The sequence below is a fragment of the Lycium barbarum genome, chromosome 8 (assembly GCF_019175385.1).
Source record: "Lycium barbarum isolate Lr01 chromosome 8, ASM1917538v2, whole genome shotgun sequence".
NCBI classification, from domain to species: Eukaryota; Viridiplantae; Streptophyta; class Magnoliopsida; order Solanales; family Solanaceae; genus Lycium; species Lycium barbarum.
In genome coordinates this window covers 2807329-2879417 of record NC_083344.1, presented here as the reverse complement: position 1 = coordinate 2879417, position 72089 = coordinate 2807329, and the positions used below count along the sequence as shown (strand labels likewise).

The 72089-nt window shown below is 36.1% G+C and overlaps 2 protein-coding genes, 1 long non-coding RNA gene and 1 pseudogene across 3 annotated transcripts; 3 read left to right on the top strand and 1 right to left on the bottom strand.

Moving 5' to 3' along the window:
• The first annotated feature begins 19886 nt into the window (after positions 1-19886).
• Positions 19887-27980, top strand: LOC132606077 (probable serine/threonine-protein kinase PBL25; annotated as a pseudogene).
• Positions 27981-37122: 9142 nt separating this feature from the next.
• LOC132604939 (uncharacterized) lies at positions 37123-38186 on the top strand. Its single transcript, XR_009568936.1, has 2 exons — positions 37123-37586; positions 37867-38186. It is a non-coding gene; the product is annotated as an uncharacterized LOC132604939 (long non-coding RNA).
• A 12284-nt stretch (positions 38187-50470) lies between these two features.
• LOC132604938 (probable serine/threonine-protein kinase PBL25) lies at positions 50471-65065 on the top strand. Its single transcript, XM_060318293.1, has 5 exons — positions 50471-50785; positions 51780-51952; positions 52706-52895; positions 61483-61874; positions 64292-65065. The coding sequence occupies exons 1-5, from the start codon at positions 50590-50592 to the stop codon at positions 64664-64666; spliced, it is 1326 nt and encodes a 441-aa protein (XP_060174276.1). The 5' UTR covers positions 50471-50589; the 3' UTR covers positions 64667-65065.
• An 811-nt stretch (positions 65066-65876) lies between these two features.
• On the bottom strand, positions 65877-69197 carry LOC132604937 (myricetin 3-O-methyltransferase 3-like). Its single transcript, XM_060318292.1, has 4 exons — positions 68482-69197; positions 67438-67748; positions 66996-67060; positions 65877-66212 (listed from the first exon to the last, which is right to left on the bottom strand). Exons 1-4 carry the CDS (start codon positions 68901-68903, stop codon positions 65910-65912), a joined length of 1101 nt encoding a protein of 366 aa, XP_060174275.1. The 5' UTR covers positions 68904-69197; the 3' UTR covers positions 65877-65909.
• Positions 69198-72089: the final 2892 nt, after the last annotated feature.

Genomic DNA, 72089 nt, shown 5'->3' with positions numbered 1-72089 from the left:
GGGATATGTTGCGTATCGGGTAAGAATTATGAGCGACGAGTTAATGATGGTGTAATGATGTCTTGGAGAAGAGTGATAATTTCCCTTATATCGGTATTGAGGTGTTAAACAAGTGTCAAGAAGGTTCCATAAGGATTGGAGATCAAACGAGTCGACGAGAACGAGTTTCGGAGAACTGGGCATTATACGGCCAAACATACTAGCCGTATAAAACATACGGACCGTATGTCCAGCCGTATGTCTTGCCTAGAATAAGAGTCCTCACTGGACCAAACATACGGCCAGACATACAGCCCGTCTAAAATGTACGGACCGTATGTTGGTCCGTATGTTACGGTCGGGACAGATTTTAAGTGTTAATATAAGGACATCCCTCTCTTATTATTTCATTTCATTTCACCACTCCACACTTCAAGAAACCTATAGAATTCTCTCCACTCTCCTTCCACAAGAAACCAATAGAAATCTATGATCAACTACATCAAACCCACAAAATCAAGTGTAGAAAACATATCAAAGTTCATCTAAGCCAAGAAATCCCAAAGGAAGTGAGCTAGGGTTTTGGTGCAAGAAGAGAAGTTACACTCAAGGATTATTCTCCCATCATCTAAGGTGAGTTTTATGATCATTACATGTTGTTTAAGGTATTGGAAAGCTAAGACACTTGAATTGTAGAAAGATATAGAAAAGGGGTCATAAATGTGGGAATAGTTCATTGTTGGGTAAAGGCTTGGATTGAGTCGTGATTATCGATATGTTGTGATTGTAAATATTATGAATGACATTTAGAACATGGGATAAGTATTATATGTGAGAAAATTCAATAATGAATTATGACTATGATTATGGAGAAATTGGAGTGAAATTGTGAAATGTGGGTAATGTAGATGAATGATGATTGTTGCTTGTGATATTGTGAATGTTGTTATGGATGTTTGGGAGTTGATATATGATATGGGTAAAAGTTGTATAAACAAAGGAAATGCTGCCCAATTTTCTTTAGCTTTAGTAAGCACATTTAAGTAGTCGATTAGCTCATGTTAATGCGAATTCTCTTGAAGGTAGAAACGTGGGCATCGAAGGAGAACAAGCAAGCGATAGATTAGTTAAACGAAAAAAGTATGTGAGACTAGTCCTTTCTTTTTATGGAATGAATCCGATGGCATGATTTTTCCTTCTTCTCTATGAATCCTCTATATCCCGTAAAGCTAAGAGTCTATGTTCATGAATAGCTACATGAGATAAGAGATACATTACGAGCCCAATAATGATGATGATGAGCTTAAGTCTAAAGATTCTAGAGGTCATGATATGATGTTTCTATATAGTTAATGATGTCGTTTATTGTATACACTCACCTTATATACTATTTCCTTCAAGGTGAGGCAGAATACTTATAAATGCTCCATAATGGAATCGGGGGCTCACGACCTTATGTCACCCCGACATAGCCATAGTTGCCTTCAAGTTCTAATGTATGTTTTTAATGATAAATGTATAATGATGCTAAGTCATGATATGTCTATGAGATGATCAATAATGTAAGTTTATAATATGCCTATGCCATGTACGAAAATGTTTAGTTACGATGGGTATATGACGATACAATTCGACTGTGCCCAAGAGGCCGGACATGTCACTGCTAACGCGGGCTGCATACAATTCCACCGTGCCTAATTGGTCGGGCAAGTCACCGCTAAGGCGGGCTGCTATGTTTACACCGAGCCTAGAGGGTCGGGCATGATCACCACTAGTGGGCGGCATATGATGGTTACCCGGACGCGGGTTAACGATAATGATGATGATGCGATGATGTATGTGCTATGATGATACCTGTACTATGATTATATAAATATACGATATATGTATGAAATGTATTCACCTATAAAACTCATGCAGGTTATATCTTCCTTCTATGGCTTATGATTCTTCTATTATGCTCACTTCATTCATGTCTTACATACTCAGTACAATGTTCGTACTGACGTCCATTTTCTTTGGACGTTGTGTTCATGCCCACAGGTAGACAGGGGGGTGAGCTTAATCTAGACTCGTAGGAGCTGTTAGCTGACTTGAGAGCACTCCATTGTTCCGGAAGTGCCTTTGATTATTCTTTTGTGTACATATGTATATTTTGGGCACGACGGGGTCCTGTCCCGTCCCTATGTCTAGCACTCTAGTAGAGGCTCGTAGATATGCAGGTGTGGGTTATATGGTCTCACGATGTTGATAGCCGAAGGGCTTATGTGTATAAAAGTATTTATATTCTCAAATGAAAAATGATCTAAGATTTGAGTATGAATTTGATAAAAGAATGCTTAATGAGTAATAGAATGAGTGGTGCTCGGTGGTTAGCCCCGGGTACCCATCACGGCCCCTAGTTGGGTCGTGACAAAAGTGGTATCAGAGCAGTTCAGTCCTAGGAAGTGTCTACGAGCCGTGTCTAGTAGAGTCTTGTTTATGGTGTGTTGCGCGCCACACTAATAAAAAAGAGGCTACAGGGCATTTAGGAAAAATGACCATCTTTCATCTTAAGAGATCGTGCGATAGAGCTGTATTATAAGATTTTCTCCTCCCTAATAGTGTGCTATGATTTCAGAAATGCCGCTTAAGGGAAAAACTACAGCCGCCCAGAAGGACAAGACTACGATGAAAAGACGGGTAGAAAGAGAGCCGCCAATGAATGTAGAAGAGGGCGAGTCACATAATGAGGCCCCATCTAATACTTCCTCCACCCCGCCTAATGTAGAGGAACAAGGAGGAGCTTCAGCTCCAGTTTCTCCACCGGTCGCTTCGGGTCAACAAGTGACTGAGGTCATTCATCTATTGACACAGTTAGTTGCCGCCCAGGCACAGCGGCAGACTACGGGTTCAAGTGATCGGGAAGCTAGTACCAGAGCCCTGATTTCATGAGCTTAAATCCTCTGGAGTTTTTCGGGTTAAAGCCGGATGAAGACCCGCAAGGTTTTATTGATGAGATGCTGAGAACATTGAGGATTATTCATGCCTCCGAAACTGAATATGTGGAGTTGGCATCTTATAGACTCCGAGATGTGGCGGTATTATGGTACAATAATTGGCTAGCATCAAGAAAAGAAAATGTGCCTCCTCCCGTGTGGCAAGAATTTGTAGATGCTTTTATCCGTCACTATTTGCCACTCGAGGTCCGTCGAGCTAGAGCGGATAGGTTCTTAAATCTAAAGCAAGGAAATATAAATGTCTGGGAATATAGCCTTCAATTTAATTCGTTGGCTAGATATGCCCCGACTATGGTGGCCGATATGGGAGATAGGGTACACAGGTTTGTGAGTGGCTTAGGGCCACATTTGTTCAAGGATTGTTTGACGGCTTTGTTGGATGATGGGATGGATATTTCCCAAATACAAGCCCATGCCTAGAATTTAGAAGGACAATAACCTCCGCAAAGGGGTGATCGTGATGTTGATAGAAAGCAAAGCAAGAGGGCCAGATCTATGGGGACAGGAAGTGATTATAGAGGGGGATCAAGGCTGACACATTCTAGACACTCAGGCCAGTCGGTGACTAGTGCACCTCCACGATTTACAGGCAGGAGATTTGATCGCTCCTTTCCTTCAGGACAGGGTTAGATTTCGAGAGTTTCAGGTTCCCAGTTTAGGGGTGATTATAGTCAGAGAAGGCCACCAGTTCCACGATGTAGCCAGTGCAGGAAATTACACTCGGGGCCATGCCGCCAGGGCACAGATGCTTGCTATGTTTGTGGACAGACTGGGCACTTGATGCGAGATTTCCCGTCAATGAGTAGTAAAGTTGGGGTTCAGCCCACAGGATCAGTGGCTGGTTTATCTTTAGTGCGCCCGGTAGGACAGACTCCCCAGATTTCAGCAGGTCGAGGTAGAGGCAGAGGGGGAGCATCTACTTCATGTTCCACTCAGCCCCGTGTGTATGCTTTAGCCGGACGACAGGATCTTGAGTCCTCCCCGGATGTGGTTACAGGTACATTATCCATATTTTCCCGTGTATATGCATTGATAGATCTGGGTTCTACTGTATCTTATATTACCCCGTATGTTGCTGGTTGTATTGGGGTGAAACCTGAGCCAATTAAACCTTTTGAGGTATCCACTCCGGTTGGTGATCCCGTGATAGCTAGACAAGTGTATAAAAATTGTGTACTCGTGATATGCAATCGCCAGACCAAAGCTGATTTAATTGAGCTAGAAATGTTAGATTTTGATGTGATTACGGGTATGGATTGGTTGGCCTCGTGTTATGCTAGTGTTGATTGCCGAATGAAAATAGTTTGATTTCAATTTCCGGGAGAGCCCGTGCTTGAATGGAAGGGTAATACAGCATCTCCAAAAGGTAGGTTTATTTCCTACCTTAAGGCAAGGAAGATGATAGCTAAGGGATATATTTATCACTTAGTCCGACTTCATGATACCGAAGCAAAATCGCCAACTTTTCGATCCGTTCCGGTAGTGAATGAATTTCCAGGTCTTCCTTCAGAAAGAGAGATTGATTTCGCTATTGATGTGTTGCCGGACACCAAGCCTATTTCCATTCCTCCATACCGAATGGCTCCGGCAGAATTGAAAGAGCTAAAGGCACAGTTGAAAGACTTGCTTGAGAAGGGGCTTATTAGACCCAGTTCATCACCGTGGGGAGCGCCAGTCTTGTTCGTGAGAAATAAAGATAGTTCCCTACGAATGTGCATTGATTATAGGCAGTTGAACAAGGTGACAATAAAGAACAAATATCTCCTCCCAAGGATTGATGATTTGTTTGATCAACTACAGGGTGCCAAGTGGTTTTCTAAAATAGACTTGAGATAGGGTTATCATCAAGTGAGAGTTTGAGAAGAAGGTATTCGTAAAACAGCTTTCAGAACGAGATATGGCCATTATGAATTCCGGGTGATGTCGTTTAGGTTGACCAATGCTCCGGCAATGTTCATGAATTTGATGAATAATGCATTCATGCCACTCTTGGACTTATTTGTGATAATATTCATTGATGATATTCTGGTACACTCTCGCACAGAATCAGAACATGCAGATCATTGTTCTCGGAATCCTTCAAACCCGAGAATTGTATGCAAAATTTTCAAAGTGCGAGTTTTGGCTGAATTTCGTGACATTCTTAGGTCATATTATTTTAGATGATGGTATTCGAGTTAATACTCAGAAAATTGAAGCTGTGAAGACTTGGCCAAGGCCTACAACGCTTACAAAAGTCCGTAGTTTTCTGGGATTGGCAGGTTACTATAGAAGGTTCGTAGAGGGATTTTCCTCTATTTCCGCCCCATTGACGAAGCTAGCCTAGAAGTCAGTTAAATTTCAGTGGAATGATGCTTGTGAACGCAGCTTCCAAGAGTTGAAGGGCAGATTAACCTCATCTCCAGTCTTAACACTTCCAGAAGGGCCTGATGGTCATGTTGTGTACTGTGATGCTTCCGGTGTTGGGTTAGGATGTGTGTTAATGCAGCACGGTAGAATCATTGCTTATGCTTCGAGACAGCTGCGGAAACATGAAAAGAACTACCCAACTCACGATCTTGAATTGGCTGCAGTCATTCATGCATTAAAAATGTGGAGATATTACTTGTATGGTGTGCATGTCGATATTTATATAGATCACAAGAGTCTTCAATACATTTTCAAGCAAAAGGAGTTAAATCTGCGGTAGAGGCGGTGGTTAGAGTTATTGAAAGATTATGATGTGAGCATTTTATAGCACCCCGGAAAAGCAAATATAGTACCTGATGCGCTTAGCCGCCGATCAATGGGCAGCCTATGCGAAGTTCCTCCGGAGAAGAAAGAATTAATTCATGAGCTCCACCAATTAGCTAATCTTGGAGTACGTATAATTGATTCAGGTGGTGCAGGAATCGATGTTAATGATCCCACAGTTTCGTCCCTGAATATGGAAGTGAAAGAGTGCCAGTATGAAGATCCTCTTTTGTGCAATTACAGAGACACATCTCATGAAAAAGAGAAGTCCCCATTTGAAATTTCTATGGATGGAATTCTTAGATACCGAGGCAGGCTATGAGTTCCAAATGTCGCAGAATTGCGCCGTCGAATTCTAGAAGAAGCTCATTATTCTCGGTATTCCATTCACCCAGGTGAAACAAAGATGTATCATGATCTCAAGTTGATCTATTGGTGGGATGTCATGAAGAGATACATAGCAGAATTTGTAGCTCAATGTCCAAATTGCCAACAAGTGAAAATCGAACATCAAAAGCCAGAAAGATTATTGCAAGCAATGGAAATCCCTACTTGGAAGTGGGGAGTGATCAACATGAATTTTACCGTGGGATTACCCCGTTCTCGAGGCAAGTATGATTCCATATGGGTGATCGTGGACAGACTCACGAAAACAGCTCATTTTCTTCCAGTCAGAACCACATACTCGGCATAGGATTATGCAAGGTTATATATTAAGGAAATTGTGCGACTCCATGGTATTCTGATATCCATTATCACAGATAGAGGAGCGCTATTTATAGCCAAGTTCTGGAAGTCTTTTCAAGAAGGTCTAGGTACCCAAGTGAAGCTTAGCACGATATTTCATCCGCAGACCGATGGACAAGCCGAATGTACTATTCAGACCTTGGAAGATATGCTACGAGCATGTGTTCTAGATTTTGGTGGTAGCTGGGATGACCACTTACCTCTGATTGAATTCGCATATAACAATAACTACCATTCCAGTATCCAAATGGCTCCGTATGAAGCTTTATATGGAAGGAAGTGCAGGTCCCCAATTGGATGGTTTGAAACAGGAGAAGTACAACTGATAGGCTCTTAATTGATTCAGCAAGCGGTAGAAAAAGTCAAGGTGATTCGAGATCGATTGTTGACAGCCCAAAGTCGCCAAAAATCTTATGCGGACCACCGCCGGCGAGACTTGGAATTTCATGTTGATGATTGGGTATTTTTGAAGGTGACGCCAATGAAAGGGGTGATGAGATTTGGCAAGAAAGGGAAATTAAGTCCTCGATACATTGGACGCTATAAAATTATCCGCAAGGTGGGTCATGTAGCCTACGAATTGGACTTGCCTTCAGAGCTTAAATCAGTCCATCCAGTCTTCCATGTCTCAATGCTCCGCAAGTGTGTTGGAGATCCTACGAGGATTATCCCAATAGATGATGTTCAAGTGACAGAAAAGCTAGCATACGAAGAAGTGCCCATTGCCATATTAGATAGGCAAGTACGAAGACTTCGAAATAAGAAAGTAGCTTCAGTCAAAGTCTTGTGGCGAAACAACAACCGAGAAGAAATGACTTGGAAAGCGGAAGAGAAAATGAAATTCACATATCCGCACTTATTCCAAACCCCAGGAGAGATTCAAGATGAAACACTAACATTATGAGGTATGTATGCTTTCTTTTCATGTTTTTGGTCGTGTGTGGCCAATTTATAGTTCTATTGTGTTGTGTCCCTGTGAGGCAATATTATTATGGGTTGTTGTGACAGGATGGTAGTGTCATATTACAGGGGAAACTCTGGCGAAATATTTGTAGAATTCCCGAGTGTTTAACATTCGAGGACGAATGTTCCAAAGGGGGGAAGAATGTTACACCTTGAAAACTTTCCCGTTAACGTATGGTGAATAGGATAGCGAAGGGCACAACGTATATGATGTTGTGATAAGAAAGAAATAGCATTTGATGATCCTAATCGAGATTCAAAGACATTTGACGTAAGGGAAGAAGGTTGTCAAGGAAAGTAAGGGATATGTTGCGTGTCGGGTAAGAATTATGAGAGAGGAGTTAATGATGGCGTAATGATGTCTTGGAGAAGAGTGATAATGTCCCTTATATTGGTATTGAGGTGTTAAAGAAGTTTCAAGAAGGTTCCATAAGGATTGGAGATTAAACGAGTCGACGAGAACGAGTTTCGGAGAACTGGGCATTATATGGTCAAACATACTGGCCGTATAAAACATACGGACCGTATGTACAGCCTTATGTCTTGCCCAGAATAAGAGTCCTCACTGGACCAAACATACGACCAGACATACGGCCCGTCTAAAATGTACGGACCGTATGTTGGTTCGTATGTTACGGTCGGGACAGATTTGAAGTGTTAATATAAGGACCTCCCTCTCTCATTATTTCATTTCATTTCACCACTCCACACTTCAAGAAACCTCTAGAATTATCTCCACTCTACATCCACAAGAAACCAAGAGAAATCTATGATCAACTACATCAAACCCACAAAATCAAGTGTAGAAAACATATCAAAGTTCATCTAAGCCAAGAAATCCCAAAGGAAGTGAGCTAGGGTTTTGGTGCAAGAAGAGAAGTTCCACTCAAGGCTTATTCTCCCATCATCTAAGGTGAGTTTTATGATCATTCCATGTTGTTTAAGGTATTGGAAAGCTAAGACACTTGAATTGTAGAAAGATATAGAAAATGGGTCATAAATGTGGGAATAGTGTCATTGTTGGGTAAAGGCTTGGATTGAGTCGTGATTATCGATATGTTGTGATTGTAAATATGTTATGAATGAAATTTAGAAAATGGGATAAGTATTATATGTGAGAAAATTCAATAATGAATTATGACCATGATTATGGAGAAATTGGAGTGAAATTGTGAAATGTGGGTAATGTAGATGAATGATGATTGTTGCTTGTGATATTGTGAATGTTGTTATGGATGTTTGGGAGTTGATATATGATAGGGGGAAATTTTTTATAAACAAAGGAAATGTTTCCCAACTTTCTTTAGCTTTAGTAAGCACGTTTAAGTAATTGATTAGCTCATGTTAATGTGAATTCTCTTGAAGGTAGAAACGTGGGCATCGAAGAAGAACAAGCAAGCGCTAGATTAGTTAAACGAAAAAGGTATGTGAGACTAGTCCTTTATTTCTATGGCATGAATCCGATGACATGAGTTTTCCTTCTTCTCCATGAATCCTCTATATCTCGGAAGGCTAAGAGTCTATGTTCATGAATAGCTACATGAGATAAGAGATACATTACGAACCCAATAATGATGATGATGAGCTTAAGTCTAAAGATTCTAGAGTTCATGATATGATGTTCCTATATAGTTAATGATGTCGTTTATTGTATACACCCACCTTATATACTATTTCCTTCAAGGTGAGGCAGAATACTTATAAATGTTCCATAATGGAATCGGGGGTTCACGACCTTATGTCACCCTGACATAGCCATAGTTGTCTTCAAGTTCTAATGTATGTTTTTAATGATAAATGTATAATGATGCTAAGTCATGATATGTCTATGAGATCAATAATGTAAGTTTATAATATGCCTATGCCATGTACGAAAATGTTTAGTTACGATAGGTATATGACGATACAATTCCACCGTACCCAAGAGGCCGGACATGTCACCGCTAACGCGGGCTGCATACAATTCCACCGTGCCTAATTGGTCGGGCATGTCACCGCTAAGGCGGGCTGCTATGTTTACACCGAGCCTAGAGGGACGGGCATGATCACCACTAGTGGGCGGCATATGATGGTTACCCGGACGCGGGTTAACGATGATGATGATGATGATGATGCGCTGATATATGCACTATGATGATACCTGTACTATGATTATATAAATATATGATATATGTATGAAATGTATTCACCTATAAAACTCATGCAGGTTATATCTTCCTCCTATGGCTTATGCTTCTTCTATTATGCTCATTTCATTCATGTCTTAAATGCTCAGTACAATACTCGTACTGACGTCCGTTTTCTTTGGACGTTGTGCTCATGCCCACAGGTAGACAGGGAGGTGAGCTTGATCCAGACTCATAGGAGATGTTAGCTGACTTGTACATATGCATATTTTGGGCACGACGGGATCCTGTCCTGTCCCTATGTCTAGCACTCTAGTAGAGGCTCATAAATACGCAGGTGTGAGTTATATGGTCTTACGATGTTGCTATTATATATATATATATATATATATATATATATATATATATATATATATATATATATATATATATATATATATATATATATATATATATATATATATATATATATATTATTTTGATAGCCGAAGGGCTTATGTGTATAAAAGTATTTATTTTCTCAAATGATAAATGATCTTTCTAAGAGTTAAGTATGAATTTGATAAAAGAATGCTTAATGAGTAATAGAATGAGTGGTGCTCGGTGGTTAGCCCCGGGTACCCGTCACGGCCCCTAGCTGGGTCGTGATACCAAGTACTCAAAGTCTAGCCATTGTCAAATTCTAAGTTAGAAACGAGAAACAACGGTACCCATATTACTAAACATTCGTTCGAATAAAAAACAACTAAGTAAAGGAGGGAAAATGGGCCCACAGGGGTAAAACGAGCATTTCAAAGATGGAATAGGTAACCCAACGTTCTAGAAGTCCAATTCTACTCCCCAATTGCTAAATTAGCTCAACTATTGATCAATTTCATCATTCAAAGCAAAACCCCCAATTTAGGTATAAACCCTAACTTTCAATCTTTCAATATCTCAACTAGAAAGAAAGATTCAAGCCAACTGGTTACTAATTCATGATACTCCATGCTTAGATTAGTCAAATCCATCAACAAATCTCATATTGGAAGACTAAATATCAAGTATAAAGTAAATGTCAAAACTCATCTTCTATCTTGAGTTCTCTAGATTTTCTACCATAGATTCATGCTTAAGAAAGGTAAATAAAGGAAAATGAAGGTTAGGGAACTTACCCCCAAGAAGAATCCACTTAGAACCTCTTCAAATAGTCTTAGATACACTTAGGAGAAATTAATATTTGGAACGGGAAAAGAAAGGGTTTCACTAAGCATTAAATAGAACCTGTTTTTGCGTTATCGAAAGAGTTAAACGACAACTCTTCTTCTACCCACATTCGAATGTATACTAAGGAGCTTCTAAGAATAAGGAGTAAATGTCTAACCCATCGGAACGCAGCCCGGAAACTAAAATAAATAAATGGAATTAAATAAATAGAGTGTCCCACAAATGAATGTGTGGGCTCACCAAATCAGCAGCAACAGCAAGTCCTTTCTAAACGCCTGGAGTATCAAGAACCTGCTCTTCTGCGTTACCTAACATACCATCAAAAACAACAATGGTATGCCTGAGTACTTCGTACTCAGTGAGTGCCTCGGGGACAATAAGTAATAAGAAAATAGAGTACATAATACATAAAGAAATTAGTCTTGCCAGTCATGTGAGAGCGATGTAAGAACAGTTATTCAGTTCATGTATCTTAATAATAAGTGTCAAAACCCATCTATTAAGCCTCTTGTCAAGTTACGACTTCAAATATGCCTTTTAAATCAATTAAGATAGTCATCGACAATTCCATAAGTGAATAAGAATGTCACACATGCCAATACAGGCCCAAGAATCAAGCATATCACGCATAGCGCACTACACCGAAACATATAATTCTCGGTGGCTATCCTTCCTCCCGAATAGCTAGGCATAAATCACACCGGACTATGTAGTATAAGGTGGCTATCCTTCCTCCCGAATAGCTAGTCATAAATCACACCCCGGGTAGTGAACCCAGCGGTGGCCACTCTTCCTCCCGAATGGCTAGGAAATGACACACTAGGATCCATAGTGGCTACCCTTCCTCCTGAATAGCTAGGCCAAACACAACAACAAAGTTCATAGCATAGAAGTCGATTCATAATTTGTCTCAAGGTAGTCACACCATCAAATAGCATTAAAGCTCATTATGCCATTACGAAAATTTATAATTTCATAGATAATCATGAAAACGTTTCCACTTCTTTAAACAAGATTACTTTGTCATAGTTCCTTTGTAAAATCATCAATACCAACAATTAACCATCATCACTAAGCATCTCTCATAGAGGAAAACATTCATAATACCTTATACATATATAGGGTTTGTTAAAATCTAGGTTCAATGTAGGCTCGTCCCCTCACGCACATTAACCATTAATCAAAGTATGTAATAGATTTCAAGAATGTAATGTCAATTCATCGTATCATTCAAAACATGCTTTTATAAAGAATCAATCTTTTAAGAGAGTTTGTAAAAGAGACATATGAATTACCTTTATATTAAAAAAGGATTTTATTTTTTAAAGAGACATACAAATCATCCTTATAGTCAAGAAAATGATTTTCAAAAGAGACATACCTTAATATGTTAAACAAAGTTTAACAATTAACTTTCCTAATGAAGAACACCCAAACACTAGCTTGAATCACTTTAGGAAAAATTATGCTGCAAACCCTAGGTTTTGATCACAACAATCATGGTAAGAATCATGGGTTTGATGTTAGAATAGATTACTAATGTTAAGGGTGTCCTTACCTTTTATTTGAAGACCTGGAGAGATGATTTTCGTCCCTAGGGTTTGGAAGGATGAAAAAAATGAGAACAAAATAAGACCATACCCATTTTAAACCCAATATTTTGCCAGAAACGGAAGAAGTACATCCTAAAAGGACGTCCCGTACATTCTGGGCGTACTTTGGGTGAAATCTCCAGGTTTTGCGCCCTTCAGTAAAACGGACATAACTTTTTGTACATAACTTTGCTCGGGCTGGGCGGCCTACCATTGGAAAGATATTTCAAAGATCTACAACTTTCATCAAGGAAGAATTTCCAAATTCGCAACAAATTTTCAGGAAAATCGCCCAGAAGGCAGACCTACCAAAACTTAGGCGAATTTAAGAGCCTTTAAGAACTTCAATTGTTGGTTCGACTTCAAAACGACCATCTTCCACCCAAATTCATCAAGAATGGATTCATATAGATGTTATAGTACCCGCTCCAACGGAGCTCCATCCGCTGGAGCAGATTCCATATAGATCCAACTAACTTGCGCCAGCAGACCAGGCATCGCCGAGGTGGGTCTGCTGTGGCGTACGATAGCCCGCCCCAGTGAGACATCAGAAACCATCCATTTTGCTGGTTTTTCACCAACTTCTTCCCAAAACCCAAAAATCGCCCGAGACCTCCCAGATGCAAACCAGGTATGTAAGCATACATAAAAACGCGTTACTGACTCACTCTTAGTCTCGAAATTCCCAGCGGAGGTCTATTTGACCGGGTAAACACCCAATAGCTAATGTGTCATGAAATTACGGCAAATTAATGCCTTTTGACAAGAAGTTTTACTTGTTTTTAAGCAAGTAAGTGTCGTTTTGATGTGTTTTTATTGTTTTTCAGGTAATCGACGGGTTGATGGATAAAAACACTGATATTGCATGAACTGAAAACCAAGTGGAGGAATTACTGACCGGATATATTTAAACGGACCGTATTCCTGGTTGTATTTAAGAAGCTATTGGAAACAAAAAGTTGAAGTTGGAGAAGCTGAGTTACGGACAAGAAATACAAACCGTATTTTATTATACGGGTCGTATCCCTGCTCGTATTTAGTGGATGGAAAAATAAGGCAGAAAGTCAAGCTTTGACGATGAGAAGATACGGCCGAGTTTTACGGACCATATATTTATATATGGGCCATATCCTATGCTCGTAATTCGAAGAGAAGAAATGAAGACTTAGTGATCGTATAACTATATACGGTCCGTATTTAATTATATGGATCGTATTTGATGCCATCAAGGGCAAATTTGGCCAGTTGTAATTTCATGTTTTTTTTTTTTGATCTTATAAATAGTTTCTTGGAGGGTTTTATTCATGACCAGTTTTGGACTTTATTCTCATAGCATTGAATACTTTTGGTTGTTGAAGCCTTTGAGGACAAGATTTATCTTTTCCATCTTATTTTTCATCAATTGCAAGCATCAATGACCTCTACAAACCTTTATTTTGCAAGTAATACCATGAGTAGCTAATCTCTCTACTAAGGTTGTGAACCCAAGGATGGGTGTTATGTGAATGGGTTTTTACTACTGATATATGCATAATGGATTGTTAGGATTTATTTATTCTTCGTTCTTCATTCATAATTGATGGTCGCAAACGTTAATTTAAGTCATAAACTTTTCTTTACTTGGGAAAGTGAGTAGGGTTTGGTAGGAATAAAAACAAGAACTCGAGATGTTAACCCTCGTTTAATAAATTCTCTTAGGAATAAGATGAGTTTACTCGACACATATTAATCGTTCTTCATATACACTCTTTTATATTTGGAAAAGTCATAAAGAGAAATACTTTTTAACTATTGGGAAATATTAGGGAGTCAAGTAGAGATTAAGTGCATTCATATAACAATGCATTAGAAGTATATCATATTAAGACCCAGAGCATTACACTTCATCTAAAGGGGACACAACCTTGATTTTCTTTTATCCATTTATTACAACCAAAAGAAATTAGTTAGTAAACAACCAATCTTATACAAACTCAACGGAATATGAAACTAGACCGCAAGAAAGTACTCTACGACTTTAGTAACCTTTTCATAGTATATTCCCTGTGGGATTCGACCCCAACCTAGTTGGGTTACTGTATTTGACATCATCTGCTTTGCTCCATTTAATAGGTGTAATTTGAGCGTATTAAATTTTGGCGCCATTGCCGGGGAATACGATTTTGAAGTTACTAAATAGTTTGTGCTTTACTTGAAGTCGTTTTCTATTCCATCACACCTTGTTTGTTATTTACTGTGAACCAGGTGATCATGAACAACAGAGGAGGACGTGCAGCAGGGGGTAATAGGGATTTGCAAGCGCAAGACCCACCAGTGGAAGTGGAAGTGGAAGTTGAGAATATCTTTGCGTATATGCTAGATGAGGTAGAATATGCATCTGCTATTGTTCCACCTAGGGTGATGTCATGACTTAACCCGTCATGATGGTACCCACACTAACCCCCCTGGTTGGCGAACCATCCCCTTAACCAATTATTCATTCATTTGTACAAATATAATTCCATAACAAGAAATAAAATCATAAAACTGTCTAGTCATGCCATAATAAAACAAAAGTGCGGAATCCTAACTATTACAACCCCAAAGATCCATAAGTCATCGTACAAGGATTCTAAAACATAAAGCTGTCTAAGAATAAATAACTGTCTAAAATAGCATAAGTGTCTAGAAATGAAATAGACATCAATAAGGAAAGACCTTCAGGCGGCATGGCATGAATAGGAGCTCATCCTCTGATCTGAACAAGAAATGGCCTCAGGCTAAATGTGAGGTCTGAACGAAGTCTCTGGCACACAATCTGCACTCAAAAAGGGTGCAGCAAGGTAGTATCAGTACAAACACTATGTACCGGTAGATAGGCAGATAGGCACATCTACCTTTGTAAATCCAACAAGATAGGCAGATAGGCACAACAACACAACAACCAACATAATCAACAATAGTCATCAAACAATCACAAGAATAAGATAAGTCCAATGCAATGCAACCAATGATAGTATCTCAACCGTACACACATGCTAAAGGCTATTTTCGCACAGTAGTCATGACCTACAGGGGACCAATGGTGTCCATGTACCACTCGCTCTGAAACTGACCTCAGATCATGAGCCCATAATTAGGTCACATCCTCACCTCCTGTCAAATGTGCCTTTAAATATATTTCTGTATCTGTTCACAAGATGAATCTCAACGTATTTCCAGTTCAACACTCAATATAAAGCATGATTAGTCAATATTATCCATGTCAAAGAATACAAGACACCTTACCAAAATCCATAACAAAACTCAGATAAATCAACTTAACAATAGCATAAATGCATAAGTCATCTCAATCAACAAGAAGAGTATATATGAACTCCTTCCTTCCCATATCACAGCAAATACACCTCAGGTTTCAATTCATAAAGTAATGGCAACAAGCCTACATAATCAGAAATCATACCAACCAAAGTAATATCCAACCAGACGCCATGTCCGAAGACCTAATCATGCTTTCTCCCGTCAATTCTACTACATATACAATCAACTAATCAAAGTCTAAATCAAGTAAATTATAACATACCTCAGATGCAGAACTGGAACAATTACAAGCTACTCTGCTAGAGCTTTCCCTTTCGTAATGCCTCGGAACGCTTAAAGTCTAGCAATATAACGCTAAGTAAGCAACAAACCACCTAATCAAAATAAGAATCAACATTTAGGGAAGAGGACCCAAAATACTCCTAACCTTTTTCGAATGGGTGAAACCAGAATTTAAGGGTGAATTTATCCTACCCTCAATCTCTACAATCATAGTCTTCCAATTTATGGTTTTTCTAATCACTTTAACCCCTCCAAATCAGATTTTAGGCAAAATTCCTCATTTGGGTGGAACCCTAAATCTCAATACATAATTATCACCATAATTAATCAATTTCCCATCCTAGAAAATGATAACCTGCACTCTAAATGATAGAATAGTAATGAAATCAACAACCCACCATTTATTCAAGGGTTTACTAATTCTAGGATTCTAGGATTTCCATTCACCATTAAAGAACCTTAAGCAATTCATGGAACTTAAAGAAGAAAAGGGAATAAACAAAGTAAAGATTAAGACATACCCTTAAAGATGCTTTCACCAAACAATGGAATAAATTCACCTCTTTCTCTCTAGGAAATTGTTTTTGGAGTTATGGGACAAATGGCTCGAAATTATCAATATAAAGTCGGTTTCTGTCTTCTGTTGACTGCTGCAGTGGTCACTAGGTTCACTACAGCGGTCTTGCTGTAGAGGCAATACCCATCACTACGGCGGACCTTATTAATTGGCCCGACTCACCATAGCGGTCAAAACCTCGCCGTAGCAGTCTCGCTATGGCGGTCTGCCCCCAAAACTAGAATTCTCGCGGTGGTGGATAGTTCCCCGCTATGGTGGACCCACTGTAGAGGTCTCGTCCGCTGCAGCGGTCGCATCAAAATTATTAACCTCTGGTTTTTCACCAAGTTTTTTACCCAAAATCCCGACATCAATCTGAGGCCCTACGTACATAAACCAGACATGCACACATATGTAAAAATACGCTACAGACTCACCCGCAGCCTCGAAATACCCAATGGAGGTGTAATTTACTAAGTCAACCCCCCCCCCCCCCCCCCCAACAGAATAAAACAAGTTTTTAACCAAATGCACAAAAATACCATCAAATGCCTTTGTTTTGGAATTCTAAATCTTTAAGTTCTCACTAGACTCGCTCCTAGTCTTGAAAATGAACTGGCAGGGGTAAAATGGTCAAAACACACATAAAGACCTAAGGAGTCATTACATCAGATACCAATTAAACAACCGTTCATCCTCGAACGGACAAGGAAATAAAACAAGAGGGAAGGTAACTGATTGGATGAAAAGCTGGGGATACTTATGTCGCACATCGGACTCAGTCTCCCAAGTAGCCTCCTCAACGGGATCATTCTTCCACTGAACCTTCACTGACACTATCTCCTTAAACATCAACATACGAACCCCTCTATCTAAAATAGCAATAAGCTCTTCCTCATAAGACAAGTTCTCATCCACCAAGACTGAATCCCAATGAATAATGTAAGAACTATCACCGTGATATCCCTTCAACATAGAGACATGAAACACCGGGTGAACACCCGTTAAACCTGGAGGCAAAGCCAACTCATAGGCTACCTCTCCCATATGGCTAAGAATCTTAAATGGATCGATGAACCTAGGACTAAGCTTGCCCTTCTTCCCAAACCTCATCACACCCTTCATGGGTGAGACCTTCAACAAGACCTGCTTTCCAACCATGAACTTAAGATCTCGGACCCTTCGGTCCGCACATTCCTTCTGTCTACTCTGAGTCGCTAAGAGCTTATCCTGAATTACCTTAACCTTATATAATGACTCTCTCAAAAGGTCAGTACCCCATGGCCTTACCTCAAATGCATCAAACGACCCAATAAGAGATCTACATCGTCTCCCATAAAGAGCCTCAAACGGTGCCATATCAATACTTGAGTGGTAACTATTATTATAAGCAAACTCTGCCAATGGTAAGAACTGGACCCAATGACCACCAAAGTCAATCACACAAACTCGGACCATATCTTCGAGAACATGAATCGTCCGCTCAGACTAACGATCTGTCTGAGGGTGAAAAGTTGTAATGAGATCCAATCGAGTTCCCAACTCGGCATGCAAAGTCCTCCAAAAATGGGATGTAAACTGAGTGCCTCTATCAGAAATAATGAAATAAGGACCCCATGAAAATGAACAATCTCTCGGATATAAATCTGGGCCAACTTCTGAGCACTCTGACATTTTAAAAGCTTGACCAAATTTTTTAAAACATAGGTTTATAAATTAAGTTGGGCGGAGGGATCGTTTATATAAATGACGCTTTTTGAGACTACTCTTTAAGTTATGTCACTGTTAGCCAAGTGAGCTAAGCTTGCCTTCAAAAAGAAAATTTCATCATCTAATTACATTGAAAGGCCGAATTTAGCCGACCAAAATAACAGGGACAAAATTTAGAGTTGCCTTAAAAAAGGCCATATGGCGCAAACAATAAGCAGAATTGAGGGACAGAACAATAAATACTTTCCGAAATTTCAATCCTCTGTGCCAGCTAGAGTAAGGGTACAACCTCATAGGGGATTCTTTGATTTTAAAATAAATAAATAAATAAATAAGGGGGATAATAACAATTAAAGAGTGACCTCTAAAAAGGCCATAATAGTGCAAATAAGAAGGCCAAAATTTAAACGGGAAAGGGTCAAATTTGCCCTTGTTCACTCACAAATAAGTCATATTTTCCTTTCGTTATACTTTTTCAGCATATTTGCCCTTGACATCCAACTTTAGGATCATATTTGCCCTTGTACTCTCAAAAAGATCATATTTATCCTTATTCGGTTAAATCCACATGTCTCACCTTAACTTTCCTAAGTGGCACCTACGTGGCTTTTCTTTTTCCCCCAATTTAATCCCTTATACTATTGTTGGTTAATTTAACTTCTACGAATGATCTTCACTCTACTTGTTAAATTTCTTACTTTTTAAATTAATGGGTATCGTTTATGATCTGGGTTTCCAATTTTGGTGCTAAATTTAACTTCATTTTTCTTGTTAAATCTCTCCCTTTTTTGTTTTCTAGGTGTAATTCCTCATCTGTGGTTCATTCTTTTTTGATTTGTTATTATCTGAGGTTTAATGCATGCGAGAAGAAAGTGGAAAGCAAAGCTCCCACTCAAAAGCGTTCAAGCATATCTCTCTGACTTCCTCAGCAAAAAAATTGCACAAAAATCCTGTTTTACCAGGAGTTTTTCCAGTAAGAAAGCTAATTATTTTAGTTTTTCTATTTTCATGAAAATGCTAGAAAATAGACAAGGAATTTTAAGGTTGTAAAATTTAATTTTCATTAGTAGCCAACATTGGGATCCCAAAAGATTTCAATAATTTGAAAAACAAAAAACCTTGAGAATGTTCAGAGGGAGATTACTAAACAATAATACAGAGTTTAACTAAAATTGGGTGGGTATGAAAAAGAGAAAAAAAGAAGTAGAAGATGATGAAAAGAAAAGAAAATGATTAAATTTTTTTAGTGGGCCGGGTCGGATTTTTTTTTGGGAGGGGGGAGGGGGATTTTAAATGTGTGAGTATATTTAATTAGAAAAAGAAAAGCCATGTAGGTGCCACATAGAAAAGTTAAGGTGGGATATCTGAATTTAACCTAATAAGGATAAATATGACCCTTTTTTAGAGTATAAGGGCAAATATGACCCTAAAGTTGAACGTCAAAGGCAAATATGACTTATTTGTGAGAGTACAAGGGAAAATCTGCCCCTTTTCCGAAATTTAAATAGTGGCCTATAAAATGACCATAATAATGCAAATAATCCAGAGGAGGATAGCGAGACAGATTCATACTTTTCGAAATTTAGAACTTGTGCGCCAACATCCATAGGGGGATTTTTTGTCGATATATATAAATAAATAAACCGCTTGACCCTGAAATTGTACTAAATACTAACCATTTCTTTTATTCCAACTTGATCGCAATGGATTGCAAGGAAACAAAGAATTCCTAGTAGAAGTGTTGATGTTGAGTCTTCTGCACCATTCTAATCTAGTAAATTTAATAGGGTATTGTGCTGACGGAGAACAAAGACTTTTGGTTTATGAGTACATGCCATTGGGATCATTGGAAGATCATCTACTTGGTATTTATCTCATCTTTTTCCTTTCGTACATTATTTTCATTTGAAGCATTATGTAATGTGCTAAATAAAAATAAAAACATTGATCCTAAGAAAGAACAAAAGGGTGCGTTTGAAAGGACAAATAAATTTTGCGAAAGATGTTTTCTTGAAAACTAAGTGGTTTGCGTACTTATTTACTGGTGTTTGAAAAGTTATAAACAAGAGAATATTATTCCAAAAGTATTTAAATATATTCTAGGATAATACTATGGGATGGGATAGAGAGTGAGGGATGGAGGTGGGGTGGAGAGGAGACAATACTTTCTCCAAATGCATGACAAAACCAAGAATTTGTTAATTCATTATCCTCCACAATCATACAAGAAATTTGGAAGTAATGTATTGGCATGGGCGGAGCTAGGTTATCAGAAGGGGTTGTTTTGAACCCTTTCGATGAAAAATATTATATTATATTATATTATATGTGTGTGTGTGTATATATATATTGTTGTCAAAATAATCTGTATAAGTCTAAATAAAGTTTCTGAATCTATAAAACACTTAGTAAAAACAGATTACACAAACTGAAAAAACTTAAAACCAGTAAATTGCAGAAACTGGAAAAATGAACAAAAACAGTGTTGGAAAAATATATTCAGAATATAATCGAGCCCACTTAGTTCAAAGTGTATCCTTAAGGAAATTATTCCCCTCACAGTACTCGAGGTTGATGGAATATCCCCTCCGAGGATAGAACGATTATCTTAGCAGAATAGTAGTACTCCAAATTCTGATAGCGGCGAACCACTCAACGGCAGTATATCACACAGAAAAGAAATTTTTAAGAAGAGTAGAAGAATAGAGAAAATCAGAAAATTCGTAAGGCATAATCTAAATATTAACTGGAATTTATAGCCATTAACGCACTGGTTGGGAAAAGGTTTGCACCTTTTCAGAAAGGTTTGCAACCTTTCAGAAAATATACGTTTTAAAAAGGAGGGAAATTTAAATTAATCCGGGAAGAAACGGGTCGCGGGTCAGACACGCGGATCGGAGTCACTAACGGGTCAGGATCTGGAAATAATTAATTAATTAATAATTAATTAGATTAAAATTAAAGGAATTTTGGTCCAAAAAGATTATCAATCAATCAGTTCATTTGACCAAATCCAAATCCAAATCCAAATCCAAATCCAAATCCGAAGCCGAGCCGAGCGAGTGAGCGACGACGGCGCGTGGGGTCCTTTCCCCCTCAACCCTTTTAGCAACTAGAGAAGGTGTAATGTAATATATACACCTCTCTTTTCCTCTCTTTTTTCCTATGTGGGACAGATGCTTTAACCAAAGCATAAGGGACCTTTTACATTCCCCAAAGCAAAAGAGACATTTTATATTCCCTTCACTTTTCATCCCATCATTTTCCATTCACCAATATCAAAACCCAACAATCCCCCACATGTATGGGGAATAGCCATAATATAAAAGAATGCGCGGACAAGTGTGATATACAAGCGAAGATTGACTGCATCTGGATAAGTAGGTTTCCCTTTGAACTTTCCGTAGTGAACTTATATCGGATATACTCGATCAATCGGTAGATTTGATATCTTTGAACCGTCAAACTTTGTTGTATACCTAGACAACATAAGTCACACAATCAACCTTCAACCGTTTATGGTTCTCACGGTTGTGTTCGTTTCAGCCATGAACACCGCCTGGTTTCATGAGTGCATAGAGAATAGGCCTTCACTTTCATTCCCCTTTAAAGCGGCTTACACTTAACACTCACATAGGTGATTTCTAAACATGTGGTCCAATAGCCACATTATCTGGTCATGCACTGCCATATTTAGATAATCATTAAAATCTTAATGCTTTATTAACTCATTAACAAGCCATAAAGTTTTATCCTTATTTCTGAACATTGTCTTCATCTGAGAATGGGTTGAGTTGTTTGACAATGTTGAACCGTCAGTCATAACTTTGTTTGATCTCCTTGAACCTAGCTCTTGGGATCTCCAGTCAGCTAGGTAGAGTTACCGCCATGATGACTTGTCCTCGGCCTTAACCCCATTCCCATTGATGATCTACTAACTCCCTCTCTAGATAAGCCTTTTGTAAGCGGATCCGCTACGTTATCTCTTGACTTTACATAGTCAATCGTGATAACGCCACTAGAGAGGCGTTGTCTAACGGTATTGTGTCTCCGTCGTATGTGACGAGATTTTCCGTTATACATTACGCTCCCTGCCCTACCTATTGCTGCTTGACTGTCACAATGTATACATATAGGAGCCAAAAGTTTGGGCCATAATGGAATATCTTCTAAGAAATTCCGGAGCCATTCAGCTTCTTCACCGGCCTTGTCTAAAGCTATGAATTCGGATTCCATAGTGGAACGGGCGATGGAAGTCTGTTTGGATGATTTCCAAAACACTGCTCCACTCCCAATTGTGAAAAAATATCCACTCGTGGATTTAACTTCAGACGATCCAGTGATCCAATTTGCATCATTATATCCCTCAATCACTTCGGGATATTTATTATAATGCAAAGCATAATCTTGAGTATGTTTCAGATACCCCAAAACTCGTTTCATTGCCATCCAATGTGTGTGATTGGGATTACTTTTGTAAACCGACTCAGTTTGCTAATAGCACATGCTATATCTGGTCGTGTACAATTCATGATATACATCAGACTTCCCAACACTCTCGCATAGTCCCCTTGTGATTTACTTTCACCTTCATTGTTTTGAAGTGCGTAACTCACATCAATTGGAGTTCTGGCTATCTTGAAATCCAAGTATTTGAACTTGTTAAGTACTTTCTCTATGTAGTGAGACTGTGATAATGCTATACCTTGTGAAGTTCTATGAATTCTAATTCCTAGGATTACATCAGCAACTCCTAAGTCTTTCATGTCAAATTTGCTAGCTAGCATGCGCTTTGTAGCATTTATATCTGCCATATCTTTGCTCATTATCAGCATGTCATCAACATACAAACAAGCAATGACTTCGTGACCTGGAGTGTTTTTAATGTAAACACATTTATCACACTCATTGATTTTAAAGCCATTTGCCAACATGGTTTGGTCAAATTTAGCATGCCATTGTTTGGGTGCTTGTTTAAGTCCATAAAGCGACTTTACAAGTTTGCACACTTTCTTTTCTTTACCAGGAGCCACAAAACCCTCGGGTTGTTCCATGTAAATTTCTTCCTCCAAATCACCATTTAAGAAAGTTGTTTTAACATCCATTTGGTGAATTTCAAGACCATACACGGCTGCCAGAGCCACTAATACCCGAATGGACGTTATTCTTGTTACAGGTGAGTATGTGTCGAAATAATCAAGGCCTTCTTTTTGTCTATAACCTTTGACCACAAGTTTTGCCTTATATTTGGAAATAGTGCTATCAGCTTTCATTTTCCTTTTAAAAATCCATTTAGAACCTAAAGGCTTGTTTTCCAAGAGGAAGATCAACTACTTCCCATGTGTGGTTATCTAAGATTGATTTAATCTCACTATTGACTGCCTCTTTCCAAAATGCTGAATCAGAAGAAGACATCGCTTCTTTAAATGTTTGAGGCTCATCCTTAAGCAAGAATGTCACAAAATCTGGTCCAAAGGAAGTAGATGTCCTTTGACGTTTGCTACGCCTTGGATCCTTTTCACTTGGTGTACTTTCCTTTGGTTCTTCCCGCGGTCGTTTAGATCTTTCACTTGACGACTCACATTCAATTTTATACGGATAAATATTTTCAAAGAATTCAGCATTATCTGATTCAATTACCGTATTAACATGAATTTCGGGATTGTCGGATTTGTGAACCAAAAAACGACAAGCTTTGCTGTTTGTAGCATATCCAATAAAAACACAATCCACAGTTTTTGGTCCGATTTTTACCCTTTTAGGTAAAGGAACTTGTACCTTTGCTAAACACCCCCACACTTTGAAATATTTCAAGTTGGGTTTTCTTCCTTTCCATAGTTCATATGGAATGGATTGTGTTTTGCTGTGGGGCACTCTGTTGAGTATTCGGTTAGCCGTAAGGATAGCTTCCCCCCACAAGCTCTGCGGTAAACCAGAACTTATTAGTAAAGCATTCATCATTTCTTTCAATGTCCGATTTTTCCTTTCCGCAACTCCATTGGATTGTGGTGTGTAGGGGACAGTGGTTTGATGAATAATTCCATATTCTAAACATATCTCTGCAAAAGGAGATTCGTATTCTCTACCCCTATCACTTCTAATCATTTTTATCTTTTTATTCAATTGATTTTCGACTTCATTTTTATATTGCCTAAATGCTTCTATTGCTTCATCCTTACTGTTTAGCAAATAAACGTAACAAAATCGAGTGTAATCGTCAATAAAAGTTATGAAATACTTTTTCCCACCGCGAGATGGTAACGACTTCATATCACAAATGTCAGTGTGGATTAAGTCTAAAGGATTTGAATTCTTTTGAACAGACTTATACGAATGCTTAACAAACTTTGATTCAACACATATTTGACATTTAGATATATTACACTCAAATTTAGGCAATATTTCAAGATTAATCATTTTCCGCAAGGTTTTGTAATTGACATGTCCTAAACGAACATGCCATAAATTATTTGACTCCAATAAGTAAGAAGAAGCAGATTTTCCATTAATACTGGCAACAACCATTACATTAAGTTTGAAAAGGCCCTCGGTGAGGTAGCCCTTTCCTACAAACATATCATTCTTACTAAGTACAAATTTATCACTAACCAGCACGCACTTAAACCTATTTTTCACGAGTAGTACGGCTGAGACTAGGTTCTTCCTAATTGATGGAACATGCATAACGTTGTTAAGAGTCAGCACCTTGCTGGATGTCATCTTCAACAGAACTTTTCCATATCCTTCAACTTTAGTTGTTGCAGTATTTCCCATATATAGCTCCTCATCGGGTCCAGTGGGAGTGTAGGTTGTAAATGCTTCCTTAACGGCACACACATGTCGAGTGGCGCCAGAATCAAGCCACCACTCCTTTGGGTTACCAACCAGGTTGCACTCGGACAGCATTGCACACAGGTCATCAACATCTTCCACCATCTTTGTCCTTCTTGGGGGCACGACAGTCGGGAGCTTTATGGCCTCCTTTACCACAATTGTAACAATTGCCCTTGAACTTTTTCTTGTTAGGATACTTCTCCTTTCCATAATGCCTCTTCCTTTTATTGTTCTTTTTCGGAGCAGCATCTTCAACGACACTTGCCCCTTCAATTGGTGAACTCTTACGGTACCTCTTCTCAGCGGTTTTGTTATCTTCCTCGATCTTGAGACGAATCACAAGATCCTCCAACTTCATTTCCTTTCTTTTGTGCTTAAGATAATTCTTGAAATCTTTCCATGAGGGTGGAAACTTCTCAATCATTGCAGCCACTTGGAATGCTTCATTCACTACCATACCTTCAGCAATAAGGTCATGGAAGATAAGTTGAAGCTCTTGAACTTGGGTTCCAACAGTTTTTCCATCCACCATTTTGTAGTCTAGGAATTTGGCGACCACAAACTTCTTCAAGCAAGCATCTTCGGTTTTGTACTTCTTTTCCAGTGCACTCCACTGTTCTTTGGAGGTCTCTACTGCACTGTAGACGTTGTACAAATCATCTTCTAAGGCACTCAAAATGTAGCCTTTGCACAAAAAATCAGCCTGTTTCCAAGCCTCAATAACCATGAACTTCTGGTTGTCAGGCATGTCGGCGGCAGGCACGGGAGGGTCCTCACTGGTGAACTTTTGCATACCAAGGGTGGTAAGCCAAAAGAACATTCTCTGTTGCCATCCTTTAAAGTTGGCACCGGTGAACTTCGCAGGTTTCTCAGCCGGTGGCACAGCGGCACGGGTTGTAGGCGTGACCGCTGGTGCAATGTTCACAGAGGGAGTTCCAGTCGCAGAGGGAGTTCCAGTCTCAATTACCATTCTTTCTTTGTTACTGTCAAATCGACAAACTGTTTTAGTTAATAAAACCAGAATAGCAATTAAATCACAAACTTAAACGATGAAGATTTTATTTCTTCAAATCGCAGTATAATTATGAACTTTGGTATTCCAACGAAGTTTTTATATCTTCAAGTCAGAACACTAATATTCATATGGAGTAGAAAACTACAGAAGTTTTAATCTCCTCAAACAGAATACAGATTATAATATTTAATTTCCTTAAGATTGTTGTCAAAATAATCTGTATAAGTCTAAATAAAGTTTCTAAATCTATAAAACACTTAGTAAAAGCAGATTAGACAATCTGAAAAAACTTAAAACCAGTAAATTGCAGAAACTGGAAAAATGAACAGAAACAGTGTTGGAAAAATATATTCAGAATATAATCGAGCCCACTTAGTTCAAAGTGTATCCTTAAGGAAATTATTCCCCTCACAGTACTCGAGGTTGATGGAATATCCCCTCCCAAGATAGAACGATTATCTTACCAGAATAGTAGTACTCCAAATTCTGGGAGCGGCGAACCACTCAATAGCAGTATATCACACAGAAAAGAAACTTTTAAGAAGAGTAAAAGAATAGAGAAAATTAGAAAATTCGTAAGGCATAATATAAATATTAACTGGAATTTATAGCCATTAACGCACTGGTTGGGAAAAGGTTTGCACCTTTTCAGAAAGGTTTGCAACCTTTCAGAAGGATCCGGGTCACTAACGGGTTAGGATCTGGAAATAATTAATTAATTAGATTAAAATTAAAGGAACTTTGGTCCAAAAAGATTATCAATCAATCATTTGACCAAATCCAAAGCCAAAGCCAAAGCCGAATCCGAAGCCGAAGCCGAAGCCGAAGCCGAAGCCGAAGCCGAAGCCGAAGCCGAAGCCGAAGCCGAAGCCGAAGCCGAGCGAGCGAGCGAGCGACGGCGCGAGGGGTCCTTTCCCCCTCAACCCTTTTAGCAACTAGAGAAGGTGTAATGTAATATATACACCTCTCTTTTCCTCTCTTTTTTCCTATGTGGGACAGATATTTTAACCAAAGCATAAGGGACCTTTTACATTCCCTAAAGCAAAAGAGACCTTTTATAATCCCTTCACTTTTCATTCCATCATTTCTCATTCACCAATATCAAAACTCAACATATATATATATATATATATATATATATATATATATATATATATATATATATATAAAGAGAGAGAGAGTAGATGTTGAAATCCCTGACTTCTTTGTATATTTACTTTTCTATATTTTGAATCACCTTAATGAAAAATTCTGACTACGTCATTGTCTACTGAAATAGTAATATTCCATTTGCCCGATATCTTCAATGTTGTATATCAGCTCTTTGCTAACCATTTGTAATACATATTTTTTTCAGATCTTCAACCAGGCAAACCTCCACTAAATTGGTTCATCAGGATGAAAATAGCATTAGATGCAGCCAAAGGGCTAGAATATTTACATGACAAAGCCAATCCACCCGTCATATACAGAGACTTGAAGTCCTCAAATATATTGTTGGATAAAGAGTACAATGCAAATTATCAGATTTTTTATTAGCAAAACTCGGACCAGTTGGTGATAACACACATGTTTCTTCTACAGTTATGGGAACATATGGTTATTGTGCTCTAGAGTACCTAAGGACTGGCCAATTAACTGTGAAATCTAATGTTTATAGCTTTGGTGTTGTTTTATTGGAGTTAATTACAGGGAAGAGAGCAGTTGATATAACAAGGGATGGACATAAACAGAATTTAGTTATTTGGGTAAGTGAAGCTCTATTTAATATTATTTTTGTGCTTTAAACATTTTTTTGGTTATGATTATACATGCATCATTTAATCATAATAAGATTCTTCACCAACATATATTTATGTTTGGAGTTCAAGTTCTCTATTGTAACAATGTAATAGGTTATTTTGCGTTCTTTTTACTAGTATAACTTTTGAGCTTCGGTTCTTTGACACGGTTGTAATTTTTGAACCGGTGTTTGTTAGTTGAGAAAGTAGGTTAATTTTTCTTTGAAAAAAAAAAAGAAGAGTTGAGCTTTTTGAAAGGCAAACCGATGCAGAGAATCGAATGCTATTGAACTCCCTTTTCAAGTTCATACTTGTTTATTGGAAAAGTGAAATTGAGTGATCTTTGAATTCCATATGACATTTGTGTGGTGAGGATGTTGCCATTTTCTTGTGTTTACATGTTGAGTCCATAACTTGCTGTTCTTCTTGTTTGAGGCGAAATCTTAGGACGTTCTCAAGTTAAGAAAGGATTGTAGACCTTCCTTGTTAAGCCATGTTTAGCCTAAATTGCCTGGCCCCTGATTGTAATCATCCCTTGTCAAGCCCGTTATGCCTTAATGAATTATCCCTGTGTTTTTCTTGGTAGCCAATGAAATCCCCAGCCTGTTTTATGCGTTCCTATTGTTTTTCACCATATTCCCTTGAGCACACCTTACTTGAGCAAAATGAGAATACAACTCCAAGTTGAGAATTGTTATGAAAAAAAAAATATGGCCCTGAGCTATGAAAGACAACACAGAAAGGGGAGAAATGGTTTGAAAGAGAAGAAACAAATTCAGAAGAAAAAAAAAAGAAAGAAAAAGAAGACAAGGAAAATTTAAAAGAAAAGGAGGAAGTCAATTTGGAGAATATGGATGGGGGAAAAAAAAGGAAGTGTGCTTTATTGGCTGGTAATGGTGTGTTAAAGGGAAGTTAGTCACTCTTATCTATATTTTCATACCTATCCCTTAGCCTAAGTTACAACCAAATGAAAAAGTCCAACCTGATCTTTGCTTGAGAACTCCTACATTAGTGGATAGCGACAAAATAGGCAAGCTTATGGTACTCTTCTATGTTGCATAAGAATTTATTTAATAAGTGTGCCATCGTTCTTGAACATGCCTCTTCCTTTTGTCCATGTTTGCGTGATATCTTTGTTGAATCTGGGGTAATCTTTTTGTGAAGCATATTGGGATTCAAGAAGCACGAGTTCATTTTGTCAATATGCGAGTATGAGCAAGAAAAGGTGGTGTTTAGTCTCTTGGTTGATCTAAGGCAAGATTGCGGATTAAGAAAGCTCTCAACTGATTTTCGTTGTCCTGCCTTTATTGTTTTCTGGTCGAGTCCTTATTTTTGCTTGAGGATAAGCGATGGTTCAAGTGTGGGGGAGTTTGATGAGTCACATTCATATGCGTATTTATGCTTTTTCCCATGCTTGAGTTATTGAATTTTAAGTATTATATGAAGTAATTCCTCAATGGAAGAGATAAGTAGGAATATGCCAGAATCAAGCACAAGAGTTGCAATAAAAGAAGAAAGTTGGTTGAAGTCTAATTGAGAACAAAACAGCCCTGACCGTCGCAGAGTCAAGTTTTGGCGCTGCAATGCTCCTTCATAATTTGTAAATCTGCCATGACCATCGCAACGATGGAGTTATGGTTGCTGCGACGGCGCGACCCTGCATGCAAATTTTCAGCCTTTTAATTATTAAAGTTTGAGCAAGGCTTATAAATAGAATTTTTGGAGGACGGCTAGAGGGGGGAGCCACACATTTTCCAGACGCAGCTTTTGGGAGAAAAGAGGAGAGAAAAGAAGATCAAACTCAAGATTTTCAAGGAGGATTCAAGAGATTTAGAGTTCTTCTAAACCTTCTTTTTCTCTTAATCTTTTGTTGTGAACACGATGACTCATAACTTTTCTCTGATTGTTATTCCTCCATCTATGGAGTAACTTTCTCGTGGTTGAGTTTTGATGAAAACTATGATTTGATTAGCGATTAATTTATATTTCATCTCATGTTCTTATGTGATTCCTTGAGGAGTTCAATGATTTATTAATCGCAAGATATATCTCAAGAAACTCCACTGCTTTGATTGGCTGTAGGATGTTCTTGTGTTGAATATTGATTCTATTCGCAAGAAGGATACCTTAATTTAGAACCGTCACTTAGATATTCGAAAGAAATCTATCCTTTTCTATCTATAGGGAATCATTAAACACTACTTTCGCATCTTTATACATCTTTTTCTTTATTAGAGGGATTGAATGTATTCGCAAGAAACATTCATACTTTAACGATAGTTGGTGAAAGGTATTGAAATCGCTAATTATTCTATAGGTGGATTCTTGACTCAATTCATTTATCTCTCTGAGTTATAAGCATTTGTTCTAATTGCGTTGGCTATTTATTTTTCCAGTCACTATTAATTTTAAACATTATCTTTAAAAAAACTATCGGATTTCTCAAATAATAATCAAGCAATACTAATTAGCATAAGAAACCCAATCCTCGCGGGATCGACATGATCTATACTATCTTTGACTAGCGAGGGCTCTACTTTAGAGGTGTGTTTTGCACTCGTCAAGAAACCAACCAAGTCATAGGGGGCGGAGCTAGCATGTAAAGTATGAATTCGGCAGAACTTAGAAGTTTGATCAATATTATGTATGTTCATTTAGAAATCCACTGAACATGTATACACAATGAACTATAGAAACCATAAAAATCGCTCTCTCTCAGTTTATGGAACAAAATGCTAATGTGGAGCCAAAGTCACCCATTTCAGCTAACTGACCAGGACTCCTTTAAGCAATGGTGCACTCAGAAAGGCAAAGGGAAAACCCAATCAGCACAAGTATGAGGTTTTTGCAGAATGTACTGATTCACTGTGGATAGAGAGGAACAACAGAGTGTTTGAGCAAACGTGTAAGAATGTTGATAGTTTGGCAAGAGAGATAGCCTATATATGTCATGTTAGAAACCCTTCGGGATGTAGAACCTTACTGCCTACTTTCACATTTTGAGCTTAGGACATATGTGAGAGCTCGAGACTAGCTGTGATACTTTGAGACCAAAGCATGCTGTGTTGGTTATTGCTTGATTTGTAACGTTTCACCGGTAATTAATACAACGCTTTAGTTATTGAAAAAAATCAAATTTAAACTGACACATTCATAACTATTAAATCTTGAATCCACATCTGCAAGCCATAAAAAAAGCAACCATCATCTCTTCCATATTCTAACATCCACCATGCATGCACGGTAAAACCTTCCTCACGCAGGATGTTTACACCCTATCAATAAATGCAAGACGTGTCTTTTATGAATTCATTACTTAACCATGACTTAGTGATATATTTTCTTACTTTAATTTTTTATTAAACTAAAATAATTAATAAAATATAAATACCTTGTAGGGATAAGTATTTAAACACCATGCACCTACTTTTCTTCTTTCCTTCCTTTCATTTTCTAGAGCTGAATGGTTCTCTATCTTATGCAAGATTCTTTGGGAACATAACCAGTTCCAGTAAATTTCCTCGTAGGAACATAATATAACATCATGTCTTAAGTTAGTAAGGTTTAGATGTTAGTTATTCAAAATTTAGATGAGTTATATATATAGAGAGAGAGACAGAACTTGTGGGCTGTTACACAGTTTGGGAAATGAATTTACACATCTTGAGTTAAATGGGCGATGTATATAATTTATGCTCGTTTTCTATAGTTGGGGCTAGTTTCGATCAAAGAAATATTTTATGAGAAACAAACTGTAACGACCTATTTGCTCGTTATAGCGTTTTTTACACATTTACCCCCGTTGACCCTTCCCTAAGCCTTATTAGTACGATTCCTGAGATATTCGGGCGAGATTTATGATGACTTATGTGAAATAGAGCCTTAAAGTGAAAAATATTTGACCAATAGTTGACTTTTGAGTAAACGGACCTTTTTTGAAAATCCGTCGATTTTGAGAGGTCCAGATAATCGATTATGACTTGGTGGGATGTTCAGTTCGGTCACTGAGGCACCCGGGAGTGTTTGGGATTATTGGTTAGAAAGTTGATCTTTGGTCATTGAGTGTCGACCCGGTCAAATAGACCTCTGTTGCGAATTTCGATACTGCGAATGAGTCCGTAGCGTATTTTTATGTATGATTGCATGTCTGGTAGGTATCTGGGAGGTCTCGATTGATGGTTAGATTTTGGGATTGAGATAGTGAAAAACTAGAAGTTTTCTGGTGTCTGGTGTCTGGTGTCTGGTGTCCGTTGTAGCGGCACTAGTTGCATGTAGCGAACCAGCCACAGCGGGGCCTGGTCCGCTATGGCGAGGATGAGGGACTTGTGGTGAGTCGCCACAGCAGATTCGTGATAGCGAGTGGTTGGTCGCTAGCGCGAGCCCTTTGTAGCGGACCAGTGACCGCTGCAGCGAACACTGTGGGCCAAATTCTATTTAATGCCTACGTTAAAACCCTTCATTTCCTATCACTTCATTATTATTTTTAAGCATCTTTGAAGCGATTTGAGGAGGTTCTTAACTGATTTCTCTTGAGGGTAAGTTCTCTAACCTAGATTTCATTTTTTTACCTTTCTTAAGCATAAATCCAATCCATGATAGAAAATCTATAAAACTTAAGAAGGAAGATGGGTTTTGATATTTACTTCACTATTTGAGTTTTAGTCTTTCTAAATGATATTTGTTGGTGGATTTGACTAACCTAAGCATGGAATTGATGAATTAGTGACTAATAGGCTTGAATCTTCCATTTATGTTGATGAATTGAAAAATTGAAAGTTAGGGTTTATACTCAAATTGGGGGGGGGGGGGGGGGGGGGGTTGACTTGAATGATGAATTTGACCTAATCTTGAGTTAATATAGATATTGAAGAGTAGAATTGAACCTCTAGAACGTTGGGTTACCGATTTCACCTTTGAAATACCCATTTTACCCTTATGGGCCCGTTTTTCCTTTTTTCCCTAGTCGATTTTGACTCGAAAGATAATAAAGCAATGTGGGTATTGTTCTTCCTTATTTCTAATTTAGAAATCAATTATGGATATACTTTGAGTATTTGGAGGCTCTCTAAAAAGGCAGGGCGAAGGTTTGATTGTTCGTGGCTTCCCCCTCCCCCCCGGCTACCAGGTAGGTTACGACTTACCTTTCGGTTAGACTCTAGTTAGCGAAGCATACGTAGAAGTTAGTTATTGACAGAGAAAGCATGTTAAGCCTTCGGGTATGAAGTTGGGATGGATATTCTTAGGTCGGTATTGTTGATTGACTAAGTGGGCTCTTCGCCATGATTGTAATGATTGGGCCTGTCGCCCTACTGGATATGCATGATATTCTTATGACTGACATATTTTCCCCTCTCCCTATTGTTACTCCGTTGTCATATGTCAAAACACTATTGTTATTGAGAATTGAAATGTTGATTTGCATATTATAATATAAATTTAAGGATGATTGTGATTGATATGTCTAAATGAGGCTGAGGAAATGTACGGCATGCATTCCATACTTCATATGTGATCATTGCCTCTTGTTTTGTATTGGCTCGTCGCCACATGTGTGGTATTAGACTTGATGCTTAGTTGCCTTATTATGATTGTGAAACCATTACCTTTTACTTAGTGGGTATTGTCTTCTCTGGAGGGGAGACTTGACTTATTCTTGTTATTGTGATATGTATCCATGTGTGGCATGATTGATATTGATATATTCTCATTGACATCATGATACAGTTTAAGGCTGAGATGGATAAGTTATGGTACGAAACGATTGATTATGTCGGAGATGCACTTTACTTATTCTTTGAGTTATTATTGTCATTCATGTATTTATATTCATGCATTTGGACCAAGTTGCACGTTCTGCAACATAGATTTATATATTTGGATCGGGTTGCATCCCGCAACATATATATTGGATCGGGTTGCACTCCTCACCATAGATATTGGATCGGGTTGCACGTTCCGCAACATATATTGGATCGGCCTGTACACTGCAATAGGTACATGGACTTCGCGGGTCCCCCGTGGATCATGACTATCGAGACATGGAGGTATTCCGTCTGTGGCATGTGTGTATCATTTCATTGCATCACACGTGCATTCATATTACTTCCATTTACATCTCTGATTTTGGATGTTGCATTTATATTATGGCATGGCGCATTCCGCGTTGATTCCTTGGTTGATCATTGACTTGAATTGTCGTGTGCCTGATTAATACATACTTGTGGATTGACTGACTCGAGGATTAGAGACTTTCTCCTAGGCTATGACTTGAGGTTACAGAGATCTATTGTGGTCATTATTACCGTGAGATGACTTGTGCTTGCTTTGTAACCATATTTGATTGTTTACTTGACTATTTGTTGATTTCTTTCTTTTATATATGTGAATTAATTGTTGTCGGCCTATGAAGCCTACTTAGTACGTGTTGTTGTACTGATGTTACCTTGCTACACTCCTTTTCGGGGTGTAGAGTATGAGACAGGATGTACGCCAGGCCCTCTTGAGTGATCCGCGAGGCAGTTCCTTTGGAGACTTAGGATGATCATTAGGATGAGCCACTGCCAGATCTACAGCCGGTTTCCATTCCTCATTATATCTGTTTTTTCACTTTCGGCTAGCATTCCTTATCGTTTTATGAGCCTTCCATGGCAATATTCAGATATTTGTACTTAGTGGTTTAAACTTATATTATAGTGATTAGTAGCTCTTGTACTGATATAGACCAAATGCCTTGGGTAGTTTATGTATTTCCGCACTTATTACTTCTATATGATATTTGAGACTTATCAGCATTTATATTATTCTTCCGCATTGATAGATTATGTGTTGGATAAGGGAAGGGTTCGCCTACCAAAGGTGGGAAATGGTAGGTGCCCGCAAGACTAAACGATTTCAGGTCATGACACCGACCAAGCCATCAGGGTCGGAGTGCTAGCATGCAGGGAAAGTACGAATTCAATTTGGCAGAATCCAATAAATTTAGTCTAAATTCTACAGATTTGTTTGAAAAATTTACTGCATATGTACATATAATAAAGTGGACGCCAAAGTAGGTTTACGTGAACACATGCTCCTCTTCCTAAGTCATGTATAGCGATTGCGTATATTATACATGTGTGTGTCTGTCGGCCAATAATTATTAAGTGCTTCTTTATAAGTAAAGTTTGGGGGATTCAAATTTCATGTCTATCTTATAATTAAGCTCTGATTTCAGATCTCACGTCTTTCTTGATATTTTGTTCCTTCCCCCCTCCCCCGAATAGGGTTCACCCATGAGGATGCACAGGTCTGGTGTCCCTTTTTGCATTTACTTAAGTACTTTTTTTGTCCATCTTTGTTTAATATGTTTTTTCGGAATTCTCAATAGTCGGATATATTCAAAATCATATTCAACCTATTTTTGTGATAGTAAAATTATATTTAATTATATTTAGTCAAATCAGATGTCTGTATTAAAACTGGTAGCAGTAAAGATGTAGCATATAGTCAGGGGTTAACTGAGCCCCCAAAATTTCAAAACGAAGTGTAGATTTGTTACTAAAATTATAAACTAATGTAAACTTATAATTTCAAAAGTGTAATAGGTTTATGGTACGAACTTAAAAATTTAACATGAATGTAACTAAATTTTGAATTCACCTATACGTAATCGTATACCATCTTTTGAAATTCTAAATATGTCCCTCGGTTGATGCATGTAAGTAAATATTTGGCGATCGTGCACCAACAATTCATAATGAAACACATATCAATAGTTCACAAAAGAGGGATTATTAAGACAAAAAAAAAAATTGTCCATCTGAGTCACGTCAAACATATTTGTTCTCTGATTGAACCTATATCCAGCTAATAATGTTAAAAAAGATAAAACAGCGTTCACACTAAAGTCATTTTACAAGGTAGTTTCACCAGTTTTGTACTCTTCTACAATTTCGTTTTCATTGGTTTCAAAGGTTAACTTGAACATGAACTAATTAACTTGGGAAAAATAAACATTGCACTAGCTATTACCCATAAAAATCATTTGGTTACTTACAATAATGGTGTTATTTTCTAAACGTTTTGATTCCTAATCATGTGAAATGACGTGAGAGATGAAATCGTTGAATAAGTTAGTTTTTAATTAATTTGAAAAAACAAGCCCAATGAATTTAAATCTCGGATCCTCTCGTACCTACTAATCGATGTACATGGAAGCATTTCTTCTAACTTCCGGAAAAGACATTATATGAACTATACTAAAAGGTCTGTCAACCTTGCTAACAATTCCATTATATATCCACTATTTTTTTTTTAATAACCATGTGAAAAAATTGCAAGATTCACATTTTAATGTGTAAAATATTAATAGGGATATTTTGAAAAAACAAAAGTCAAATTATTATAGTATAAAGTAATTAAGAACAGATGATTTCAGTCTTTTTTTCCACCCGATATTCGGTACCCGCGCGTGATGGTGGTATCTAGATTTAGATAATCACTTTGATTAATAAAGGTACAAATGATCATTAATTAAAAAGGAAAGTTACGAAAGTCATGAAAGGTTCCAAAGTCATTCTGGCCCAGTTTGGCACCTTTCTTTTCTTATATAATTCCACGTTAAGCAGGTTCTTTCTTTCAACAAAAATCTTTATCGAATATCCAAAACCTTAACCTTTTTGCAAGTTCCATCAACTTTAACTTCTCCATCTTGAAATTTATAATCCCTCCTTTCTCCTTGTTTTTCCCCTCTCTTGATTTTCCACTATTAAAAAAAAAAGTAATTTCCGGAAATTGGAAGTTGCAATTCTGGAGGTTTTAGCTTCTTTTAGCAAATAACGGAAGTTAGAACTCCTGTGATTATAATTTTCAATCTCCGCAAATTACTCTTTTTTTATAGTGTTCATATATGCACTAACATGTAAGATTCTTTTATATTATTAGGTTAAATTGATCATAATAACAGGTCATTTTTTCATATCAATCATATGCATGACGTGCAGGAGTAATATATTAATTATAACAAGTTAAATTGTACTTATAGGGTGTGTTTGGTTTGCAGGAAAATATTTTCTGAAAAATATTTTTCAATTTAACATATTTATAGTTGGTCAAAATATTTTTAAAAATATTATATCAGAAAATAAGTTTCTTAAGAATAAAAACAATGACTTAACTAGGTAAAACAAGTTCTATAAGTGGGCATTCCATGCTAATTGCCATCTCCATTTCCATCTCATAGTGTTTGTCTAAACTTTATATAAATTCTCTTAGGGTGATATTTCTATTTACTTACCAAACACCAGAATATAAATAAGAAAACAACTATTTCTCTTAAAAAATATTTTCCTTTATTGCAGCCATATCCCTAATGAAAAAAATTATGACACTCTCAACGTGCATAACTTAAACTCTCTTTTCTTTCCTTTCTTCCTGTCTGCTGCCTTTATATAGCCACATTGATTAGGTCTTTTAGTCTCTAGTGGGCTCTTGGTCGGGAGGGATTTCTTTTCTCGGATAATAACATGGCAAAATCGATGAAAAACTCAGAAATCTCAACATTTAAATATCAATCTTCCCTTTTCTTATGTACCCTTTTCTTCATTTTCCTCATCCTTGTTCATTCATATCCTCCTCATTCTTCGAAAGTAACAATGAAATTTCACTCAAGAAAGATCCCTAGAAATAATCCTCAGAACTCTTCATCCTCTTCCACTTTTACTAATAGAGAATTTGAAGCTGGTGATCATGAAGTTCCAAGTGGGCCAAGTCCTATATCAAATCGGTAAGTTCATGATCCTTTTATTTTTGGCTTTTTTAAAAAAGATACACATAATTGATCGGATCATATAGCCCTTTCATCTAAGAAGCAACTAAAGTCGGCACATCCAATTGTATAAGCCAGCTAGTCAGGGGAGAATCTAAGATTAGATTTGACGAGTTTAATATTTTTGCTCTTGCTACTAAATTTATTGTACTTTTGCAATTATGAATTAGAAATTAGTATCTATTTTACTTTTTACATATCTCATTACGTACTTTTTGTATCAAAATATTGAATTCAGTTAAAGTTGTTGGGACTATATCTGGTTCGTGTTTGACGAGTTACGTGGGGAAAGAGAAGAAGATTAGAAGAAAGAAGATCAAAAAGAAATAGTTTGGCTTTCAGTCTCAGACCGATTAACTGTAGGTGTGTTCGTTATCAAGTCAATTCACCAAATCAACAGTTGTCCCCTAGTTTACCGCAGGGTTATTGGCACAGGATTAGCCTGGATTTCTGCTTCGAGTAATGTTCATGAAGATTTTGCAAAGGTGAACATTAGCAAATGTTAGTACTATTCTATGACCAACAAGTTCACCATTAATACTACAAGTTTTCTTTGAAGGAGGTGTATTTTTGTTACTTAATTACTTCTAGCTTTAATTTCTTGTTATTGTCACCATTGTTAGCTAGCCTTTGCACTTGTTTTTTTCTTCCGCTTTTTCTTCTACTGTCTTTTTTTTGTTTTTGTTTTCTTCCTTGTTCTTGTATAGCAAGAGACAAGTTTTACTACTATTTCATGCACATTGATAAAAAAAAGTTTTTGTATATATGTACCAATTTTTTTTTTATGTCTTGAGCAGTGGCAATATGATGAATTGAGTAGTGAATACTAATTTTTTTTTTAAATGAATGAGTTTTCATTATTTACTTTTAAGAGAAAAATCAAAATTGATTTGATTTTCTTATATATGTGATGATTTCAATTTTTACATGTATATAGATCATCTTCAAACAGTTCATAAAAAAAAAAGATCATCTTCAAACCTAAAACTAATTGTTGTAGTGTCCATATCTCCGGAATACTCTTCTTTTAGGTCTCTTATTATAAGTAATTCTTAATTCTTCCTTTTCTATCATTAGCATAGAGGACGGATAAATTGAATTTTCAATACCTTCTATTTTTCACTGGAAAAAAGAGGGGTGAGCTGGAGTCTAGAGGTGAATAGCAGAAGAGGAGAACCTTTTTGACTGAAAAATTGATTTGAATTATTTTGGATTTTGCTCATTGTCTTCTTATTACACAAATCCCAAGAAATTTGATGCCCCTAGGAATATCATGAGCCCACGAATGGATAATTACTAATCCCTCCTTCCATTTTTACTTGAACATATTTAACTAGACAAATTCCTTGTACTAATTAATAAATGATAAATTTATTATACCACACTTTGAATATAATATATTTCATATTTTGAAAATTGATTATAGTTAATAATACGGGTAAATTAGGAACTAAGTGATGAATTATGTCTTGATTTTTTAAACTCGATAAGTAAAAGTGGACATTTATTTAGTAAAGAGAGAATATCACATTTTCACCAAGTAGTAAAAATTGATAGCCCGATGCACAATAATATTACACATTAGCAAGGTCGGGAAATGACCGCACCCCAAAAGATGTGATATAAAAATAATAATATTGCACAATCAATCACATTGTAAAATATGTAAGATTTTTGTGGTCTTGATAACCAATATGCATGATCTCTATATTAGTTGTCTCACTAACTATTACGATCTTCATTTAGATTGTATTCTTTATGTGCATATTTTTTATTTTAAAAGTGCTTGTTTTAACGAGCTGAGAGTGATTTAATTTGATATCGGTTAATGATGGACATTTTTATCCAAATTCAATAAATCAGGGGTAGTTTTAGCCCTTTATCGTTTTATTTTGGATCGTTCATTAGTTTTTAACATATTTTGACCAAAAGTAAATGACGGAATTTTTTTTATTCAATTGGTTGACAGAGAGTATTATTGTGCCAAATCCAAGAGATCAGGGACAATTTTGACTGAATGTGTGGGCCTAGACCAATTTCACTTCAATTATGTATTTCAAATTTCTTTCTTGGATATATCTATCTTATATCGGATTCTAGTGTTCAGATTCATTTGTTATCTATTCGATACTTGAGTTGTGATTAAGGTTGTTTCGCTCGACATTCGGGTTGTCGGGTGCGAGTCACGAGACTCGATGATTGTTTGTCATGATAATATACTCATTTGAGTTTAACTAGTATTCACTGACAGTGGGTACTTATTTTACACGTTCAGATAGTTTTAAACCGGTTGTTGTCGGTTAGCATCTAATTTTCCTTATCTCTTCTTTTTTATTTTCTAAGCACCCATTTCCCTCCTCTCTCTCTATCTCTCTCTCTATATATATATATATCCCGTCTCTCTCTTCTCTAGAGTTTGATCTCCTTCTATCAATGTCGAAGTTCAAGTAATTTTTGTTGTCAAATTCAGTGTGTTAATAAATCCCCAGTTGTACAAGTGGAGATTCTTATATTCACTTGCAATTAATTCTATGTAAGTTAATAGAGGAATCACGTTTTCCTCAAACAATCCTAGGAGCTTTTAGAAAAAATAGAAATTATACTCAACAAAAGAAAATCGCTTTTACATTAAATCAATTTTATTGTACACCTCTAAAATCCGAAATAGAAAAAAAAAATAGTAAAAAGTTACCATATAGAACTATACCGATGAATGCTTCAAAGTGCTTTAATAGATAGTGGGTGCTGGTGATTTGCTTCAATAGTATTGAAGAAGCAATGAACTGTAAAACTTGGTAAAATTCTTTCCTATTTTTGGAAAGTCAAATTAGTCCTTAATAAACTCCATAGAATAACTTTAGAGTTGCCTTATACTACTATTTTATTTACTTTTTTTTATATATTTTTTAAATATAATGTAAAAATAATTGAGAATCTTATCTATTGTAAGTCTATTCTATTTACTTTATGTATATATGTGTGTGTGTGCACATTGAAGAGGTGGCAGATGAAGGGATCGAATGAGAAAGAAAAGCATTTGAGAGACGACACCTAATTCTAGCTTTTTTTGCTTCACACTGCTTGTTGGTTTTGCCTTTTTTGTCCTGTTTCCTTCAGCAAGCATTAGCGATGTGATGTTTATATATAGCTATACAGGACATATACATTATCTATACATCAACGATACAGCGGACTATCTCGATCGGCTGCAAACTAGATGAGTGGGTTGTATTGAGTTATTTCATTAACTAGGAAATTTACCCGCGCGAAGGAAAATATGAAAAAATCTAACTAAAAACTCAATCTTTACTCTTCAATCAATAGTTATATCCTCTCTGTTCTCCAACTGTAACATTGTCAATTGTTCTAATTATCAAAGTTAATACCAATGGTAAAATGAAATCAAGCTCAACAAATTTAATGAGTATTAATCATATGAGAGATAATACATTCTCTAGCAATTAAACAAAATATATACTCTCCAATCTTGTGTTTGAGAAATAAAATGCTAAATATATAAATAAACACTTACATTTATTTTTGCATGAACGGTCCGATAAACTAAAAAGATGTGATAGAGTTTATTCAGATAAATAATTGAATCTTTTTTTAGTAAAGATGCAATATATGATAATTTGATGACAATTTTAATAATTTCAAAAACAAAGTCTCTAGCAATATATGTTAGAATTGATTATTTCTTATAAAGAATGAATTGAGCTATTTTTCATTTCAAAATAGATTTGATTTACTTTAAATTTTTAATCCGCATTTGTGAGATTGTTCATACATAACATCTATGGGACTTTAGGTTCTTTAGTTTTATCTGTAACAAAAGATAAGTATAATGTTAATTTCAAGAGCAACAAAGTAATAAAAGTCTTAAATTTTGTATAAATAATTTACCTTGATAGTTACTTGAAGAAATGTGATGTGCATGATTTGTACTCTTTTTATTCATCGCAGGATCTTGTATGATAACAGATAAATTGTATATTATAAAGATATAAGTTTATTGAAAAACCACCTTATAAAGCTTGGACTTTATTTATTAAAATATTAAACACCAGAAAATAAAGAAACACATTATAATAGCAATCAACAATGAAACAGGCAATAAATCATTAAACAGCCGTTCGGTTTCTTAAGTAGTGATGATAGTAATTATAATTATATTTCAGTGAGGCATTTATAATTTACGATATTCGTTTTACCTGTTATAATAATGTTTTAGAAGAGTGAAGGGGAGTCTCGACGTAACTGGTAAAGTTGTTGTCATGTGACTAAGAGGTCACAGGTTCGAGCTGTGGAAACAGTCTCTTCTTGCAGAAATGCAAGCTAAAGTTGCAATAGACCCTTGTGGTCCGACAATAAATCACTTTTTCCCCTTTCTTGATATTGTTCTCTCTCTTGGATTAGTAGAAGATAAACTAATGAATGTTTGAAAGGTTAGAGAATGAGAAAATAGAAAGATCCAAAAGAGAAAACCATATTTTATACATAGAAACTCCAGGAACAAAATTAGCTAACATCAATATAATTCATTATCCTGATATTTCTCATAAATGATAAACAAAAGGACTTATATAACTCCATGTAACACGACCTGGAGTACAATTCATAAGAAAAATTAGACAAAAATTATCATGGTCTTACACGCTCTTAGATTCAAAGATAGCTAATTTTTAATTTTAATAGACAACTATTAAATCAATTTTCTTAAATTGTAATAATTATGGACATCTGCAAAATCCAAAAAAAAAAAAAATATATATATATATATATATATATATTAAAAGTTCATTCCAGAATAACGTTAAAATTTCCATTGAATCATTCACGGTTTCTATTGGATATTACCTCAATTCTGTCTTTCTTTTTCTTTTTCTAGAGAGAAGAAGATGCCGTATAGTACTTAATTTTCAGTACATCAATCGTTTTAAATCTTTTAAGATATGTGAATATGAATTGTGTTAGCCTGTTTGGCCAAGCTTATTTTTCCCTCAAAAGTAATTATTTTTTCAATAAGTGCTTATTTTAAAAAAAGTGAGGTGTTTGGCCAAGCTTTTGAAAGAAAATAAGTACTTTTGAGGAGTAGCAGAATCAGTTTTTCAGAAGCTAAAAAAAATAACTTTTGCGCAAAAGATTTTTTTTTAAAAAGTACTTTTGAGAAAAATACACTTAGAAGCACTTTTTAAAAGCTTGGCCAAACACTAATTGCTGCTCAAAAATACTTTTTAAATTAATTGGCCAAACATGAACTACTTTTAGCCAAAAATACTTTTTTGAGAAGTACTTTTGAAAAAAAATACTTTTCAAAATAAGTTATTTTTATAAGCTTGGCCAAACAGGCTATAAGTATATCCGAATTACATACCTCAACTGATTACTTTTTAAAAGATTCATGCAAAATTTGGTCTACAACTATCCGAATTACATACCTCAACTGATTACTTTTTAAAAGATTCATGCAAAATTTGGTCTACAACTAATAAAATAAAAATGTCCATATATAACATAATCAACCATATAAGTTCTGATATCTCAAAAAAGGAAAACTAATGATCTAATGGTTATCAGCAAAATACCACAAGGAGAACGTGCTATTCAACTTTTATGGAGTATATCATAATGCAGCCCTTGTCGTGGAAATTAGTGTTGTCTAAGAAAAGTTTGCCAATAATTATGAAACATACCACAATTTCTCTTAGCTTCTCCTTAGCCATTCTCAAAAAACATCGGAAAAATGTGAGACTACTAAGACGGCAGAGCCTTTGTATGGAGAGAAGAAATACGAGGATGAGACAAAGAATTAATTCTCCATTAACATCTCATTCAAGGATATATTTATGGACACTAACTGGCTTCAGGTTTATAAGAATGTTTACCGTTCCTTTCATCTAATACTGAGTCACGTTGTTCATTCTAATACTCCCTCTGTTTCAAAAAAATTATCTTAGTTTGAATTGACACGCAGTTTAAGAAATAAATGAAGACTTTTGAAATGTGTGATCAAATACACACCTTAGATATTTGTATGGTTGTAAATCATCTCGTAAAGTTAAATTGTTTCTAAATCTATATATAATATAAAGCTAGGCATAGACAAGGTGATGTGACACCTCTCTATGGCCTCCAATCATATTTATCTTTTTTCTCCTTTTTTTGACATTTTTTTTACTTCATTTCTCTATATTATAACACAAAATATTTTACTAACTTAATTAACTAAAGCCTCAGCCCACGTAACACCTGTAATTAATCCCAAGGAACCGTTTATTATTAAGGCCGAATTAACCTTTTGTCTACTCAACCCATGTAGCAGCAATTTAAGACCATATTTACTAATAAATTCTGTTTTCAAATAAAACCAAAAGCCGTTTTTCCCCTAAATGAGTACTTCTATAACGTTAAACAACAAGTAATGTTTTCCTCTTGGAAAGTCAGCCAACTAATTGCTATTAATTTCAGTGAGAATATGAGACGGTTCAATTCCGGTGGCTAAGCTAAAATGCCATAATAGCTCTTCCTTTTTTGTGTGTGTTTATTTTACTTTTCTTGCTTTCTATCAGTTGAGGCCAGAAGTTTCTAAAGTGATTGTCTAAGGTTCCTTTTCAGGCAAATCTCAATTCTCAAGCACAAGATCAACGAACTTTTATAGTACTATAGTACAAGTTGTTTAGGAAAGATACACTTGTATTTGTACGTCCAAGTGCACAGTTTTTCTGCCTTATTTATGTTCCTGAGACCTGAAGTATTATGCGTCTTGACACTTAAAAAGCGAATTAGAATGATCTATCTCCGATTTATTCTGGGAATGAACTGTATCATTATGATGACCCAAAGAACCCTCTTCTCTTTTCATTTCTATATTTAGGTACTTTACTACATTTTTAATCTTCCGAGTATAAAACTAACTAATATTGGTGAGTACTTTTTACTATTTTTACTTTGTTCATTTCCCTTTCATCCTCCTCTAACCAAGCATGAATGACAATTATGTCTATTGAATTGATTTTTGCAGAAAGACAATAGACAATAGTGTTATGGGATCATAGAAAATACAACTCAGCATTTTGATGAAAAGGTTAGCTATACTCTTTCTTACAACAATAATAACAACGATTATGTCTCACTTCTAAGTAAGTTGAAGTCCCATGTATGAATTCTTTGTGGCCATGTGATTCATCTAAAGAATTGTTTTAATGTTTTCACATAATACTTGGAGTTCCTTCTAGATTATTTAATTGCAAACTCATTTTATTATTGTTGTTTCTCCTATATCAATCAAGATCTAGCGATCTTAGATATAATGCAATCAAGAATTCTCCTCAAGTAGACTTAAGAGGTCAGATTTTAAGCCTGCCTCTCTCCTTTTCATCCTCTCTGACTATCGACATGATACATAATTGATTTTTTCTTCTTCTCTTTTCAGTTATTTGTTTTACCATTTTTCCCGTGCTTCCTTTTCATTTAGTAATTTTTTAATTGTTACATGTGAGAAATGAAATGATGTCAACGAGTTGGTTCATGTTTAACTTTTAATGTTTCTTATGAAGTCTTTCATAAAGTGTTGTACAACCTCATCATCACATCTCCTTTCTTTGATCGATTTGTTAATTCCATGGTCTGGATAAAAAAAAAATTATTGTAACCTCTAAAATATATGTATTTACACTTTTTAAGTTTTTCAGAGTAAATTTTTAAATTCCCATGCATATAGTAAATATTTCAAATCTTAATATATGAATCAAATCTTGAGTGGTATAAACAATTATACATGATGACATGACGTTCTCTATTAGAATTGTTAATCTGTGAAAAAAAAAACATTATTTCCTACGGATATCATACAATGTTTCTCATGTCACAAAAGTCATTGTTGACTTTCATATATTACATATCAAATTTCTCATATTGTTTACATCGAAGCATGCTTGATAGGAAAGAGTTTCTAAATTAATGAAGAAAAATCTAGCTCTTTATTTTGACATTAACTTCACCAAATTGCACATTTTTAGGGTTTAATTCTTTCTGATAAAGTTTTACAGTCTACCAACAATATTTACGTAGACCAAAGAAAAGTAAAAGTTCAATGCATATACTAATTAAGGAGTCAATGTAGCCTGATGTTGTGAATTAGAAAAATAAATATGGAAGTACCAGTTCATGCCCTCCCCGAAGATAAGGGAGATAACATAAAGCCAACTTCATTTTACAAACAAGATAGACACACGACTTTACTATGATTATATTTATAAGAATAAAATTAATCATTTATTTTTTGGTTATTTAATTTTTGAAATTTAATCATATAAATCGTGATAATTAGTTTGTTAGTATAATGCCAAATGTCGTCCAAGGTAAGTAAATGACAATGCGGATTTTTTCATAACTAATTACTTAACTTCAAATCCCTCGGTAAGGGTCTTGGCAACAAATATTAAGATCCAAGTATTGAAAAAGAGTTACATGCTATGAAAAACATTTCAAGATGAAGTTACATTTTATTGATATAAACAAATAAAACTGGCAAGAGCATGCCATGAAGTTGAAGATTTTATGTCTGTCATGTAACATGAAAAACAAGCGAAAATGTGCAGATATACCCCTCAACTTTACAATTAGGAGCAGATATACCTTCCGTTATAAAAGTGGTGTAAATATACTCCTATCGTTACAAAATGGTGCAAATATACCCCTGCCGTTACAAAATGGTGCAAATATATCCTTTTTGTTGACCCTTTTTTTTTTAAATCATTTAGTTAATTTTTTATTTAAAAAAATACCACGTGGCTTTAAAAAAAATCTACCCATTTTTTTTGTAGACATATTTTTCTAAAGCCACATGATAGTTTTTTTTCTGGTGGGTCAGGTCTGGTTTGTTTAAAAAAATGGGCAGACTTATTTTTTTAAAGCCACGAAAATATTTTTTTAAACGAGCATACCTGACCCCCCAAAAAAACATTTACCATGTGGTGTTAGAAAAATACGTCTACTCAAAAAAAAAAGGGTAGATTTTTTTTTAAAGCCACATGATATTTTTTTAATTAAAAATTAAGCTAAATGTTTTTTTTAAAAAAAAAAAAAAAACTTGATAGCGAAAAGTGTATCCATTTGTAACGGCGAGGGTATATATATACCACTTTTTAATGGGGGTATATCTGCTCTAAATCGCAAAGTTGAGGTATATATTTGCACCTTTACCCTAAAAGGAAAATTGACACTTGGATGTTTTAGAAAGAGCAACCAACCAAGGAAATTCCAATGAAAAGGTTATAATTTGTAATTTATTAAATCGATAGATACAAAAAAAACAAAAAAAAAAAACATGTATTCGCTAATATTTTTATGACCACGCGAAGCGCGGATATATTCACTAGTATATAATATAAAGCTAGGCATACACAAGGTGATGTGGCACCTCTCTATGGCCTAGAATGCTATTTATCTTTTTTCTCAAAATTTTGAACTTTTTTTCAATTTTTCCTACTTATATAATTATGATATACTACTAGAAAACCTGAAAATTATTTCTTAATTACATTCTCTGAATTAATTAGCACTAACTATTTTCAGTTTAGAAAACCCAAAAGTCATTATCATTAATTTAATAATTTAGTGATAATTTATTATGCAATAAAACTACATAAATGTAGAAATATGGCTCTAAGATCTCCTCCTCTCGCCCAGCCCTTTCTTCTTGCAGCAACAATCTTCCACTTCCCATTTGTTCATCCAACAAGAAAGATTCGACGTCATCCAGGAGTTAGAAGAACAAGTAGACACTTCTTTTGTTGGGGGATAGGACTTCTGGTGGAGCAAGTAGATAATATTATGGGGCATCCCCTTTTTTTGGGTTGATTGAAAATGTTTCATATCTACTGTTTAATTTTGGTGGAACACTATTGCAAATTTTAGATTGTTTTATTCTTTTTTTCTTTCCTTTGACAAATTCTTTTCCAATGTAAAGATTTTAACAAACTTTATACATGCATGAAGGAAATACTCAAAGAGAGATTGTGTCACAAAGCAGTAAGCTTCCGGAGGTGCTTAATATTCCAGCAATGAAGGTAAAAAGTTGATGTGTACTATATTCTTAGTTTAATTATCCGGTCATTGAAACTATCGTTTTTGAAGTTTTAAGAATAAACGTATTGTTATAGGTTAATCAAGAAGATTTTTTTTCTTTTTCTTTATAGGGCATGAGTTGAGGTACTTTGACCCTTTAATTTCTTATATGAGGTGTTTGATGCACGCGATATGTAAGTCTATCTGATGTGAATATGGTTTCGTTTTTAGAAAAAATCTTAATTACGTTAAATGTGTAGGTTTTTTTTTTTTTTTTTAATTCTCTTAATTATGCTTAGAAACTATGACTTTTTGACATTAGTCGATTTTTGATTACTTGTATCTATCTATATATTATATAAAGTTAGGCATTAAAAATGTGAAGTGATACCTCTATTACACCAAGAAAGTGATTTGACTTTTTTTTTTCTCTCATTTGTTTTTTTGCCTTTTCTTATCATTTTTTCAATTAAATTATATGTTTAATTGTTTATTCCTTTCAAAAGAAAGGGTGTAACAGATTCAATAATCATAATGATGGAATTACATTGTGATAAATTAAATAATCTCCTTAAATTGTATGTCCGTCTGGTAAGGAACTAACTATTCACATCCTTTTTGTCCATTTTTTTTTTTAAAAGATTTGAGATGAAAATTCTCTTTGCCCATATTTTGTGCAAGAAAGGTAATGTAACTACACCAATTCATCTTCCATACACGAATATATATAAAATTGTAGTTTTTTCTTCACATACCTATGTATTTTAAGCTCTCAAGTTCTTTCATAAAGGCCCCAAGGCCTTATTTCTAGTATATATTATGATACTTTAATTTATGTTCTCATTTTATTGCTTTTTTAAAACGAATGTTGATAAGAAGACTTTAAATTATTTAAAATTTCTATATCATACATGATGAATGTGCAAGTACCGGGCAATAGAAGAAAGACAAATTTGCATAAGTTCATAAGGCATAAAAATGGATCACGAAGTTAGTTTTCAAGAAATTTTAACAAGTTTCTAAATAATGTTCTTACTTCTTAGTCATTATGATGGCAAAATTATTTTATATTGTCTTTCTTTCCTTTTTTTCCTTTTGTTTTGTTAATGTCAGGTTATTAGGTCCATTTTGTATTTCGGAAAAGAGAAGTACGAGGTTAACAAGCACATGTTATATTCCTATTCCCCTTTGTTTTCCTTTTCTCCATATTTTTTTTCTTTTCAGAAAATCTGTCGTTTTGTGCTTATTAGCATGTTCATTCTACTTTTTGTGCATTTATATTTTAAAATTTCATTTCCCCAATAGAAACAAATGTTTTAAACTATATATACGCATTAATGTATATACCTTCAGTTTATTTATCTACATAATTCTTTTTGTATTCAATTTTTATTTTTGTAAGATAGAATATTTATAACCGCACGTAGCGCGGACATATTCACGAGTATAGAAATGTGTCAATCTTTTTTAGACAAACTAATAAGAAAAGTAAAAAAATCTTTTTGGGGAGGAGGGAGTAATATTCAACGGTTACCTCATCTTAGTTAGTAGCTCTGTGTAGGGCTGCTTATTGGGCGGATCGGGCAGATAATTACGCTTAACGGTTCGGCTTATCGGTTATTGGCTTTTAATTGTACTAATCCGGTAGCCAACCGATAAGATATCGGTTGGTTCGGTATCGGGTTAGCAATTATCGGACGGTTATCGAGCGGTGTATCGGCTAAATCTAAGATAAAGTGAATTAAACTCACATGTAATCGAACTTCCACAGTGATTTTGAGTTCTTCAAATTCCTTATGTAACAGATTCAAATTCCAGGGTGTAGCAATTATCAACTAACCAATTAGCATATTTATCTAAACAATATTAAGGGAACACAACAATTAATTAATAAGGACAAATGAAACAGATGGCTAAGACATGGAAACAATTTAATCCAAATCAGGCTGAGAGGTGGACTACTTAGACACTGGAACAACTAACAAAATCACAACTTCTAGTTCTGCAAGACCTAGAGCATCACATTCTTGGAATAAGTTACGATAATCGCAACTTCCAGTCACAAATTACAATACATATTTTGTATATCTATGGGTAAAAATGTAGATATGATAATTATTAACGGATTAACGGTTTACCCGATAAAGAAATTGAGTAGTCCGTGCCCCACACCGATAAGCCGTTAACTATAAAATTTTAATCCGTTCATCAACCGTTAACTCCATAACCCATTACCAATAAGCCAATTTTGCGGTTGGGTTATCGGTAATGGTTCGGTTTTGAACAGCCCTAGCTCTGTGTATCTTTTTCTCTCTATTTCTACTTTTCATTACCCTGTTTAATTGCACATTAAATATATAATGATGGAGTAGATGTATTGAGTAGATTATTATTATGTAAAGAAATGAAGGGAAAATGTCAAATTTGAGAAAAAAGATAAATATCAACTAAATGCCAAGGTGACTTTCCATTATCAGTTTATATTGTATAAATTTAATCCGTTTATTTAAGACAAGAGTATTAGACAATATGTGATTACACGTCCATCATCCTAAAATGATGATTCAATTATCTCAAATTGGTTCCCATGCTGACTCTCTCTTTCACTTCTTTTTTTACAAACATCCTGTCAAATCTCACCCCTCTTTTCCTCTCTGCCTCCAGATAAACATCTCTAATTATGGCATTTCCCAATCTAATTGAGTTACTCTTTTTGTCTACATGACCTCTTCTTTATATACACCATTCAACAAATTTAGGCTCTTTGGCTCTTTGCGTAGTATTACTTTCAAAGACCCCTCTCTTTCCTTTTTCATATTTTCCAAAACAATTGAAGGGTTTGGCATTTTCAATTTCTTGTTGATAGTTTGATACTTTTTTAATCAAAGAGATGAGTTGTTTTTCATGTTTTTCATCACATGAAAAGAAGTCATCGTCGAAAAGTTCACATAATACTACTAAGAGAAGAGAACCATCGCCTGAGATTCATCCTCAAGAAGAGGCCCTATTGCAACAATCGTCCTCGAAGCTAAAGCCACAAAGGCAAACGCCAACACAAATACCATCAAATCCACATTCTCGATTTGGTAAGAATGTTTTTTCATATATAAGACATAGAATTAATAGCATTGATTTTCTCGATCGTGTTATACAAAGACATCAATCAATCAATTCGATCTAAACTGAAGGATCGAGTACATTCATTATATTCCCGTGCCTAGGTGATTATCGAACAAATTTAATGTTCAAAGTACCTATCACAATTTTTAACTATTTTTACGGTAGCTATCAGCCTACCACAATCTAAGGCAAATCAGTAAAAGACCAAAACTAACGTCAGTTTCCCAAGCACATGTTATTTCTGGAGAGCATTATATTCTTGGCATTCTTTATGTGCATAAACCTTCAATATCATAATACGCGACACAAATACCTGAAGTATTAAACGAAATAGTTGTTAATTTGGTTATGGTTGAAATAGGAAAGCTCAAATTCGACGTAAGTCTCATTTTTTTTTTTTTATAGTAACAACAACGAAATAGTCTGAAGATTGGATAGAGGTCAACAGTGGTGAAACCATGTCTTACTAGTGGAATTAAATTTGTATAGAAGTAAACACACGAAAAAACCAAGGTAATTCAACAACTACATATTGAATAAAATGTGATTTTATATATAAAGAGAGTTCAGATGAACCCCTTGCATCCTAGCTCCATCTTTGGTTCAATATGCTCTCATCGAAGCATTCGAAATCATATACACGTATAGGGACATCAGTTTTTGACAAATACCATTCGAAATGATTCACCAATTGTCATTGCACGTTGTTGAACAATTATATTTTAGTCGACGCTATGTAAAGACAAATATTTTGAAGTTTATTACATAAATATTTTGAAGTTTTTTCTAGCCAGTATACATATATTATACACTAGTTATATACATATTTACATGAATTATATACTCGTCTGTAATTTTTAATTCAAGCAGTTGGGTGGGTAGCTACTAGGTCAATTCTTCCATATTTTGGTTGATGTTTTTATTTTCCTAATAAATCAAGTTTCCCATTTTTGTTTGCAGAAGCCACACACCAAAAGGCTTCTAGCAAAGAAGATGGCAACAACAATATTGCAGCTCAAACTTTCACATTCAGAGAACTTGCAACAGCTACGAAGAATTTTCGACAAGAATGTCTTATAGGTGAAGGTGGATTTGGACGTGTCTACAAGGGTCGCCTTGACAAAACTGATCAGGTAAGATGCAACAACACATGCCATATGGATTAAGTGCACGTTACGAACTAAAATCTTGCAGTAAAATAAGTATTTTTTTTTCTAGAAGATAAGCACTCTAACCTTTCAAAAGCTTGACCTAAATTTTTAAATCCTAGGTAAAAAAATTAAGTTGGAGGAGGGATCGTTTACATAAATGACCCTTTTTGAGACTGCTCTTTAAGTTATGTTCCCATTAGCTAAGTGAGCTAAATTTGTCTTCGAAAAGAAAAATTCATCATCTAATTACATTGAAAGGTGGAATTAAGCCGACCGAAATAACAGGGACAAAAATTAAAGAGTTGCCTTAAAAAAGGCCATATGGCGCAAACAATAAGGAGAAGGGTTATTTGCACTTTTGTTCCTATTTTGTGCTTATCTTTAATTTTTGGCCTTCAAAACCAAACTTATGCCTAGAGAGGCATAAGTTACACATCATAATATTCATAAGTTATGCTTAGAGCTAGAGGCGTAAGTTCCCGCTGGACACAAGTTTGATTTTGAAAGACAAATATTAAAGACCAGTCCATTAAAAGGACAAAAAATTAAACGCCGGTCCATTGAAAGGACAAACCATGCAATTACTTCATTTCAAACTTGTGCCTTTGTGTGCCAACTAGAGTACGGCTAGAAGCCCATAGGGTTATTTTTTTCAATGTATTATATAAATAAATAAACCATTTGACCCTGAAATTGTACTAACCATTTGTTTTATTCTTTTTTTTTTTTTTTCAGATTGTAGCAGTGAAGCAACTTGATCGTAATGGATTGCAAGGAAATAAAGAATTCCTAGTAGAAGTGTTGATGTTGAGTCTTCTGCACCATTCTAATCTAGTAAATTTAATAGGGTATTGTGCTGATGGAGAACAAAGACTTTTGGTTTATGAATACATGCCATTGGGATCATTGGAGGATCATCTACTTGGTATTTATCTCATCTTTTTTCCTTTCTTACATTATTTTCATTTAAAGCAATATGTAAATGTGTTAAATTTAAAATATTTAAAAAAAAAACCAATATTGATACTCAGAAATAGGGGTGGGCATAAATACCGAAAACTGAAAAACCGAACCGAAATGGATTCGGTTTTTTGGTGTTTCGGTGTTTCGGTTCAATTCCGGTTTTATTAAATAGCAAATTCGGTGTTCGGTTCGGTGTTCGATTTTTTGGTTTTTCGGTTTAACCGAATATTTAATATAATATTTTTTTATATCAATGTATAATATATATCAGTCATCAGATATAAGAATTAAGAAGAATCACTCAGTCCACACTCCACTCCACTCCACTCCACTCGTTGTTGCTGCTGCAGTTGTTGGCTACTGCTGCTGCTATTTATTTGTGTTAAACTTGGTCGATGGATAGGTAAGGTCACAGTATTCTTCGATGCTGGAAAAGTTTGAATATTATTAACGGGTGACTATTGCTTAACCAATGCCAAAAAACCGAATTAGAAAACCGAAATCGAACCGACCAAACTTCAAAACACCGTACCGAACCGAACTAATTCGGTGCGGTGTTCAGTATCCAATTTAAAAAAATCGAAACCGAAATACCGAACTGAACTTTGAAAAAACCGAATCGAACAACCGAACGCCCACCCCTACTCAGAAATGTAACGAAATAGGTTGTGTTTGGTTAGAAAGGACATATTTTTTTGCGAAAAATGTTTTCTTAAAATATAAGTGGTTTGCCTACTTATTAGTGGTTTTTGTGAAGTTATAAACGAGAGGGTTGGGCAGAGGTGGATCCAGGATTTAAATTATATGGGTTCAACCTTTTAAGATATTTAGCATTCAACCTATTATATTTTTAAAGTCATGGGTTCATGTCTATTATATATTGTAATCTAATAAATTCTTACAAATAAATTTATACTTCGCGGTGGAAGTTAAGGGTTCAATTGAACCCATACCTAATATGCTCCATCCGCCCCTGGGGTTGGAGATGGAGAGGAGACAATACTTTCTCAAAATGCATGAAAAAAACAAGAATCAATTAATTCATTATCCTCCACAATCATTGGAAATTTGGGAGTAATGTAGTAACATGGTCGGAGCTAGGGTACCGGAAGGGGTTCATCTGAACACTTTTCGTCGAAAAATTATGCTCTCTCTCTCTATATATATATAAGTACATTAGGCAAAACATGTGCCCGGGCTGGCCCTCGTGACCGGGAGCTCAAAAAAGGCCAAGACATCTATACAGCTAGCCTCCACTCCCACCAACTCGGTCCATGTCTGCATGCCTCGATCAGCATGTTGCGGTAGAGACGCACATGGGCCTATAGTCATGTCACATTATCCTGATGATTAGGGATTGAAAATTCTTATCTTGGTGTATATATGGTAGCTTAGTGAGGAAGAAAGGGATCTTATTCTTATTGCATGTATCTTAGCTTTCACCCTTTGTAGCACAATTCATTTTCTGTCTTAGCAATTTATACGGAAACAATATTTTTCTCTCTATTTTTTAGCTATCTGAATCTTAATTTATTCCTTGTCATTTTTTAAAAACTGTATCACAATCCAAGCTACTCCGGACCGAGCTCATACAAAGAGTTCTCGGGATTGGATACGGCTCACTTTTCTTCAAACCCTAAAAAAATAAATCTTTAACTAATTTTTTGGTTAAACACTATTTCATCGGAAAACAGTTTGGCGCCGACTGTGGGGATACACAGATGTGGTGTCGTCCTGATTCATAGCAGAAACCCTTGAAACCCGATTACGTTTGGAGCTGTTTGGGACAATGCACACCTGATTATGCCTAAATCAATTGACAGTGCATTCAAAAGCAGCACTTCCACCTAAAAGAGAAATTCGCAGTGCACACGGTCTGTAAACCAGCTAAACTCAGGCGGTGAATGTAATATCCCAAGCCACCGCTTGTAGAAATTGTCCGCTTTGGGGCCTTCGCCCCTCACGGTTTTAAAACGCGTCTACAAGAGAGAGGTATCCAATCACTTATAAAGCACTCTTCGTTCTCCTCCCCAACAGATGTGGGATTCGCCTAAACCGATGTGGGATTTTCCTAAGGCAAGCCTTACAGTCATACCCCTCCCCCCTTGGGACTCAGCTTCCTCGCTGAGGTTTGCCCCACTACTGGCCCGGCACCGGTTGTGATACCAACTGTAACAGCCCAAGCTACCGCTTGTAGAAATTGTCCTCTTTGGGGCCTTCGCCCCTCACGGTTTTAAAACGCGTCTATAAGGGAGAGGTATCCAAGCACTTATAAAACACTTTTTGTTCTCCTCCCCAATCGATGTGGGATTTGCCTAAGGCAAGCCTTACAGTGAAAGTAGCCCGGGACTGGATAACCAGGAAAGAAGAAAGAAGGTAGCACTACCCCTGGTGGAAGTTCGCGACGAGATCCTGACCAGGGAAGATCATTCTAACCGATCTACGAAAAGTAAGGAAGTGCTCCCCAAGGGGCGCTACTTCATAAAGAGGAAAAGACTCACCCTATGGAGAAAGATATATACACAGCAGAGAACCCTCCATCGGAAATAATGTTGGTCGTGGTCCTAGCATCGAATGGCATAATGCAAGGGGAGGCTTCTGGATTCCTTGATTGGGGAAGCGCCAGCTGGTCTCCTTTCGGGTAACCTTGAGCGAAACATAGGCCTGACGAGAATCATTGGGACAGAAAAAGAACCTCGTGGTTGGGCGAGTCAGACACCTGGGATCCTGCCCATTCAAAACGAGGCAGGAGCGAGGAAACATGGAACAATCCCATATGGATACAGCATTGACCCCACTCTTATTCAAAGGAGGACCAGAAAGGATGTCGTTGAACAGATCGAACCTACTAAGAATAGCATCGTATAAATTTAGCTCAGAGGTCAACGAGTTAGTCATGTCGATGTATAGAATGAAGAAAGCAAGGTTCTCGATAGAAACACGGTCCAATCCCAGCAGGCGTAACATGGAGCTATGGTGTGAGTGTCATGCCATTCCGAGACACTCGACCATGGACAGTAGGCGCTTGCGCCACGAGGTAGCGGATCTGATGCGAAAGGGGATCTGAGAGAGTTCCTAAATGAGCAACCTGGACACCCTCGGGGGAGAGAGACTAGGACTTCGCACTGACAGTCGACCCCTACTCGGACATAATCAGAGTGGTCTTCTAGGGAAGATAACTATAGCATTATCTTGAAGGACACTAAGTTGGACACGCTCCCCGAAAAGTAAGGGGGTCATTCAGAAAAACTCGTCATGTTTAGCAAAGCCGGTGGAAATAGCATCGGGGACCATGCACCAACGCTCTAGCAATATCCTTCGAACTTCTAATTTTAACTTTTGGCACGCGCTTGTCGATCCAGGTAGCGTTGTGAATGCGGAGCAGCTTCGAGGTTCTCAAAGGAATACGACTAATAGAGCAAGTGATTCCGGTGAACAAGTGCCTGACCGGTTTAAACTTTTCAAGGGCAACCACATGGGGTCAGATCAAGCTGGTTGCGCGCGTGTAAGGGGGGTCGGCAGAGGTCTCGTTTAACGTCTTGGATGAAGATGTGTCTTGTAATTTGATGATAGCAAGTACATTGCTACATAGTATGAAGGCAGTCTCCTCTACTTTCCACAAAGTATGAAATTCCTCACCTCTCGGGGGATAGCCGAAACTCGAGGGGCCAGAGCCTAGTTGAGAAAGCACAACCCCGAGGACCGCCAAGAATAATCGAGAGCAATTACCAAATACTGACCTAGGGGCCCAGCTCGTGACCGGATAGTAAAAGAAGGAGTGGAACAGGTAAAAGGCAAAAAAGGAGGCAGACATGGGGGAATGTCGCATCTGGAGACCTCGAACTTACTGCATGTCTTCCAGATCTCCCAAAGAAACAGCTATACCTGGGCTCAGGCCTAAAGATAGAGTTCTGGGGGAAACTACTTAAGTTTTTAACACATAGCATAAATAGCTTCACATGGTCGGGTTCAAATATTGCAGGTGTCCCTCCGAAATATATCACCCATAAGCTGAGCGTAAGTCCTGACTGCCAGTCGATTAAGTGGAAAAGGCGTCTAATGTCTGCAGAACGCAGTCAATTCCCCAAAGAGGAAATAGTCGGGCTCATAGAGCGAGGAGCGATCAGGGAGGTAAAATATCCAGATTGGTTGGCAAATGTCGTGGTACTCCCTAAGAAGCCTGAGGTCTTTCGAATGTATTTAGATTCAAAAGATTCGAATAAAGCATGCTCGAGGAGTTCGTACTCTATGCCTCTCTTAGATCAGGTAGTCGATGCGGTGGCCGGGCACGAACTGCTTGGCTTCCTAGATATGTTCTCAAGGTTCGATCAAATTCGGTTAGACCTCGCGGACCAAGAAAATACTTCGTTTGCCACGAAGAGGGGCCTACTGTTATCGCGTCATTCCTTTTGGCTTGAAGAATGCAAGGGTCGTCTTTCATCATTTGACCTATCAGATATTTCAACATCAAATGGGCTAGAGTATTGAAATTTACTTAGATGACATAATTGTTAAGTCCCTGGGAACAGAGGAACACATAATACATTTACAGGAAACATTCGATATTGTCCGTGCTTACAACGTGAAACTGGATCCAGAAGAATACGTCTTTGGAGTAAGCTCAGGAAAATTCTTGGGATTCATCGTGTCTGACAGAGGCATCGAGGTCAACCCGAATCACGTTCGGGATATGGATCAAACACCAGACATTCTTGATGACACCCGAAAGAAACTACGGTAAGTGTTGGGCCCGTCCGCAAGGAGAAAGGTACGCAATTCCCTACTTATTATAACAAAAAAGCCCTATCCGGGGCCAAGCTGAAAAATTGGCCCTGGCTTTAGTGGTCGCGGCCCGAAAGCTAAGGCCGCACGTCCAATGTCATCTGGTTTGCTTGGTACTAACTACCTCTTTAAGGAACATGTTGAACAAATTTGAGCTTTCGTGTGAATCAATAAATTGGTCGATTGAGATATGCACATATGATATCGCTTGTCGACCCCGGACTGATATCAAGTCGCAAGCCCTAGTGGACTTTGTCGCTAACTACATTCTGGACATGATGCCCCGTGCCCATGAAGAAGCGATTCGGAATCCGATGCCGCTCTCAGGGAACAGGTCATGCATATGGATGAACCCGTTAGCATGAAAAGAACGGGGTCTAGCTCACCCCGGTTACCCCGTCGAAGGCCATGACTGGGCAAGTTTCCAAATATTTGTCTATTAGCTAACGACAAGGCCGAGTATGAGGCCATAAATGCGGGGATGAAACCAGCTCTAGGGCCCGACGCTGAAAGCATGGAACTGAAAGGTGACTCATAGTTGGTCATCAACCAGATTCTCGACAAGAACTAATGCTTAATCAGGACTGTGGTGCTGTTGTTCTGTGTCCCGCGAAAAAAAGCCACTCAGATTCCCCGAAGAGGTGGAGACAGAGACAAACGTCGTGGATGACTTGAGCCCACAAGCTGAAGCAGCCGGAGCAGGGTTAAACTTCGAAGCCCATCTGTTGTACACGGCTCAGAACCCCGCATTACACTCTTTTCCTTTACCGCAGTTTTATCCCGATCGGGTTTTACCGGCATGTTTTTTAACGAGGCAACTACTCAAAAGTACATCATAATTTGGCCGACGCCGGGGTCTTCAAAGAGTTATGGAATGCCAGTAAATTAGCAAGATCATAGAGGAACAAATCTTCCCTGAAAGTGATAGGATTGGGACCGATGGCCGGTGGCAAAAGCGCCTCACCCATCTTTATTTATGCTCTCATTAAGATTTTGTAAAAATCTTATATACGAATAAGATGACCATCTTATCGCAAGCTCAAGGATGGAATAAGAATCTACACTTATCTCCCAAACTTCTCCTAAACAAGGCATTCCATGGGCTTGAAACGTTCGGTGAATAACCGAACCTAGAGGCCCACGGCCCCGTAACACCGGTTATACACACGAAACATCCAAAGGGCACCAACCCGAATATTCCGAAACAAGCAAAACGCAAAAGCAGCATCTAGGCCGTTAGCATCCTAAAAAAGGGCACACAAGCCCATAAAAAGCATTATCACAAATTAAGCAGGGAGAGGTACATCCTCACCAGCTGAAGAGTCATCAGAAGCATCGGAGGCGGAGGGGATCTCATCACAAATGTCTTCCAGAGCTATCTCGGTCGCAACTACGTCCTCCTCGACGTCTGTCATGGCTGAGGAAATATCTTTGATATGGCCTTCGAGAACCTCATAAAGAGTATCTGCTCGGGTCTTCGAGACAGCAAAATCTTTGGTGATATTGGCCACATTATTGTCAGTAGCTGGGTGAAGTTGTAACCTGTTGAGACTAGCCCGGACCTAAGCCCGAGAAGCCTCCAAAGCCTGCACCCAGCCTCAGGCGACAACCCCTTCTGCTTCGACCCGAGCCACCCTCTCCTAGAGCTCCTTATGAGCGACAGTCAATTACTGGAAAGACCTCTCCTGATCAAATAAAGCCTTATAGGCCATGGTTCTTGCCTCTGCAGCGATCAGAAGAAATATTCCTCCAATTCCTCTCAACCGCAGGGGATACACGTAGGAAGACCATCACCCAACTGAAGAGGTCAGGCATGAAATCTTGTTCAACAGAAACCGTTGAGAAAAAATAAAACCGGGGTTAGATACGATTCTTGTCAACGCAGGATGTATATATAAAAAAAAGGTAGAGATGAGAAAAGGGGGAAGGAAGAGAATAAGCCGAGGCAGGAGTACATACGGGCAGGTTTCCATTGTTCAGAAAAAGGCTCAACAGACACACGATGTAGAAGATCCGTGGGCATTATCACGAACCCATCATACCAACCCCGATCATGGTCATCCTCGGTGCTAGTGATCAAGCCTCAAGAGGCCAAATGTATCATTCCCCCCTCCTCCCCAAACAGGCGAGGGGAGTACAGATGAAACTGATGATTCAACGCGAAGGAAAGTCCGGCCTGATCAGCCAGAGACTGGATACATTGCACTATCTTCAATATCTGGGGAGCAACCTGGGCGACGCACCCGTGATAACGGCAGTAATTTGCCTCGATTACTTCATGGATTGGCAGAGTGAAGCCTATAGTGAAAGGGTAGATATAAATCATCGACATGTCTGGGCATGGTGAGCAATACTGGCATTCTCTAAAGCCAGGAAGATTCTTACCTTAGGACCTCATTGGCAATCAAGGCAGACCTGGAGGATGGAAGTCTCAGATTTTGAGAAACATATCCCCAAGACATATCTCAGTTGATGGCTAGGGCAAAAGTCATTCGAAAAGTTAAGAAGATAAGGGACGTTGGCTGTAGTGATAGACCCCAAATCAAGCTCTTGGGTATCAGGAGAGGAGGAGTCAATCCCCGGATCGAAAAGTGCGTCAAAAGCCCTGTTCAATGGCTCTGCAACAAAGGCTTGATCATGAGAAGAAGACATGGTTTCTTTTAGTTGGTATAAAGGAGGCTAAAAAGAAATAAGGAAGAGAAGTTTAGAAGAATAAGAAGAGATTTAGGGATGGAAATATTTTTTGAGGGTCACTAAGGATCCCAACAGGATTAAAGGACAACATAAATAGAGGAAGGAATTATCATTGGCCTCGATTCGCGACGCGGCATACCTGCCCCTGTAACCGTCAATTGAAGCCTCAGAAACAGTGCTGCCGAATGAATGAACAGGCGTATTAAAGGCTTCCCTGACAACGCGTCTAATTATAGGGAACGTGATGACGTTTCGCGAAATTCCCACTTAAAATTTAAAAAAAGGCAGACTCTTCCACTTCCCGGCCTCATAATCATAGAGGAGCCTAAAAGTGGGGGACTATCTGTATTGGGCAAAACATGCTCTCGAGCTGGTCCTCATGACTGGGAGCTCAGAAGAGCTGGGACATCTATATAGCGGGCCTCCACTCCCACCAACTCAGGTCATGTTCACAAGCCTCGATCAGCACGCTGCGGCAGAGACGCACGTGGGCCTATAGTCATGTCACATCATCCTAATGATTAGGGATTGAAAAGTCTTATCTTGATGTATATATGGTAGTGTAGTGAGGAAGGAATGTATCTTATTCTCATTGATTATATCTTAGCTCTCACTCTTTGTAACACGATTCATTTTCTATCTCTTAGCAATTTATACGGAAACAAATATTTTCTCTTTATCTTTTAGCTATCTGAATCTTAATTTATTCCTTGTTATTTGTCAAAAGTTGCATCACGATCCAAGATACTCCGGACCAGGCTCATACAAAGAGTTCTCGGGATTGGATACGGCTCACTTTTCTTCAAACCCTAAAAAAACAAATCTCTAACTGATTTTATTGTTAAACCCAATTTAACCGGAAAACAATAAGGTCAACATTACTTTTGATGTATTTATAGTAGATGTTGAAATCCCTTGACTTATCGTATATTTACTTTTCTAGATTTTGAATCACCTTAATGAAAATCCTGATTACGTCACAATCTACTGAATTAATAATATTCCATTTTCCCGATATCTTCAATGTGTATATCATCTCTTTGCTAATCATTTATAATACATTTTTTCTTTAGATCTTCAACCAGGCAAACCTCCTCTAGATTGGTTCACCAGGATGAAAATAGCATTAGATGCAGCCAAAGGACTAGAATATCTACATGACAAAGCCAATCCACCCGTCATATACAGAGACTTGAAGTCCTCAAATATATTGTTGGATAAAGAGTACAGTGCAAAATTATCAGATTTTGGATTAGCAAAACTTGGACCAATTGGTGATAACACACATGTTTCTTCTAGAGTTATGGGAACATATGGTTATTGTGCTCCAGAGTACCAAAGGACTGGCCAATTAACTGTTAAATCTGATGTTTATAGCTTTGGTGTTGTTTTATTGGAGCTAATTACTGGGAAGAGAGCAGTTGATATTACAAGGGATGGACATGAACAGAATTTAATTACATGGGTAAGTGAAACATTAATTTTATTTCCTGTTTTTTGATTTTTTTTTTTTTTTGATTTTGTGCTTTATATGTTTTATCAATAACATGCTCCATTAAATCATAACAAGATCCGATACCTACGCAGCAAAAATTAGTCCATGAAAACATGGCTCACCCAACCCATTTCGCCTATTAATTAGCTCAGGCCTCAACTCATTTTGAGCCGCTCAATATAGCCCATCTAAAATCTGGGTGATATGTAGTCCAAATTGATCCACAAAAAAACCTTGTCAAAATATTTTTGGACAAGACTTTTTTTAGTTGTTGAGACGTGTCATATATAGCCATAATAGCGGAAAATATATTTTATTAGGTACATAAACAAATTATTAAAAAACAAACAAGGACATTAAAACATAGTGAGAATTGGGCTAGGTTGGATTATGACTCGTTTCTTAGTCCATTTTAACCCAACTAAATTTTGGATGGGTCACATCTCCCCCCCCCCCCCCCCCAAAAGTACAGTCAAGCTCACCCAGTTGACATCCCAATGTCACGTCCTTACTCTTAAACAAAGCGCACGTGTGACACTTGACAACTTGCTCACGATCTTGCACAACTTGCTCACGATCTTGCACAACTTGCTCACAATCTTGCTATGTCAAATCATCCAGGGCGTGCTAATGCGTGGAGTTTAAGTTTTGTGCGAACAGTGTATAGATCTTTCATAATATCAAATTAAATTGTCTTCTGATGTAACATGTAACTTTTCATAGCACATTTGGTATAGTAATATGAAAAAATAGACTAATAATTTGCTATAATTAGTTAAATTATACTAAGAGTATAAAAGAAAAATTGCATTCGTTAGTCTGTATCGCTTAAAGGGATAAGGTCCAAAATTACATCCTTATTATACGAAATATCTTTAATTGGCCTTAGTGATATTTTGTGATCATTAAACATTGCGTTTAGCAAATCATCTCATATTTGCCTGGTCCATAACGAAGTTCCAGCATGGATTGAGTGGGTTCGAGCTGCATGCCAAAATACCTTAAGCAAAAGGTCCAGATTTACTCATCTAGTTTTTTACCATGATTTAAGATCAGTTTTCTTGCGCGGATTGCCCTTCTTTTGGGATGGTCTTTAATTTTTGCCCCTCAAATTGCTGGTCTTTATTTTTTAACCTTCGCTTAAAAAAGTGGCCGAAAACATCCAGAGGTTCTGGGTTCAAACCCCACTCAGTCAAAAGTGTATATATATATATACGGCATAAGTTGCCTTAAGGCATAACTAAAGTTATGCCGGATCCGGCATAGGTTGCCTTAAGTCATAACTAAAAGTCTACTTTATAAGGCAACCTATGCCAGATCCGGCATAACTAAAAGTCTGCCTTATAAGGCAACCTCTGCCGGATCCGGCAGAACTTTAGTTATGCCTTAAGTCAACCTATGCCGCATAAGGCAGACTATTCCAAAAGTCTTGTCTTGCGATTTTTATTTTTATGTCCGTGTCGGATTTCGAACCCAGAACCTCAGGATATTCTAGGCGAAAGACAAAAATTAAAGACCAGCAATTTGAGAGACAAAAATTAAAGACCGCCCGAATAAGGGACATTTCTGCGAATTGCCATTTAAGATTACATTCCATTATACTTGGCCCACGATGGAGCTCTATTTTGATTAAGGGAATATACGAAATAATTTGGCAATGACGAGAGTACGAATGACTCGAAAATATAACGAAAAGTAAAATTAAAATATTTCATTTAGTGGAGCAATTTTTTTTTTTTTCATAACTCATGCTTCTACTCCATAGCTAAAATGTTTCCAAGTTTAGAACTTAGGAGAGAGATTCTTCTATGGGGCTAATTTTATAAATATATTGATAGTTAGTGATTAGTTCTTATTATAAAAATTTATCTGTAATTATCTTATAAGAGACCCAATTATGAGCCCGTTTGGATTGGCTTACAGCTTAAAGCTGTTTGCAGCTTATAAGCTGAAAAAAATAAGTTGGGGTAGTCCAACTTAAACAGCTTATAAGCTGCTTTAGATAAACTAAGTCAAATGGGTCCAATTATTTTTTTGAGCTTATTTTAAGCATAAAATGACTTTAAGCTGGCCAGCCAAACACTAAAAAAAGCTGAAAACAGCTTATAAGCCAACTTATAAGCCAATCCAAACGGGCTCTATATTAACATACGACGGTGCATAGAAATGTAGTCCTAACTTTTTGTTATTATACTTATATCTGATGGGCATCAAAGGTTATTTGTTTAAAGATTTTGTTAAGCGGCACCAAAAGTTTAAGACCACCCTTATTGTGTAATATTTCTGCAATTTTTTGGAAAAAGCATCATACGATGCTAATAATATTATTTTGACACTGTCAATGCATATAACAGAAACTCAATCTTTTGTTGTTATATTTATTTCAGGCTGAACCCGTATTAAAAGACACAAGTAGATACATAGAACTAGCTGATCGAATTCTTGATGATGACTTCCCAAAGAAAAGTTTCAATCAAGCAGTTGCTGTTGCTGCAATGTGCTTACAAGATGATCCAGCCGTTCGTCCACTAATTAGTGATGTTGTCACTGCACTTAGTTACCTTGGTGAAGAACCCAACAATAACTCGGGATTAATTGGTAAGTCACCAATAAATACTATAAAATTACAATTGCATGACGAAAAAAGTCATGATCAAGAAGAAGAAGAAATAAATGAAGTAGAAAGGCAGAAAGCAGTTGCCGAGGCCATAGAATGGGGAGAAAATTCAAGAAACACAATGCAAGATCACAAGCTTAATTAATTCTTCCATTATATTAGACTTATCGGGATTCAAGTCCTCCAGGGAGATATCATGACTGCGGAGGCGGAGCTAGGATCTAAAGTTTATGGATCGGGATTCTAGTCCTTTAAAGGTATATACATATTCAATGTATTTTAAAATATAAGTATAGGGTTCGGACTAAAGTTAGTAGATTCGGTCGAACCCACAACCGAAGCACTAACTCCGCCCCTGATCATGAGCAGAGTCAGATATGCGGCAAGTTATGTAGGTCCTGTTGAACCATCGCTATCGGTTCAAACTATTTATACATACGCAAAAAAGAAAAGTATTTAATTATGAGGTTAACTAATATCCATCGATGGTGGAAAAAAAAAGAACTTTTATACTATTAGGTCATCTTTTCCTGTTGTAGCAGGTGACCTGTATTATTTTCAAGATTGCGAATCCGACTTCTGAGAAGAGTTACTACTGTAGAAATCTTTTGACTAATCCTTTTTCTCATACTATCAATGGATATACGTTAAATTTTAAAAAAATAACATATAAGATCACATTAATTTAAAACTCACTGACTTTAGATTCTGAATTCTCTTCTGATCATGAGTTGGTGAAGGAGTGAAAATCAAGTATAGGAATTGTTGATTTCTTGATGAGTGGAACCACAAGTAAAATTAAATTACTCAACTATTCTGTATGTTAAGGAAAATGGACATATTGTTAACCATATAAAGTCATCCAGTAAAGAGCTCAAACAAATAATTTGTGTACTAGCAACTTTTGCACAAAAAAGAGCTAGCATTTAATTCACATAATAACTTCCTACAGAAATGTAAGGTAAACTGTACACATAGATTTAGTTTAGTTCGACTTTTCTCTAGACTCTACACGCATAACAAGAGTTTAGAGTATCGAACTATTTTTTTTTTTGTTTTTTTTTTTTTTTTTGACATATTGTTGTTTTGAGACACTAGTTGGTTGCCCAGCGATTAGATGGAACATATATGTAAAAATCATGAATAAAAAAACTTTATGTATTGTTGCCGAACAGGATATTTGTCATCTTCAAGTACCAGGATGTTGAAGCCTTAGATATTTCAAAAGAAAAACTTGAATTGCGCAGTATTAATCCACCAAGTAGTAATCCAAGATTTCAGACATTTATTCTCACGTGTTGCTTTATCCTTTATTTATTTACATTTTTCACCATGGTCGAGGACAACACTGAAGGGTAAAGCACCCTTACCAAGAGTGAATCAGAAAGTTACTGCTTATACAATTCCATAATCCAAATTAAAAATGCAGAATTTACGATTTTGAAACCAGAAAATCCAGCTTTTTTGGCTAAGGTTTCAAATTCTTCCTTTGTTCTTTCTTTTCCTCCAGGAGTAACTATCATCATAAACACATCAAGGAAAAATGCATTCTTGGAAATGAGATCATCAGTTTCTGGATACTCTGGCTTTATATGTTCAACTAGCACCACCTTACCAGAATTAGGTATAGATTTCCAACAATTCTTCAGTATCTTTACACAATCATCATCATCCCAATCATGGAGCACATGCTGCATTATATTTAAATGTGTCAATAGAGTGATCCAGAAGAATCAGCTGTAAACATTATCGCTAAATAGCTTGTAGGTGACAATCTTTTTTTTAATGATTTATCGCTAAATAGGATTAGCAACGAATTTGTTTGTTTAGCTACATAAATTTTTATCCGTCGTTAATTCCTACTTTTTTTTAGTAGTGTTTTCCGATGAGTTTATGTTATGTACACGATAATGTAAAGATTTTTTAAACTATCAGAATAAGTTGACCTACAGTAATAAATAACTCAATCATATCAAACTTGATATAGTAACCTGGAAGGATTTTAACTTATACACACTCATGGTATAAATTATTTCACACTTTTGGTATATGTCATATAACATGTTTTAGGAGGTTTACATATCTTATCCTAATTGGGTTGTTAGTTTCACTTATCATGAACAAATTATATTTAGTTGTATCTTTAAATAATTTGATAGTGCAAAAATAGTTTTGCACTGCTAGTTGTATATATTTTAACACTCATTTTCAATTCATTAACAAAACACAGCATAAATAGATACTCTCTTCATTCTAATTTATGTGATGTTATTTTTACCGGGACAGAGTTTAAGAAAAGAAAAAGAATTTTGAAATTTGTGGTGTAAAATAAATTATAGATGTTGGCATCATTAAGGGTAAAACATGAAGTTTAGCTTTAAATTGTTTACATATACAAAAATACAATATTGTTCTTCGGGGACAGACTAAAAATAAAAGAGTATCATCTGAATTGAAAAGAAGAAAGTACTAACTTTCATGAAGATCACATCTCCTTGTGGGACACTTTGAAACATATCTCCTGAAACATGTTCAACCCCTAACAAGAAGGAAAAATAACATCTCTATTATAAGTACCTATTGATAATCGAATGAATATGGTAACTAATCTGCAATCACAAGTAATAACATTGATATTATATATCAAATTATCAATAAGGGTTGTGGTGGATGAATAAGATCTCCATCCTTAGCCAAACGTTTAGGGTTCGAATCTTATGTATAGAAAAAAATTTGTTTGAGAGTTCTTTCCCTTTAAATGAACTTTACGCCACGTGAATTCGAAATAGTCGGGACCCCAATACAAGTAGCATTCACTAAGTAGGAAACAAATAACATTGATGTTATATATATATATATATATATAAAAAAATAAAAAAAAACTTATACAGTCGGCATCTATAACTTGAATTCTACCTGGATAAGCAGGAGCGTCCTTGATGACATGGGGCAAGTCAAAATTAACTCCCCTAATATGAGGGTACTTGAAAACGATAGAAGCCATTGTTAAACCAAGAGCACCTCCAACATCTACCAATTGTTTTACATCCTTAAATCCATTGTAGGACTCAAGAATTGTACTTATGGTTGTCTTGTTTATGTTTTGTGTAGATCTGTTAGTAATATCTGCATATCTACTATCTTTTCCATGATATTCAAATACACCCATTCCATGGGCTTTATTGAATGGTATTTCTCCTTCAAGAATTGCATCCTTCAAGTGAAACCTTACGAAGTGAAAGATTTTCCATTAGCTTTATTGAACAAGATCATAAAGAAAATACATGAATCAAACCTCTATATAACAGCGTCATCTGTCCAGGTAGTTTTTGAATGCTATAGTGAGATGTTGTTTGTTGTAGAGAACATACGATATAACATAATATGAAAGTCAAATCCAAAGAAAACTTGATTGTTACAGTAAGTGTTATTAAAATGGTAATCGTTATAGAGAAGTCTAACTGTAATATAGTTTGATTTTTATACACTAATAATGTGAAAGAACTCCATTTATCATGTCACTGAAGGAAAATTACACATCATCCATAAAAAGTGGGATTAATAAACTAGAAAATAGTTTCATTTATCAAATGTAGGATTAGTAATCTGGAAAAGATTTTAAATTTCTTCTGCAGTGATGGTATAAAAAATATTTATACTGTTAGGTCACCATTAGGTAATTACGAGTAATTTTTTATGACAACCATTAATTGGTAATTTGGTAAAAATGCTAGCTAAATGACCCGCTATCACAGGTAAAATCAGATCAATAGTGTAAAAAATTAAATCTTTAAACTGTCAGAGTGCCAGTGTATATTTAGTTTAATTCCGCTAAAGAATAATACATGTTATTTTGCTTCAACATGTTAAAAGACATTGATTATATAAAAATTCTTTACGTTATCAGTATATATAAATTAAATTCATTAAAATGTATTAGAAGAGAATTCCAGTTAATACCAAGAATTAACCATGGCTTGGTCGTTCAATAAGAGAAATGTGGGAGCAAGTGACACACCATCTTCATTAGAGACAAGTTTTCTACTCAAAGGTGTCAAACTATACAATGGACTTTTTTTAAGTCCATTTTCATCCTCTTTGCAAAGAGTAAATCTTAACAAAGATTGGCTAGCAAGAAAACTCAAAATCTTTTCAATCATAAGTGCGGCTTGAGGGTTCTTTGTTGGAATTTTGGAGGCAATTTGAGAAGAGGATAATTGTGCATTTGGTGACAAAAGATCAAAAATACCAAGTTCCATAGTGACTTTCAAGACCATGTTAAGGGCTAAACCAATTGGCAATTGCATAACATTTAGGATATCTTCTTCTTCTTCTTCTTTCGACATAATATTCTTGCTTTGATCTTTTGATGATATGTCCATTTTCAGATTTTTGGCACTGATATTGGATGATAGAGTTGAATGCGTTGTTGAGGGGAAAGCTAGAAGACTTGTTCTTTTTATAGTAGTAGCAAATTAAATAGGATTTAATTTAATGATGCGACTTATATAATGGTTGTGTAAAAGTTTTTTTTTTTTTTTAATAATGTATTACTCAATTAAGCTATCTTGCACGCACCTCGACTATTTTATTATGAGGTACCGTCTATTTTCTACCAACACAAGTATAAGGTAAATTTGTCTTAAGGTTAAGCAGATAGGAAGAAATCATTTATATTTTTTGTCTCCGCTGAGATTTAAACTTGAGACGTCGTGGTTATAGACCACGTCTGTGGGTACCGATGTAAAAAGATTTTTGTGCTCTAGCAGTGCTTTTTAAGTTGTTGTAGCATATAATATGCCTTAGTTTCCAAGTTAACTGAATCCCACAGCCTTATGAACAAATCATCTGTAGTTATCTTTCAGGTTACATGACATTGTAAATAATTTTTTTACACTATTATATTATTGTATTAAAGTTAAATTCTTAGAATATATATACGACAACAGTGTAGGAAATTGTTGCACTATCAGCATAATTTTACATATTGTGTAACATGTTGCTTACTGTGTTCTGCAAGTTATGAAAAGGGAAAATAACCCTCTATGACTATTTAGGAAAAATAATTAACCGAAATGGCCCATGTTTATAAATTACCCGAAATGGCTGAATTTGTACCCCTTACTTCAAAAGCCTGTTGTATAATTGTACCCTCACTACAATTGAAAAAATGTTGTATATTGTTGTATACAATTGAATATTCTTGAATATAAACACCTCTTATACATTATTATACACTCTATACATTATTATACACTTTTATACAAGGTTGATACATTGTCTACTCCAGATGTATCAAGTTGTCTATTATTGTATAATGTAGTACATTGTGAAAAAATGGCTATGCGGGGTGTAATTTAAAAATATGGCTACCCAAATGTAATTTTGTATGCTAGATTGTACATTATTGAAATTTTCCCTTATTAAAATCCACGTTTTACTATAAAAAGTTACTTGTAATTAACATTTAACTAATTAGCGTAAAAATATGTACTATATATTATCAGTGTATATTAATTAACCTCTAGTTGTAAATATATGACGAGTAGGAGCATACATGAACCAATAGATGACTAGCTGAAAATGATTTTAAATTAAAGAAACAAACAGACAAAGGGATTTCAGGGAAACATGCTAAGAATCTGATTGTGGTATCTTTCAGCCATATATATTTTGGATTTGAGGTGATAAACTGATGTTATGAATAAGTGGTTACGTATTTGAATATAAAGTTGATAATAATAATTAATGCATTCCGTAAATAAAATGCTGCTATATCTTAAAAATGATTGGATATAGTCCCTAAAATTATTTACACTAAAAAGGAGTTGATTATCGCAAGATTATTTGTTCCTTCTTCTAATTACGTTAATTTATGTCTAGTTCTGAACTGATTAAAAAAGACTAATTTTAACAAATATGAATTATTTTATGATAAGAATAATTTAAACGTATAATAATAAATAATTGACAAATGTTTATCGAGAAACAGTTTCTTTTTCTCAATTATTTTTATTTTACTAAAAATAATTTTTTTTTAAGCTTAGCTTTTGGTCCACTTTCTAGAATTCTACATATTATATCTCGAAAGAACTTGACATGACAATAAATTTACAATAATGTATACTTGTAGGGCAATACAAGAGTAAAATAGTAAGCAAAAATCTCCTTCCGTATATTTTGTTTGATTTCTTTAATAATGAATTGTTTAAACTTGTACGGATTAAGTCAGAAATACTGTACTTTTAAATAAGCTGCGTTATTGAACTCGAAAGGGAGATTCACTATAAATCTCACATCAGAACGAGAAAAAATAATAGAAATTATATAATGTGAATTGAGAATTTAATTGTTATCGAGGCGCTTTTTAGGTTAAACCAAAGACTCAAAAGTCTTGAGTAGCTCAGAGAGTTGGGATCAAAGCCAATAATACCATAATTAATTAATTAATTACAGAAAATACTAGTCTCTGGCCTTTGTGAGGTGACATTAATGTAAAAAGAAAAAGAAAAAAAATACTCAATAATTCATGGTCCCCAATTTGGGTGACTGACAACAACTTCTCTAACTGCTCTAACTCTAAATAACGACGACATAATATATTTATACGAACTTTCATTTCATCATGCTCAATTTGGTGTCGTTTAATCTTTTTTGTTATTGTGATGAGCATATATTGTGGCAGCTAGTGTTTGTAAAATGAATAAAATTTTCAAGTATCCGTCTAACTCGTCCAATTTTAAATAGTTGTGATAAGGAATTTATTAAATCCGAATCAAATATGAATCAATCCATATAACCCTCTCTAGAAATGGATAGGCTACGGTAGTGGTGGCAACCGGTTGGAACCGGAACCGGTTATGGAACCGGTTAGAAAACCGGCCGGTTCCGGTTCCAAAACCGGAACCGCCTAACCGGTTCCGGTTTAACCGGTTCCGGTTTAACCGGTTCCGGTTTACCGGTTTTAAACCTCAAACCGGAACCGGTCCGGTTTGGAGTGATTAAAATCTATTTTTTTTTTGTTTTTTGTATTATATATATATATTATAGTATTTATTTGTATATTGTAGCTATATTTTCATATGTTATACAACTTTATAATTAAAGTTTAAATATTTACTGACTAACAGCCTAACAGTAAGTCAGCAATACAGAATAGTGCTTTTCGTATACATATATATGTATAACTTACATATACTTATATATAAATATGTACTATATACTATATATACTTATATATATGTATAACTTAATATATATACTATACATACTTATATATATGTACTATATACTATATATACTTATATATATATGTATAACTTATTATATATACTATATATATGTATATATACTAAATATATGTATAACTTATTATATATACTATATATATGTATAACTTAATATATATACTAAATATATGTATAACTTAATATATATACTATATATATGTATATATACTTATATATATGTATAACTTAATATATATACTATATATACTTAATATATATGTACTATATACTCTATATACTTATATATATGTATAACTTAATATATATACTATATATATG

Excerpts from the sequence above, each read along its gene's own strand:
- LOC132604937 (XM_060318292.1), bottom strand. The coding sequence starts at position 68,903 with ATGGACATATCATCAAAAGATCAAAGCAAGAATATTATGTCGAAAGAA. Across the intron at positions 67,749-68,481 it reads CAAGCCATGGTTAATTCTTG|GTTTCACTTGAAGGATGCAA; the intron begins GTATTAACTGGA and ends TCACTTCGTAAG. Across the intron at positions 66,213-66,995 it reads GAGATGTGATCTTCATGAAA|CATGTGCTCCATGATTGGGA; the intron begins GTTAGTACTTTC and ends AATATAATGCAG.
- LOC132604938 (XM_060318293.1), top strand. The coding sequence starts at position 50,590 with ATGAGTTGTTTTTCATGTTTTTCATCACATGAAAAGAAGTCATCGTCG. Across the intron at positions 52,896-61,482 it reads ATTGGAGGATCATCTACTTG|ATCTTCAACCAGGCAAACCT; the intron begins GTATTTATCTCA and ends TTTTTTCTTTAG. Across the intron at positions 61,875-64,291 it reads AACAGAATTTAATTACATGG|GCTGAACCCGTATTAAAAGA; the intron begins GTAAGTGAAACA and ends TATTTATTTCAG.